Below are 70,071 nucleotides of genomic sequence, written 5' to 3' on the forward strand. Positions count from 1 at the left end.
CCACTGAAGGGCTGGAGAGTTGGGGATAAAGATGAGCAGTAGGGGTTGGGGGTGAGAGGAGGCTTGCAGGTTCCAGGAGTGTGGGGGAATAGAGCTAATGCTGGCTATCTTGGAGAGGCAGGACCAAGAGACGGGGTATTTCATGCAGCATTCGTAAATGAATTGGTATCTCTGTGGGGTGGCATATGGTTTCTGGGGACTGGGGTCTAAGAGCTTTGTTCTCTGGGGCCCTGGGAGAAGGACAGAGAGAGCAGAGCGTGGCCACTCAGCCTTAAGCATTGTTCATGACCATCTTAGTACTGACAACCACAGTGGGGGTTCCCTGCCCAGAGCAAAAGGTCTCTCTACCTTGAGCCTAGGAAGTAAGAAGGCTCACTGTCGTGACTGGCATAGGATCCTATCAGCTTCAAGGAGAAGGAGGCGTAGGACAGATTTATGTGAACAATGTGTACAGTTAGAACTTATGAACAGCTATAAAGCGGTTGAGAACTGAGATAATGTGCACCACGCCTCTCTACCCTGCGACTTATCTACAAGGTTTTTGTCCCTTGCCACCTTCAGCGGGCTTATTGCTTAAATGGCATCCTATTCACAAACATTTCCCAATTTCCCTTTTCCGAGTTCTCAGACTTTTCCTCCTACAATTCTTTACCCATCCTTGCTTTATTGAATGAAAGGATTGGTATTGGCTCAGAACCCCCAAGGCCAAGTCCCCAGCACAAAGGAGATTTATTTGCCTCAGACTAAAAGAGGGCAAGGAATAAGAGACAACGTCAGGAGATAGAGGACAAGGGGGAAGGGAAGGAAACAAGGGAGAGAGATGAAGAGTGTTTGTCCTAGAGGTGGGGGCAAAGGTCTTCTGCCTCTGGATAGAGAGGAGACAGACGTGGCCCATAGGCAAATAGTGGTTTATAAAGGTAAAATGGAAAACCAGTGTTAGGATGAGGTTTTTAATTATAATTGGATGTGTTGATTAGGTGAGCCAAAGGGGGCTTTTGATTGTTGGACTTCAATACTTCATATCAGGACCTTGGTAGCCAGCCTTGGAGGAGGAAGTGGCCAAGTAAGGGAATAGACTTTGGTGACTCGCTTTAGGAATGTGACTTAATGATTTTTTAGCAAGGCAGAGGGAAAGGGGTAGCAGGGCAAGGCCTTCCAGAGCCCCTTCACCGACCCCTATGGAACTGCCCACCACATATTGTAGAAGGTGTTGTCTCTTTATTTGTGAGATAGAATTGTGTGAATCCCCTGCAAATGGAGCCCACGTTCAACAACAAATCGAGCTGGATGAGTTAATGAAAACGTTGTGGGGAAAACACAGAACTACCACATTTTATGATCGCAGACAGGATGATGGAGAGTCATCACACAAAACAAGGTATTTTTGCTAAAATGTATGTATGTCAAATAAGTAGACATACACAAAAACATCCTTGTATGTAGATGTAGACTTTCAAAAGATCACTGGTGCTTTGGTGAAAGTCAACAGATGTGAAGGACTCTAGAGTTGGAAGAAGCAAGAGAAGGAGAAAGTTAACATCAGACTTTGGTGAAAAGATTGACTTTTGTGATTTCCATAGAAGTACAGAGAATTAGAAGGATAACAAGAGTCCAGGTATTAATGATGATGATGATGACGATGACGACGACGATGATGACAGCTCTTGGAAGGGGAGGGGACACAGGAACCAATATCATTTGAGACCTATTATTTAGAGCAATCTGTTGTCCAAGGTCTTCACACATTTGTGGAAACCTGCACTAACCTGTTGGGACACACTTCAGAGGAAATGGGACTGTTCAAGATAAAAGCAATCAATTCCCAGAAGCTTAGTATATCTATTGGGAAACAGTGTTTGGGGCCTGCCTGAAGCAAGCTACTACTCAGACTGAGATTCTGGGTCCTGACAACCTACTATCTTCATGCTGACTCTAGCATCTGTGGTGATAGTCACGCGATCTCACACGTGCTGTTGCCACACTGTTTGGAAAAGGTGAGGTGCTCACTCTCTTGGGTCCTGAGTAAGTTGATCTGATTGATTAGTTACTCTTGGGTAGCTGTGATCAAAATACCTATGAGAAATTTTTTTTCCTTGTTGTTTCAGGGTTTTCCATCCATTGTGGGCATTGGTGGGTGTAGCAGAACACCTCACATAATGGTGTTAAATAAGTAGACTAAAGCAGTAACAGGAGGGGCTGTGCTATGGATCCCGAGGACACATACATCCTCAGGGACCTACTTCCTCCAACCGGGCCCTACCTCCCAATGCTCTGTTCAAAATTTGATCCATTGGTAGATTAAACCATTCATCACGGTTCTAATTGACACCGTTTTGGAGATGTGTTGACAGACTGATGAAGGCAAGCTTTACTAATCTGGGCGTTGCTCAACCCAATCGAGTTGAAAATCAAATCAAGATTAATCTTTAGACATGGGTCTAACCCCTGCCTGTCTGTTGTTTCCTGGAGTCTTTTCTCCCAAAATGAACTTGCAGCAGGACTGTCGCTGTCTCTGCAGATCTACTTTTGCAATCCCGAGCTGGTTGGCGATAACCACACATATCTCCGCAGAACTACACACACCCGCGTGCAAGCACGCATACCTGTATCAGATCGAGATTGTTCTTTCCTGATGGCAGCCACCTGGCCAAGGTGTCCAAGGGGCTCCATTCTGTTTCTTCTGTGAACTCAATTCTCCAAGGAGCCTTGACCTCCTACACGATGGAGAATGGCTCTAGAACTCAAGGTCTGGGCACTAAAATGTTCTCATGTCTACTGGCCAATGATTGCTTCTAGGTTTTTCTCAGTGGACAGAGCTAGAAAGTTCACGGATGTGTGCCAGGTTATGCACTCATATATACACAGCTATACTTACCTGCACAGTGCTCTGGACCTGTCTGTAGACATACTTTAGAAAATGCCTTGAGTTTTTATCCCTAACTCCCACATGAATCCAGCATCCCTGGTCCATTCTTGCCTTCCCTCTTTACTTTGCTTGTGATATTTTTTTAGACAGAGAAACGAGTCTCAGTAGCTACTACAATTAATTTCAAAATGGCTCCCCTAACTCTGCAGAGAAAAATGTATTAATTAGAGTTCAGTGTTGGCAGGCGACTTGTTTTGTGTTTAGGCTGCAGCTTTCTGTCAAAATACTGTCCCCAGACTTACTCTCTTGGTTCCATTTCCCTTGCTCCTCTCGGCGCACTGTGACTCATTTGTATGTGCAGCTGTCTGCCATAGTTTGTGTTCTATTGTAAGCACCTCTCAGTGCCTGCCAATAGCCAAAATTTTACATGCAGTAGAATCCACTCACTGTGGTGGGACCCTGGGGAGGTAACTGGGATCTAAAAATTCAACCGTGATCCTCATTTCTTTAGGTTGTAACAAATGCGATGTTTTATATCCCATTGCCGTGGCTCCATATTAAACAGTTATATTCTTTCCCCAACCCCCTCACTCTGTTCCTTTATGTCCCCGTGACCAAACTCAACCCCAGGAGTCACCAATCTACCATCCATCTCTCTCTTCTTAGTGCAAGAATGTCACATGAAAGATTTTGTTCCCTGTGCAGTCTTTGGTGCCTTCCAGAAATCTGGAATCCATGCATTTCTGTGCAACTGCCTTTTGCTTACTACAGATTAGTATTCCTTCCATAAACGTAATACAAATTTCTTTAAGTGCTTACACACTGATAGACACGAGAGTTGGTTCTTCGCTGTATCTTCACGAGTAAAGGTTCTATGTACCTCCACAGACATTGTAACTTCTCTTGGGTAAGTATGAGTAGGCTGTTAGTTCATACGATATGTAAATCTTTTACTTTATACAACATCTCTAGGGGTTGGCAAGGTGGCTCAGTGGGTAAGGGCAGGAACTGCTCTTCTAAAGAACTGAGGGTCGGATCCAAGGACTCACAGCTTGGGCTGGGGCAGAAGACAGCCAGAGGCCTCAAGCCTGGCCTGGCTGGGGTGGATTCCACTATAGTGAGGAAGTATGTGATGGCGAGATGGGAGAGAGAGAGAAGCAGAGTGGTGTATGTGCTGTGAGTATAAGCAAAACTGTGAGAAGCAACTTGATGTGAGAGGCCTGTGTTGACATCGGAGGTCACGGTGATGTCTGGGCCAGTACTTCAGCTAAGGGCCATGTCTATCACAGCAGAGGTCTGTGTCAAGCCCTGGCCTGTGTCATTTGGATGTCTATGATCTGGGCTGCTGTCTGAGGCCATGTTGATATCTGAGGGCCACACTGAGCTGGCCCTGTCCCTCACCAGGTGCCACACAGTGGTGCCAACAGTGACATGGGCTTGGGAGAGCTAGCCCCACTCTTCGATGCATGTGGGACTTTGGAGAACCAAACCCAATTCTTCACCTGGGCATCATGGGAGAACGGCCCTGGTGGTCTGGGTGCAGGAGAGCGAGTGGGCCGTCTGACTCAACTACCACCCAGGCCTAGATCCAGGACTTTGAGCTGGACCACCCCAACATCTACCCCATCCATGAGCTGCTAGAGTTCATGAAGGGACAGGCCCTGCAGATCCAAAGCTGCAGGATCTCCATGGCTCAGGGAAGCAGCAGGATATTTGAGAGGAGTCTCTGTGACGGTCCAGTATTGATGGTGTAACAGAAGGCAGAGGCCTCAAACCAGATCAATGTTACTCACTGCCAAGAGCACTTGTATGTAGAGCTATTTGAAGGAAAGCGCATACACTGTGTGACACACCACAGCTTCCATGCAAAATGGTTTCTTTCTGTTGTTGTCTTGGTTTTGTTTGTTTTGTATTTTTTTTTTAATTTTATTTTGTGGGGAGGTTACAAGGGTGGAGGGTAGACGTGGAGGGACTTAGAAATTGTGTGCATGGTGTAAAACTCACAAGCAGAGGTCCTCCAGAAGGGAAATGCATCCTCTACAGGAAACCCAAGAACAAAAAGCTTCACAAAGTCTCTTAGCGCCCCCTCTCTTAGGGCACCTGCATCCTCGGTGTCCTCCCTTCCATGCTCATCAACTTCAGGTTCTACAACAGGACCACATGTCTCCATCCGGTTTTCTTTCAGCGGTGTGTTTCTTGTTAGCTAGGACTGGAATTTTCCCTGTTTCTTCTTCCCCACCCAGGAGCCTGATACCAGACAGCAGGGGAAGAACAGCCCCCTTTGCTGGCCAGACCTCCTCTGAATCCATGTGGCCACCATGTATGCCCTTTCCTCTTGGAGACAACCGCTCAACCCAGCAACGCCATCCTCGGGCCCAGCACCTGCTGTATCCAGGTCTGGTCTTACTGGCTTTTTAATATTGATGAATTAATTTAATTTAATTATTAATTTAACGCTAATAAATTCCTGATAACTAGTGATATTGAGCATCTTTTTTTTTCGGAGCTGGGGACTGAACCCAGGGCCTTGTGCTTGCTAGGCAAGCGCTCTACCACTGAGCTAAATCCCCAACCCGATGTTGAGCATCTTTTGTGAGCTTGCTGCCATCCCCATGTTTTTGTTGAGCATGTCACTACGCGGCTTGCTGGCCCATTATTTCTGAAGAGAACTTAGCTCAGATCTCACGAGTATTCACTACTCTCTTTCTGCCTTCAGATTCTTTCTTCGTCTTTGACTTTTCTAAAATTAATTTTTAAATTTTATGTATGTAAGTGCTCTATCTGCATGTACACCCGTGTGTCACAAGAGGGCACCAGATCCTATGACAGATGGTTGTGAGCCACCACGTGGTTGCTGGGAATTGAACTCAGGACCTCTGGAAGAGCAGCCGGTGCTCTTAACCACTGAGCCATCTATCTCTGCAGTCCCTGTCTTTGACTTTTTGGTTATGATACGTCCACACACACATATCTCTTTGACAAGGCAGACAATGTACTTCAATGGTGCCTCGTAAGATCATTCTATCCAAATGCTGACCCCTGGGGATGTGAGCAGAGGGATCTGCATTAAAGCCCAGCCCACAGGCACTCTGCAGGGCAGAGTCTCCTTTTCTGCTTCTCTGAACTAAGTCCTTTGGAGTCAGGGAAACTATAAAGTAACAACTAACAGGGAGAAGGGAGGTGCTTTGTTCTCATGGGGTTCTCCTGGGCCCAATTGGGGCTAGATTAATTTATGTCTGATCTAAGTGAATATAGAGTAAAGGGGGCAGCAGCTAAGGAGAATGGACTCATAGATTTGATGTAGAACATACTTTTTAAACTTTTTTTTTTTTTTACTATCCCAGCACTTGGGAGGCAGAGGCAAGCAGATCTCTGAGCTCTGAGTTCAGGGCCAGGGCCAGCCTGGTCTACAGAGCAAGTTCTAGGACAGCTAAGGCTATACAGAGAAACCGTGTCTCAAAAAAAAAAAAAAAAAAAAACAAAAAAAAAAACGAACAAAACAAAAGACAAAGCAAAACAGAAAACCAACAAAAGAGTTTTACTAAGGAACGATTGGTGCACATTAAGCCTCAGTGTTTAAAATGTGCACAGATTGTGTAACGCATTAATATGTTTGGGCGCGTGTGTGTGTGTGTGTCCGCAATCAGGATAACAAACAAGCACCCCGTCACTCAAAGCGCCCTAAGCTCCTTCGTAATTTCTTCCTCGTGACTCCCATACCCCAGGCTGAACCCAGGGACACACACTAATCTGTTTGCTTTTTTTTTCCCTCTTCCAAAGTTATCTTTTTTTTTTTTTTTGATTATACAGCAATGCCAAGCTTCTGTCTAACATCATGGTACAGAGTTGACATTTACTGTGTTTTTCCTAACAGGACATATTGTTTGGAGGAACTTTTTAGTTTAAGAAACACAGAAAATAACCCTCACATATCTTGTATACTTTCTCTCTTTTTTCCTTCTCTCTCTCTCTCTCTCTCTCTCTCTCTTTTCCTCTCCCTCTCCCCCTTCCCTTCTCCCTCTCCCTCCCCCTCTCCCTCTCCCTCTCCCTCTCCCTCTCTCTTTCCCTCTCTAATACCCGCTTCTTTCTTTTTTAAATGGCGCTCATAAGGCATCACGGAAGGCCTAGAAAAGCATGAGGTTGTGCAGACTTTCCAAACTTCACGAGCTTGATTCCTGATCACACCTTTCCCTGAGTGGCACAATTCAACGGTGCCATGTTACAGACAGAGGGCTTGTGAAGCCCAGAACATCAAAGGTACTTGCCTTGAAGATGATGGCAGTGGTGGTCTCTTCTGTGTACAAATGGCAACCATCTTAACGGCCTTTTCCTCAGGTACACATCAGGTGTGGTTTATGCGGTGCACAGGCTGTGTGTGGCCTTTTGGCTTTTGTACCTTGTATCTTCTGGTTTGGTTTGGTTGTTGTTTCATTTTTGCGATCTTGGAAGACAAGACTAGAACTTTAATTTTTTTAATTGTTGTTTGAGACAGGGTCTCAGCCCAGTTGGCTGTGAGATAGCTGTACAGCCCAGGTGACAGCTGTACTGATCCTTTGAACCCCTGATCCTTCAACATCTACTTTCCCAGGTCCTGGGGTTATAGATTTTTGCTACAGCACCTGGTTATGTGGTGCTGGAGCTCAAAGCCATGCCTTCATGCATGCTAGGCAAGCATTCTGCATACTGAGCTATACAGTCCTACAACCTTAGACACTTTAAATCATCTCTACATGGGCTGGAGAGATGGCTCAGTGGTTGAGAGCACTGACTGCTCCTCCAGAGGTCCTGAGTTCAATTCCCAGCAACCACGTGGTGGCTCACAACCATCTGTAGTGGGATCTTGGCGCCCTCTTCTGGTGTACAGGTATATATGCAGGCAGAACACTGTACATAGTAAATCTTTTAAAAAATCATCTCTAGATCACTAATAATACCCAATGCTATATATATATTAGCACTAATAATTACTTTGCTATATTGTTTAGGAATTATAAAAGGAAAAAAGTAACCATGTTCAGTACAGGTAATAATTTTTTCTTTCCTGAACCTTCTCATTCTGTAATTTGTCGAGGGCCGTACAAGAGGAACAGCAACAATACTTTTGAACTCATGGAGTGTGGCCCAGCAGTTAGCACAACCATGATGGTGAGAGAAGAGAGTTAGCCAGAGCCAAATTGACTCCATGACAGGCTGCAAACTGGCAGTCTGGGAGACTGGGCCTAAGTTTCTGTTTCCCAGAGCAAGACAAGTCCAAACCAAGTCAATCACAGTGGAAACCACCCCTCACGGGCAGCCAATCAGGAAGCTGCCCTACCTCCTAGCCTGAGCCAACCTCACAGGCAACCAATCAGGACCTATATAAGCTGCCCTACCACCTTGCCTAAGCCAACCTCATGGGAAGCCAATCAGGAGCTGCAGAAGTTGCCTCACCACCTAGCTAGAGCCAAATATAGTTAATCAGTAAAGGTTCTCCAAATCCCTAGAGCCTTAACCAATCACAAAGGCACCTCTACCCCCTGGAACTATAGCCAACCAATCAAGAGAAAGGTAAAAGTCGTCCACTCCTACCCTAACAGGCTTTAAATTGACCTTGCCAAGTCCACACCTCTGTCTTCCATCCCGGCGTATGGTGGGCCCCTGCATGCAGCTTCTCTGGAGAATAAATGATCTTTGCTGTTGTATACCATTCGAGCTTGGTGTGGACCTCCGAGAGGCAGAGCCCAAAGGACTACAGTGTCCCGCGGACTTCATGCAGTTGTGGGGCATCAAACTGCTTATCGTTCCTGTGGTCTTCACAGACTTCCTAATCTCTACATCGTGTGAAAACTCTAAAGGGGCTTCCAGCCCCTCACTGGGCAGCATGATTGCCACTTCCAAGAATAGCACTTGCTCTTTTTCAAGCATTGCTGCTGGAGCAGAGTAACGATTCAATCACCACCCTTGGAAAGAACTTGGAAATGTAGACTGTGTTAGCAATGAGTACCACCCTTAGAAAGCATTTGGAGATGGAAACTGTTGTAAAGTTAGGTTAGGATGTTCTTGTCAGGCTGGAGAGATGGCTCAGTGGCTGAGAGCACTGCCTGCTCTTCCAGAGGTCCTGAGTTCAATATCCCAGCAACTACATGGTGGCTCACAACCATCTGTAATGAGATCTGATGCCCTCTTCTGATTGCCTCTGAACAGCTACAGTGTATTTATATATAATAAATAAATAAATAATATTTATTTATTTATTTATTTATTTAATGTATACGAGTATACTGTAGCTGTCTTCAGACACACCAGATCTCATTACAGATGATTGTGAACCACCATGTGGTTGCTGGGATATTGAACTCAGGACCTCTGGAAGAGCAGTCGGAGCTCTTAACTGCTGAGCCATTTCTCCAGCCCCATAAATAAATATTTTTTAAAAAATAAAAAAAAGATGTTTTTGTCAATGGCTCTGATGTAGAAAATCTTAGAAAACAATTTGAAGTTCAGAAAGTTACACTCTTAGTAGTTGCACTAGGGATTTGTTTAAGGTCAGCGAACAAGAACAGTGGCAGCCCTAAACAGCACTGGCTGACCAATGGCAGCCGCACTGGCTGACCAATGGCAGCCGCACTGGCTGACCAATGGCAGCCGCACTGGCTGACCAATGGCAGCCCCGAACAGCGCTGGCTGACCAATGGCAGCCCCGAACAGCTCTGGCTGACCAATGGCAGCCCTGAACAGCGCTGGCTGACCAATGGCAGCCCCAAACAGCACTGGCTGACCAATTACAGCCCCGAACAGCACTGGCTGACCAATGACAGCCCCGAACAGCACTGGCTGAACAGGCTCTTGCTGAAGCTGGGCTGATGAGCAAGGTGATGATTAATTTCTCGTACCCATCTTTCCCCTGAGCTTCCTGATATGATTTAATAAAGTTGTTAATGAGTAGATGTGCATCCAGAGGATTTAAGGTAGACGACTTTCTTATATAAGGGTTTAGATTTGTGGTTCTTTTAAGATTTTTGTATGATTATTTCTTAAGATAAATATTAAAATAATTAATTCTTTTTTTGTAATCACAAATTGCAGCCTGACAGTAAAAAGTGACTGGCTGAGAAAATTATCTTGCTTGCTTATGCTTTGCTAATCTATAACAAGTTGCTTAGTTGCAAATCTGTGTGAGTTCTTGGGAATAATTTGCTTTTTTAAATCCAAAATACATAAAACATTTGATCATGTGAGAGTTCTGGGGAGCATGTTTTTTCTTACATATACTCATTATAATTGTTCATTTAAAGAAAAACAGAATGTAACTACATTGTGATTTTTGTTCTGCTTGAAAGATTTTGCTGGGATGTATAAGCTGTGAGAGAAAAAAAGAATAAAGTTGTTGGAGCCTGATCATTGGATCATTGGAGTTTGCTCCATCCACCCAGTGTGTGTGTGTGTGTGTGTGTGTGTGTGTGTGTGTGTGTGGTTCTTTCCCCCTTTTTTTCATTATTCCTTTTGACCAGGCCCCCAAAGACTTCAAAGCATCTCTAGCTGGTCGCAGGGAATGCTGGCTCCAGTGAATCAAGCTTTATTCCCTCAGAGAAAAGTCTGCTGCGTGGCCAGTCACCGATTCTATACCCTGCTTCAGTTTGCCCTGAATGTCGAACCTGGTCTTTGGTAATTGATTAGATCTATGGATGGAAAACCCACGGATACAAAAGGCAGATTGGATAGACTGTTTGCAGTGTTTTCCTAACACATAAATAACACATAAAAAGCTAATGACAAGAATACATAAAATTCAGGCCATTCTTGAAATCAAGGTACAAGTTCTCTCCAGACTCTGCTAAGAACTAAGAGCTCTTTTCAGAAAGCAAAATTCCAAAAGTAAACCTTTGACTCCTACTCTGGGACCTCAGATTTAAAAGACAAATTTGGCAGTGGTGATGCATGTCTTTACTCCCAGGAGAGGCGGAAGTAGGCCGATCTCTGCGTTTGAGGCTAGCCTGGTCTACAGAGAAAGTTTCAGGATAGCCAGGGCTATACAGAGAATCCCTGTCTCAACAATAATGAATAATGAATAAATTAAAAACTGTATTTTTAGGAATCAGTAGGCAAGGAGAAATGTAAAAAACATAGATTTGTATAAAAATATTATGTTCACTTATCCAAGCAGCCCTATACCTCCATACCATGTGCATGATAAAAAATTTTGCATACAATCACATCAGATTTATTTTGGTGAAAGTCTGATTTGATTATAAAACTAAATTGTGGATGTAGACTGCATCATTATTGTGTATTGCTCATGTCATGCTGTAGTTGTCTATGAAAAGAAAGTTCTTAAATGCTATTTTTTTTTCTTTTCTTTTTTTCGGAGCTGGGGACCGAACCCAGGGCCTTGTGCTTGCTAAGCAAGCGCTCTACCACTGAGCTAAATCCCCAACCCCAAATGCTATTTTTTTAAGGTCTCAAGGCTTGGGTTTTTCACTGGACTCAGGAGTAGAAGCTCTCTGACCCAGCCCTTCGACAGTGGTAGCTCTCAGAGAAGAGGGCCCTGCACCTCACCTGGACGGCACAGCAGAGCTGGCCCTGGTGTGGGGGCACAGCAGAGCTGGCCCCGTGGGTGTGAGCACAGCAGAGCCGGCCCAGCCCATAGCCAGCTGCAGCACTCGGGTCCTGGCCAGGCAACACAGTGGAGCTGGCTCTGGAAGCATGGTGGGGAGGTAAGCCGGCCCTGAGGGCAAGAGAGCGGGAGACCTGACCCTGCTTCCTCCCAAAGGCAGCATTTAGTGGCCTAGCCAGAGTGGTGCCGGAGAGCTTGCCCTGTGGTGGGGATAAGAGGGAGCCAGCAGGCTGACCAGATCAACTATCACCCAGGCCCAGATCCACAGTTTTGAGTTGACCCACCCCAAAATCTACATCATCTGTGAACTGTTGGGGTGCATGAAAGGGACAATCCTGCTGATCCAAAGCTTCAGGATCTCCATGACACAGGGCAATGACAGGATAACCGTGAGGAGTCCCAATGAGGATCCAGTATTGATGGTGTGACAGACACCAGAGGCCTTAAGCCAGACCAATGAATGACTCACCACAATGAGTGTTTGCAAGTGAAGATTTGTGGACAGAGGGGTATACTGAGGGGCACACTGTGGCACACTACAGCTTCCACAAGGAGATGTTTTCTATGTGCTGCTTTGTTTAGTGTGTGTGTGTGTGTGTGTGTGTGTGTGTGTGTGTGTGTGTGTGTGTTTATGGGAGGGTGCAAGGGGGAGAAAGGGGAGATAAATGGGACTGGGGTACATGGTATGAAACTCACAAAGAGTCAATAAAAAGTTAAAAAAGGAAGAGAAGAAGAGAGGGGGGAGGGAGGGAGGGAAAGGAAGGAAGGGGAGAGAGAGAGAGAGAGAGAGAGAGAGAGAGAGAGAGAGAGAGAGAGAGAGAGAAACAACACCAAAAAAAGGAGAAGCTGTCATTGAGGACAGTCTCCTGGTGTTTTCCTTTTCTTTGACTTCCTTCTCATATCCTACAACTTCCGCCTTGCTTTTCCTAATGTGTTTGTTCTTCAGAGCAGCACGTCAGCATTTGTGTTGCTGGACACGTGAAGCGGCAAGATGCTGAATCGTGGGTGCTTTGGTCTCGGGCTTCATGCCTTCCTTATTTAAGGGTTTCTTTTTTCTTTTTCTTTTTTTCTTCGGAGCTGGGGACCAAACCCAGGGCCTTGAGCTTGCTAGGCAAGCGCTCTACCACTGAGCTAAATCTCCAACCCCTATTTAAGGGTTTTTTGACAACTGATAGGCATCATCTTTAGAGAGACTGAAAATCTTTCAGACTCTGCAAGCTCTTTGGAGCCCTCACCACCAAGGCACAGTAGTATCTGTCAGTCTAGGGATATTCTTCTCTCCTTTTCCCCCACCAATAACCCATAACTCTGATTGGCACCCACCACGCATCTGCAAGAAGACTTGTGCTTCCTCTCTCCAGTTCTCCTTGGTCTATAACAAGAATGCCCCTTACTCAACAGTGGGAGCACTCGGCCATGGGTTAAGATACCTTGCTTCATGGGGAAACCTTGTTTCCCAATTGCCTTACTGTTTTGGACCCATGACCCTCCAGTCTTCACCCAGAGCCTCAGCGGGTGCTTCTGGGACCATGCGTCTGTCACAGAACACATGAAGTTTATGTTCAGTGTCCATTCCAATGAGTTTCTCACAGCCAGTAGCTGGGAAGGAGATACTCGGCTTTACCCTGACACAGTCAATGGCCTGGGAGGTGCCACGGAAAAGCTTAATTTTACTACTGTTATTATTAGTGGTGGTGATGGTGTGTGGGCACACATGCCAAAGTGTGGAGGTCAGACGACAACTCTGTGAAATAAGCTTTCTCCTTCTAAGGATCAAACTCAGGTCATCATGCTTAGTGACAAAGGTCTTCACCCACTGACCCATTTCTACAGCTCTTGATTGATTTTTTTTAATTGTTTGTTCTTCTTTTGTTTTGTTCTGTTTAAAATGAGGTCTTAGACTTGAAGTCCTTTTATTTATGCCTCCAGTGCTGGCAATCCAAACATAAACCCCCTCCCCTGGATATTCTCAGCTTAAAAAAAATCAGATTGACTTGCTTTTCCATCTCCATGGTTTCAGTCTATAGAAATCATTCTTTAGTTGGAAATTGTATTTTCTTTTCTTTTTTTTTTTTTTTTTTTTTTTTGGAGCTGGGGACCGAACCCAGGGCCTTGCGCTTCCTAGGTAAGCGCTCTACCACTGAGCTAAATCCCCAACCCCGGAAATTGTATTTTCTTAAGGATGTGGATGGGAGACAGTAAGTCAGTGGAAGGTTTGAGGCCACAAAAACCAAACCAGGCTGGAATCTGTTTTTACCACCTCGGCACTCATTAAGAAGCCCCTTAATTTACTCCTGGCCTTCGGTAACTTCATCCTTTAAATTGCAATAAAGTATCTCTTGGAGAGGTTTTGGGGAGGGTTACAGTCAATATAAACTGCGTGAGGTCCCATTGGGTATGTGCTATTTGTGGTGAGTTCTTAGTGTACACAATGAGTAGCTAATGCGCCCAGGACTTCTCTGCCCTATAATCAAATGGCCATGAAATGTCTCAGTCCAGGCAACAACTGCTTGTTCAGCTGAATGGGCAGCAACTGTCAAATACTTATTACCAATATTGATATTGCCAAACAGCCGGAATTAAGTTTATACTATCTTTCCTTTGATGCTCCAGTGAACCATGACTTCTGAATGTCACTTTGGTTTTTCAGGGGCTGGCTTGGAATCTTAACTGCTTAATAATCCAGAACAGACATGCCACGGGGAAAACACCCTTTCCTTCCTTTCTGCTGGATTCCTTGTTTTTACTGCTGGCTTCCTTGTTTTTTCTTTCTCTGGCTCAGTGCGTACCCACAAAACTACTGATATACCTGCCCTACAGGTTTCTTTGTGGTTTTTTTCTTCAAAGAATATGTTTTATTTTCGTAGCATGTCCTTTCAACCATACTCACCAATTGTTTAAGCCTGAGTTTTCTTTCTTTAAAAAAGTTTTTTTATTTATTTCATGCATAATGGTGTTTTGGCTGAACATAATACGTCTGCGCACAGTATGTCCACTGTAAGGCGACAAGGTGTCTGACCCCTCTGGAACCGGAGTTACAGACAGGTGTGAGTGGCCATTTGAGCACGCTGGTTCCTCTGGAAGTCTAGTCACTAACCTCTTCACCACTAAGCCATTTCTACACGCCCCCTAGGCCAAAGTTTTCAAATGTTCAGTGGAAGGCAGTGTTTGGTCAGAAAGCAAGAACTCTGGTCACCTGGTTCTGGCCGCCATCACCATTTTTGCACCTAAATAAAGTAGCTGATGGCGGTTTCCTCATTTGTGCAGTGCATTAGCTCTCACACAGGACAAGCAAGGCTGCAGACGTCACACATGCTCACTTGCTGAGGGTCCCTTGCTTCTACATTAAGGACTGGCTGCCGCAGGCGTGGAGAGCTGCGTGCGCAGAGCCTCCCTTGTCTAAGAAGCCAGCGTCTCCGTTGCCAGGGGAACGGGGCGCGCTTTCCGGCGCGGTCGCCGCGCGAAGCAGCTGTCATGGCGGAAGCCGTCTGGAGCACTGACACCGGCGAGGCCGTGTATCGCTCCCGGGACCCCGTGCGCAACCTGCGCCTCCGGTAGTCACTCCACCCCAGCTCCAGGGTCCCCTTACTCTAAGCTCCAGGGCCCCCTAACTTTATTCCACCCTTAAGCTTTTGGATGCTCAGAGGCCCCTACTTCCGCTTACAATCCCAACTACTTCCTCTGCCATTTCTGTGCGCGTTCTGGTTCAGGATCTTTTCCCACTGAAAGCTTACAAACACACCTTCCAGACTCACCCCTGTTCAAGTCCATTCAAGTTCTCGCCACTTTCAAAGCCCTCAGACCCTTCTGTCCTGCCTCACTGACTTATCCATCAGACGCCCCTACCCACCTCTTCTCTAGCTGCCGCCTTGGCACCTCTGCCTCTGTGATTTCTTTCTCCCATCCTTACTGCGTGTATCTCCTTGCTGTGTGTCTTTGACACGCACATTTGGGACTTCTCTTCTCTTGACAGAGTTCATCTGCAAAGAATCACATCAAGCAACTTCCTTCATTACCAGCCTGCTGCCCAGATGGGGAAGGACCTCATAGACTTGGCCACTTTTAAGCCTCCTCAAGCTGCTAGTGGGTGTTTGTGGAATAGAATAGAATCATTTGAGAACTGAGGCAAGGGTGCGGGGCAGTAGGGTACCGAGGAGGAACAGAAAGCTCAGAGAGGTTGAGTTTGCTGCCCAGTGTCACATAGCTGGGGAATATGGAAGCGTTTGAACCTGGGCAATCGTTTCGTTTTTTTTTGTTTTGTTTTGTTTTGTTTTTTTTGTTTTGTTTTTTTTTGTTGTGGTTTTTTTTTGTTTTGTTTTGTTTTTTTTTTTTACATTGTACTTTACATTTGTGTGTCTGCAAGCCCATGCCACAGTGCAAGAGTGAAGTTCAGGGGATAACCTTTGCGAACCAGTTCAGTTCTCTCTCTGTACCTGATGCGTCCTGGGACTTGAGCCATCTTACTCATCCTAGTTGTGACTTTGACCGGGATTGGGGGCCGTTGGGGGGTCGGTAGGGAGACTGGGGTGGGGGGGGGAATGGGGGAAAGGGCTTCTAAGAGAAATATGGTCCAAACTCCAAATGTATGTGTAAATACACTTACAAACAATTTTAAAAATAGGAGTTTGCATGAAAAATGTGATTTCTTGTTCTTTGCCTTCAAAGCCAAAAGAAAGGACAAGAGTCTCATGTTGGGCCAGTAATCTTTAGTGCTTTTGTTATTTCTCGTTCTACTCAGAAATATTCTTAGGCATTCTTTGTGTGGATCACAAAGGTTGTGTCTTGAGAAAGATGCACAGAACTAGGAGTGTATTAAATATAGTTCTTAAAAAAATTTATTTGCCTTCCCTCCCTCTCCTGATGGTCTCCTGAGTTAATGTTTATGGATGATTTGGTAGGTGGCTTCAGAAAAACATCAGGATGTTTATCTAGCCAATTCAGCAAATGCAGGCAGGATTGAGGAAGGGCTGACTCTTCAGCCTCTAACTAAATTTCAGTTCCTTGTACTGGACAAGATTATATTTCCTGGAAGGCAGAGTTACCTTTTATTCAAATTAGAGTAATGATTAGGACACCTCAGATCCTAATCTCTCTTCTGGCATTAACCAAAGTGTGTCCAGCATGTGCGTTCTTTGTCTAGAGTGAGTGCTTAGTGAGTCACTGAATTCCAGTGGGGTTCGTGGTCGTTGTGAATCAGGACTTTGAAGCCAGACCTGGTGGTATACACATGTAATGTCAGTATTTTTCTGGCTGAGGCAGGAGGATCTGGAATTTGAGGTCAGATTGGGTTGCAGAACGAGACACTTCCAAACAACAATAACAAAAATTTTAAGACCCAAATGAAACAAATATAGGAACACTGGTTATAACCAACCACCGAGGAAGAAGTGTGGCTGGTCTGATTCATTCTGTTGTGTTTGGAGGTGGACACCGCCCTGATGAAGAAGAGGAGGAAGAAGTTATAATTGGGTGGCAGGAGAAGCTGTTTAGCCAGGTGAGCCAGCATGACTTGTCCTCAGTCTGCCTCCACCTACCTGTCTCGTACCTGGCCACTGACTCATACTGTCAAACTGATTTCCAGAAAGGGTTGTGGTGGCTTATACTTTCTCCCGTTATGTTTACGTAGCCATTGTAATGTAACGGCTACCACTGCTCAGTTTAGCATTCTGGGCTCTGTAGCATCTCTAGTAACATGGTTAGATTAGAACATCAGCCTGGATCCTTCTAACTAGAACATTCTTAGATCTCCCCTGCCCTTCATCGTTTAAACAAAGTGACAGTCGGTTTTGAGAACATGTCAGCTCCCGCTAGAAGTGATTTGCTTCCATAGCTACAGGAACCAAAGTTTGAGATAGTCCCAGCTGATCTGTTTCTTTGTGGTGACCTTAGTTTGAAGTTGACCTGTACCAAAATGAATCCGCGTGTCAGAGCCCATTAGATCATCAGTACCGCCAAGAGGTCCTGAAGCTGGAGAATTCTGGTGGCAGGAAAAACCGGCGAATCTTCACTTACACCGACTCGGATAGATACACCGACTTAGAAGAGGTATTGTTCCTTCCGGGGCCCATCGCTTTCTTCTTTGTCTCCCCTAGCTTTCTGGCCTCACTGGCTCTATGTGGTAAGGGGAAGCCAGCAAAGGGAGACACACAGGTGGTTATAGAGGCTGCTGTGAGCTGCTGGCAGCCAGGCCGCAGTGGGTAGACACAGGTAGTGTGGCTGATGCTCTTCCTCCTGCCAGAGGGACTGTGGGACCTGATAGTATAGGAACTGACTACATAGACGGGCAGAGTCTAGAACAATATTTAAAATTCAGTCAGAGTCAGGAGTTTATAGGTGAGAAGAGGAATGTGTTTGGATGCCTGTCACTTTGCCTGTGCCCCTGTGGGCTTGTTTTACATTCTCTTCCAGTATTATATGTCTTTTCAGGAAGAGTGTAAATTCCTTGAAGGCAGAACTGTATTTTCTGATTTTTGTATCCATGAACCTTTAGAGCTCTGCTGAGAGCAGGAATTAGTGGGTGTCCTTTGAAAGATTGGACTGCCTTCTTCAGGAGAGCTGTGAGACAGCAGTGTATAAATTTGAGAAAATAAAAATACAGTTGGTGCTAGCTTACCCAAGTGAGAACTTTCTCAAAAAACAAAACAAAACAAAACAAAACAAAACAAAACAAACCCTGGTCTCCTACTTGGCATTTTTGGCCACCTAGTTAGCATCAACATTTACCAGGCAAACTTAACCCAGTGTTTTGTTGACATGTGTTCAGAGAAGGCAGGCTGATGTTACTGTTAGCATACACAACTTGTCTCTAGACTCCTAAGGAAGCCCAAGCCACGGTAGGACTGTGTCATCTCTCCCCTCGCCCAGCACGGGCAACTGTGAGGTTCTGCCTGTTGGGTTTTCATCCTGGAGGAGGGGTCAGAGGATGGCTTCCCTCCAGGTGTTTCTCCCATCGCTCTGACACAACCCTGTCCTCTTTCCCCAGTACTGTCAGAAGATAACCACTTCAGCCAGCGAGGCACCATCGTTTCTGGTTGAGCGGATGGCGAATGTCAGGCGGCGGCGCCAGGACAGGCGAGGGGTGTGAGTACAGCAGTGATCAGGTGGTCTCTGTGCTCTCTCGTGGTGACCTTTCCCATACCTCATGATCTCTCTCACTGACCCTTTCCTGTGGTCCCTCCTAGGGAGGGCAGCAAACTCAAGTCTCGAATCATCACATGGGAGCCCTCAGAAGACTTCATCAGGAACAGCCATGCTATTAACACCCCTCTTCAGACAATGTATATCATGGCAGACCTGGGGCCGTATGGGAAGTGAGTGACCCTTCGCCCTGCTGGCTCCTGTCCTCCTCCCCCTCCCTTCCCACCTCCTGGGATGGAGGGCCTCTTTCTCACCTTTGCTTTACTCAAAGGAAAAGCATCACCATGAAGGTTCTCACCGCATCCCCTCTCCTGTCCCTGAAGTGGCCGACTACCTCTCTCTTTCCCTGGTGACCCCAGACCTTGATGTTGACGTCCTGCTTCCTAGGCTTGGCTATAAGATACATGAACATGTCCTCTGCGTCCTGAAGGTGGATAGCAATGGAGTGATCACAGTGAAGCCCGACTTCACTGGCATCAAAGGACCCTACAGGTAGGACTGGGGAGAAGTGCAACAGAGACCTCCCCTCTTGCCCTTCCTGCCTCTGGTTGAGCAGATTCCCAGAAAGCCCTGATCTTCTAAATGTCTGATTCCCAGTCACACTCTGCTCTGGGCCGTGGGCCTTTAGGGGACATCCAGAAAATGTGCAACAAAAGGATCACTTTAGCTGTGTCGTTAAGTGAGGATTCTTACATTGCAGAGTATGGGGGCTGGGTAGGACAGGGGAGGTGGACTGAGCCAGGCCAGGGCTAGCCTTGCCCGTTTTTGTCTGAGAGGACAGCTCTGTGAGTTAGCAACCAAACACAGCCAAACTGTCCATTTCTCAGGCGAGAGAACTGAGTGTTGTAGGGCCCCCCATGTCTTCAGGGTAGAAATGGGTCCAGATCCCACGGGTGTGATCTGGTGCCCTCATTGCTTTACCACCATTTCCCTCCCTTGATCATCTGTAAGACCGTCTTCTCTGTCATATACCTCAAGTGAGCTTTGTTACCAGCATAGCTGACTCCTGGGCTGGGGCTGGAAGGCCACCTCTCACCAACACAAATGATCCTTTTCGTGGCTCTGACCTCACAGAATCGAGACTGAGGGAGAGAAGCAGGAACACACATCTGCTTGGAAATACACAATTGACAACGTGTCCTCCCTCGCACAACCAGAGGAGGAAGAGCGGGAGCAGCGTGTGTTCAAGGACGTAAGCACCAATTTATTCCAAATCCTGGAGGAAGGAGCTCCTGTGTCAGGAGCTGAAACTATGTCTGGGTGACTGCTGAGAAAGATGGCGGCCCACGCCTTGCAGAAAATACAGCTGACGTGACAGCTGAGTGTTGTTTATGTTCTGTGCCAGTCCTGTCACTTAGCGCTTACAACCCCGTGAGGTGAACATTATTACCACTTTATAAACACGGACCCTAAGTTAGGGACCCGGGTAATGTTGCTTGTTAACTTGAAAGCCAGGTTCATTCCCAGGCTGGCCCACTTCAGAGCCTCTGTGTATCACTGTAGTTTAGTTATCTTTTAGCAGGCATATATGTGTTGAGGCCGTCTCACTCTATCTAGCTCAGACTAACCAGGAACTCCCTATGTAGCCCAGGCTAGCCTTGATTTGACAGCAGTCCTTTTGTGATTAGTGTTGATATTGCAGTTCTTATGCCTGTCTGGTGGCACAGTCCTGTGCCCTGCCGCAAACCGCTATACATCTCTTTAAGAATATCAGTCTCGGGTGCTTGCCCTCCCTCCTCTGGTTTTCTCCCAGTCAGAACTAAACCCTGGTCTGGCTTGAGCTGAGTTTCGAGGATTGGTTTGCTTTGTTTCCTCAGCTTTATGGCCGCCACAAGGAGTACCTCAGCAGCCTCGTGGGCACAGACTTTGAGATGGTGGGTAGCTCAACTTCCAGCAGCACTGCGAGCTGTTAGGGAGTGTCCGACTGTAGAGGAGGTGTCTGCCTCTCTAAATGGCTCCAAGACGAACTCTGCAGGGTAGAAAGGAGGTCAAAGAAGCGATTTTCTTTCCTCCATGACCCTGCATATTGACATGGGCCCTTGCGTGCCTAGAACGGGGTCAGAAAGGGCACACATGCTGTGTTGGCCTCTCTCTTGGGACAGGCTGGGTGGGTAGTGGTCATTGCGTATTGGGCAGTGAGAAGTCCATACCAGGCATTTTGACTTCTCTGGGGTTTGGTGGTTTGGAGAGTTTTATCAGTGGTAATGCAGCCATGCATTAATTTACAATTAATTTTAAAAACACTATAAAGATCAAAAATGCCTTCCTCATATCTCACGTGGATATTATTCCATAACACCTTAGATAGGCAAAGAGATGTCATTTTTATTGGTCAAATGTTTTGGATCTTAGAAAACAAAAACTAAAACAGGTTAGGTCAGTCTCTGGGGTCCTTTCTGTGTTTCCCGCCACCAATTTCTAGACCCGCAAACAAAGGTAGAACTACTCACCACCACCACCACCACCACCATCACCACCCTCCCCACACTCCTTCTCTAGAAAATTAACCTGTAATGTTTTCTGCTCCATGAGCAAGATTTTCATGTTAAAAAAAAAAAAAAGCCAGACAGATGGCATAAACAACTAAAGAAGAAAAGCTGGCTGCCTGTGAGTTCTAGTGACCGCCCTGTAATACAGTAATACTGTAATACTGAAATACTGTGCAGTTACTCGGAGGGTCTTAGGAATAGGAAAGCGTCCCCTAGAGAAGTGTCAGGGTGGAGAGCATGCAGAGTGTGGCCAAGCTTGTTCTTCCAGTGTAAGGCCTTCTGCAGATTTGGGGACAGGGCTGGAGGTGGGGCATGCTGATTCCCTCTAGACCTGATACCTTCCCATTTCCCTCTGCTGTAGATTGCCCCGGGTGCCCTCCGGCTCTTTGTGAATGGAGAGGTAGGTAAGTGTCTTATCTTGGAGCCAGGCTAGGTAGAGAGTCTGTTGGAGCTGAGAGTAGCTACTCACCTTGGCTCAGTTTGGGCTGGACATGGTCTTTGGGAAGCTGAGTGATGAGTCTTCTGGAAACTGAGGCTCCTGGGCCCCGAGAAGGCTTTCTTTGCAGGGCATTTGGGCCCTTCAAGACTAGACTGAGTAGCTGAGTGGTGGTGATACCCAACTTTAATCCCAGCACTGGGGAGGCAGAGGCAGGGGGATCTCTGTGAGTTTGAGGCTAACCTGGTCTACAGAGTGAGTTCAAGGACTACACAGAGAAAAACTGTCTCAAAAAAAGGAAGAAACAAAGGAAGGAAGGAAGGAAAGGAAGGAAGACAGACTAGACTGCGTGGTAAGGGTAGTAAGAGAGCAAGCTAAACTTACATTCTGCTTTCTCTCTCAGTCTCAGCCCGAGGCTATGAGCATGACAACCTCTATGTCCACTTCTTTGTGGAGCTGCCAGCTACGAGTAAGTGCTTTTCAGACATTTCTGTTCTGACATTCTGTCCACTCCCACTGAAACCAGTCAAGGTCACAGGTCACCTCCACATTTCAATTCTAAAGGTGCCCCCGTCCTTCCACTACATTGGCCTGTCTGAAGCACCTGACATAGCTCACTTTTCTTTATGAAGCATTCCTCTCGGCTTCTGGCACCATAGTCCTGCCTTCTCACTGAGGGCTCTCCAGGCTGGGTGAATTTCTTCCTCTCCTGCTGGCCCTAAACTGAGCACCTCTGAGGTTAAACCTGACCTGTGTTACTTTCTACCTCTCTAGGGGACGACTGCACCCATTCCATAGCTTAATTACACCTATGTCTCTTGCCCTGTTCATAGGCACAGTAGGTTATTAGCTCCAGGAGAGACAATCTGGCTGTAAAAGCCTCCAAACATATCAGCCTACAGCAGACTCAACAAATGACATTGTGTGGACCAGTGGGTGGGCAAATGAATGTGTGAAGGAACCCTGCCATGGCTTTGTTTGCTCACATGGCCTCCCACCCTCTCTCATGAGCTTACTGTGTCTGCTCCTTGGCTTCCAGACTGGTCCAGCCCATCATTCCAGCAGCTCTCGGGAGTAACCCAGACCTGTGTCACCAGATCCCTGGGAATGGTATGGAGGGTGAGAGGGTGTCTGCCAGGGGATAGCAGCTCCGGGTGGCATTTGAAGCTTCATCAGGCCAAACCCTGTGTTCTCTGTGGAGGAGCCATAGTTGGGGCTGCTTCTGTGTGGGCTCCGTGGGGCTGCTTGGGCCAGAGTTGCTCTTTGATCTCTTAGAGAATGGCAGCAGCTCACATTCAGCTGTGCCTTTGCCTGTGGCTTCCTACCAGTCGGACAGTTTTCCTTTCCCCTGTGTGAAGGTGACCTTGTCACTGGGCACAGAGAACCCCTTCCAATGAGGCTTTGTCCTCCCTGTGACTGAGTTGAACATGACACCCCACTCCTCTTTTCCAGGACAAGGTGGCCTATTTCTCCTTTCCATTCACGTTTGAAGCCTTCTTCCTCCATGAGGATGAATCAGATGGTGAGTAACTGACCCTCAGCCTCACTAATCCACAGCCAGGGTCCTCTCTTAACAAAGGTCCCTGTGCCACCTCATTCACATTCCAGAATCACTCCCAGAGTGGCCCGTGCTCTACTGTAAGGTCCTCTCACTGGACTTCTGGCAGAGGTATCGTGTGGAAGGCTACGGGGCTGTGGTGCTGCCTGTCACCCCAGGTAACCTCTTGTCCCTGCCCTTCCCGATGCCCTCTCTCCTATCGACAAGACCAGCACTTCCCAAAAACTCTGATGCTCCTGATAAGGAGAGAGGATTAGGAACTGGGAGCTCTAACTGGAAAAATCCCTTGCTGCTTTGTGGAATTTCTCCCTTCCCATAAGAGACACTGTGAAACCGGAACTGACCTGGTCCAGCAGCCTGATGGGCTGTCACATACCGCAGTCCTCCAGTTAGACCTTGAGAGAGAAGCTGCACCAACCATAGAAGTTTCTGTGTGCCAGGGACTGTAGTAAACCCCCTCTAATTCTCCCAGCCCCTCTGTGAGGCGTAGTGTCCTGATTGCTTCTACATTTTACTAAGGTCAAAAGAGAAGCAGGTTCTCAGAGGTTGACAAGCTTGTCTAGAGCACAGCGATGCCTGGAATAGCTCAGATTCTGTCTTCCTGTCTTCCAGTCAGGCACTGTCACCCACCACGCTAACCTTTGCCAGGTCATCACCAACCCAGGTCATTGCTGGGAAGTCAGGGATGGAACTCGGCCCCTTCCCCCTCTTCCTTGCACAGGATCACACACCTTGACTGCCTCCACGTGGAGGCCCATGGAGCTGGGCCTCGTGGCAGAGCTAAGGAGGTTCTTCATTGGTGGCTCCCTGGAGCTGGAGGACCCATCCTATGTGAGGATACCAGGAACCTTCAAGGTGACTCATCTCTGGGGAGACTTCAGGCTGAGAACTTACATTCCTGTTTGTGGCCCTCCTCTCATTGTTGAGCGTGCTCATGGTACTCATGGTATATAGCCCCTGCTTATGGCCTATGCTGCCAGGCCTGCCCATATTTTAGAGGTACAAATATCTATACAAGGGGTCCTTGGGGAGCTGTGTAATTAGAGATCTCTTCTTTCTACCACTGAAGGCCTTGGTAATCGGATGCAGAATGAACTTGCCAGAAGCACTCTTGCTTCTTGCTCATTCTTAAATGAGGGTGGAGCCTGGCGCCCCTTGTGATGCTGCTGTCTGAATAACGGAGTAAAGTTACTCAGTGATGCTGTACTACCTGAGAATAGGAATCCAGATGGCAGCAGCGCCCTGGTCTAGTCCTCACAAACCATTCTGTCTCCGCTGTCTGCCCAGGGGGAGCGGCTGAGCCGCTTTGGATTCCGCACTGAGACGACGGGTACGGTCACCTTCCGGCTGCACTGCCTGCAGCAGTCCCGGTGAGTGACACTGAGCCCCTTGGGAGCCTTGAGCCCTTTGTCACTGAGTGCTGGAGAACAGCCTTAACTGTGTTTTTGGCTTCTCTGCAGGGCTTTCATGGAATCGAACTCCCTCCGGAAACAAATGAGGAGTGTGTTGGACCGTCTGGAAGGATTCAGCCAGCAGAGTTCCACACACAACGTGCTAGGTAGGCACCCCATTCCGTCATCTGGACACCCAGGGCCACGCTCTTCTCCACACCACAGTAGCTGACTACGTGGCAATGTTTCCCTCCCTTACAGAAGCATTCCGTCGAGCCCGGCGCCGCATGCAGGAGGCCCGAGAGAGCCTCCCCCAAGACCTTGTGAGCCCCACAGGGACGCTGGCCTAGCTCTCTGCAACCTGACCTGTGCAGCAAGGAAAAGATGTCTGCATCCAGCGCTCTCACTTTATCTTGCTTATTAGAGACCACACTGGTCTACCAAACTGGATGATCTAGAAACTTCCAGCTGGCTCCTCTGCGTAGCCTTCAGCAGGGCTTGCTTTCTTCCATGTAGAAACAAGGCTGAGACCTGGGACCCCACGTTACAGCCTGTTCTTGTTTTGGCTGTCAAACATGGGCATCATAACAAAGCCGGCTGTGTAGTCTGCAGCTCCATATGGGGTAAACCCAGCATTAGCCTGTCCTCAATACAGTGTCTTTCCTGGTTTGTCATGGAGCCTCCGAGGCAGAGAGCTCTAAAATGGAGTTTGGCAGCCAGGAGTAACGGTGCACACCTTTCATCCCAGTACTCAGGAGGCAGAGGCAGGAGGATATCTATGAATCAGAGCTCAGCCTGGTCTACATATTGAGTTCCAGGACAGCCAGAGCTACATAGTGAGACCTGATCTCAAAACAAAAAAACAAAAGCAAAACAACAGCAGCAGCAACAAGATGGAGTTTGGCATATTCCAAGGAGGAAGATGCATTCGAGAGCTCAGTCTCCTGCTTCTTCCAAGGAAAGGTGAGGGTAAGAGGCCTCAACTTCCTGGCTAAGTCTCTGTCCCCTTACAGTTTAGGGCTGGCTGGCTTTAGGACATGGCCTGGGATAAGTTCTTAGTCCTTCCTGCCAGCTGGGTAGGGTCTTTTATTGCATTTGTCTGTTTTTCATATAAAAAGTATTTATACTGACTTATCCTCTGTGGACTCTGGTTCTTTCTACTCTGGAGGTCCAAACTCTGCCTTTCTCTCCTTCACAGTGTTTCTTAATTAAAACTCCAGAAGAGACCATGTGGCGAGTCCCAGGCTGCATTTTAGCAGCCCTCGTCTTTACTATGCGGGGCAAAGCTTTGGACCAAGGTTACCTTCTCCCCAGCCCAACAGAGAGACAGCAGGCCCTGCCCTTGCATTGTTTTATTGGTAGAAGAAGTATCAGTGCTGCTGTTCCTGCGGGCCCCGAGGAAGATGGGATAGCTGAGAGCCAGGACTGTGGCCTTCCAGTCATGCTGGGGGGCAGGGGCAGAAGAAGGTGCTGGAAGCCCTCCCGCAGTGTCTTGCTGAGACCTCAAAGTCTTATGGCCCGGCTCATAGGCTCCTATATCTGGTGCTGATTCATAGCCTGATATCTAAGAGGTTCCCAAGGTAAGTGGGCCTGTTGCCATAGCACCCTTGATACTCTCAACCAGCAAAGCCAGCTCTCAGTGTAACCAGCAAAAGCTCCAGCAGGAAACAGTGGTTTGCGGGGGAGAGAGCAGCCTCATGATCTCCCCGTTGCCCTCATCTCCAAGGCTTGGGGTCCTGGCGTAGAATCCTGTGGGAATAGCAGAAATAAATAGATGAGGAATTTGTTGGATATCCAAAGAGCTGTTTTAGGAGTTGTGACAAAACTGAAGTCAGTTAAATACTTCTGATTGTCCCTCTCCTCACCCCACCAAGTCCTAGACCCCAGAACTGACTGTCAGCCCAGAAGCTAGCATTCTTGGAAGCCACTAGGAAAGAGTACTGTGTTCCTATCGATGAAGTGTATTGTCACTGTTTAGTGGATGGGATGTCTTATTCCACGGAGAGGTGCTAGGGCCTGACCCGTTCCAGATCTCCCCTTACCTGCAGAAGCCTCATTTGCCTCGCCAGGCTGACAGGTTCAACTTGGGAATACGGCTACAGCTCACAAAACCCTGTGGGTAGATGTTAGCCCTGAAGATGTCCCTCGAAACGGTGCTGATGCCAGTATTGTCGCACACAATCCGAGATAAAGAAATTCGCCTCAGGGCTTTGCGTTGTCTTTTGGTGAAAACGCCCCATTTCTGCCACCAGAATCTGTCGGTCAAAGAGAACTGTGAGAAGGTTGGGGAGTCACTGTGCAGTGAGCACCTCGCGTGTGCCTGACACTCAGGTACTCCATTTCATCCACTTTCCATAATCCTGCCACTTCCGTAAGTGAACTGCCCAGAAGTAAGAATACAGCAGTCTAAGCAGTCAGGAATGGACTTGAACTCATGCATAGGCCACATCCAAATAAGGAGTCAGGTCTTAAGCCACAAGCTCACTAGAGGGAAATCAGGTTTAGCTCTTTCTGCCCACATCTTCTGGGATCCACTAGCATAGAACATCGAGGCTGTCTAGTCGCTGTTCTGGCCTATGGAAGCTCCAATCTTGTCTGGGGCAGCATTTCTTTTCCTCAGCCCCACTTTGCCCGGAGAAGCCTCCTGGTCTCAGATCCTGAGACCTTTGGAGAAATGAAGCTTGAAAGGGTGCTTTCTCCATTGTCCAGCCTCTCAGTGCTGTATCTGTCCAGTGCTGGGTTATTTTAGCCTTTGGGCCACTTACCTGTCTCCGTCTCGGGCTCTTCTGAACTGGTTCTCAAAAAGACAAGCCAGAAGAGGCCCCACTCGGGCCCCCGGCAGAAGAGGCTCTGCTATGGCTCCCACCCAGATGTCAATGTTGTCGGGCGTCTTGTACAGGTTCAGAAACTTCCTTGCCAAATTCCGATTTTTTAGCACCCGACTAAGCTGGGCTAAGTTTCGGGGCTGGGAAAGGCCACAGAAGCGCCTCCAGGCATTGTATCCTGTAAGGGGAGCCCAGTCAGAGCCACACCGTCAGTCTCTCATTAGTTTCTGCTGCTCCCCACAGATCCTCCAAAGTATATTTGTGGTTGGTACTGGATGGAACCAGAAGATCCCGGAGGTCTAAACACTAGATCACTGCCCTCTCTAGACTGTAGGTGGACAGTCTTGTTTCGTGTGTGCTGGGCTGAGCAGTGTGTCCTGATGTACAAAGCCCACAGATGCAAATTTGGTCTTGTGCATGTGTTCACATGTTGTGGGGGTGTGCATGCATCCAGAGGTTAAAGGTGAGCATTAGGTGTCATTTGTTAGACACTGTCTTTTTTTTTTTTTTTAATTTGCCTGGAGCTCATCAACTAACCTAGACTGGCCAGCCAGAGAACCCCAGGCTTCTGCCTGTCTCTGCCTCCCAAGCACTTGGGATTACAAAAATATGCCACCCATGCCTGGCATTTTCTTTTAAAAAAGTGGTTTATGGGGAATGAACTCAGATCCTCATGCTTGCTGGGCAAGCAAGCCTTTTACTAACCCTGACCCCCACAGATCTGACATTTAATATCATGATTGATCTACACACATTTTATAGGCACACTATTCGGAACGTTCCTAAAAATAAGGTTTGAAGAGTACGTGAAGGGATGATTAAATGAGAAAACAAACAACAGTTTCCAGACATCTAAACTGTGTCAGGTTTTATTATCACTAAGTGTTATGTACCTCTTAAGACAGCACGGTACCTTTGTGAAGTACCCTGCAGTACGTGTACTTAAGTCTACACAGTCATAGGCTGTTCAGGGTCTACTAACTGGAGTTCAAAGCTGGCAGTACAATTCTAGACTTGCTGTTGTCTGGGGAAGGGACTAGAGGAGACTGCAAAAGCCATTTCAGGATGGTATTTCTGAAATGGCTTGTAGGGAACAGCTGTTTATAGGGAACAGAAAGTTACACTGTGATAATCTGAGTGGCTAGCAACACCAGCCTTCCAGCAGGGGGCGCCAACAGCTCCTTAGCTGTCAGGAGCATTAAGTTAAGACTGCCAGGGAAATCACTCTGCTTGCCACACAAGTATAAGGACTTCCCGAATTGAATCTCCAGAACTCAGGTTTAAATATATATTATAGGCAAGGTCATGCACACTTCTAGTTCTAGTGCTGGAGAGACAGAGGTAGGCAGATTTGGGGTGCACTGACCACTCAACTCAGCCTGCATGGTGAGCTCTAGGCCAGTGAGAGACACTGCCTCAAAAATACAAGGCAGAGCTGAGTGGTGGTGGCACACCTTTAATCCCAACACTCGGTGGGAGAGTGGGGCAGAGGGAGGCAGATCTCTGAGCCAGCCTGGTCTACAGAGTTAGTTCCAGGACTATACAGAGAGATCATGTCTTGAAAAAAAAAAGAAACAAACAAACAAATGCATACATACATGCATGCATGCATACATACATACATACATACATACATACATACATACATGGTAGAGGGCAGCTGAGGAATAACACCTGAGATTGGCTTCTAACTTCCATGTGGGTCCCACAGACATGCACAGAGAGAGCGGAGAGAGAAGGAAGAAGAAAAAGAAACCGGGGTTGGGGATTTAGCTCAGTGGTAGAGCACTTGCCTAGGAAGAGCAAGGCCCTGGGTTCGGTCCCCAGCTCCGAAAAAAAAGAACCAAAAAAAAAAAAAAAAAAAAGAAACCCTGATGTCCCAGTGCCTGCCCTGTGTCTGTCCATTGCTGTAGTGAGCAGATTAGGAAGCCCTGACTCCTTTACAATTGAGTGGGGACCAGCCAGGACACGTGGGGCCACAGGTTCTATCTAGAGAGGAAGGTTGACCGGGCCTGAAACCTCTTTGTGGTGTTGAATGGTGTCAAACAACAGGAAGAATGAAGACATTTTGAAGTCAGCTTTTTACTTCGTATTTTTGTGACTTTGAGTAGATTACTAGCCATCTCTGACTTATTCCTCATCTATACGATGGCTGGGACAGCTGCCGCTGAATGTCATTGGAATAAGGAAATGGAACAGGAACGTCTGTTCTCTTTACACGGTGACAGTGTCCTCACCAAACAGTCCCATGGGGCCTTAATCCTAATCGACTTTCTCCCCATCTCTCTTCCTCCTTCCCTTCCAGGGCCCTGCAATCTCTCTGGTCCTAGAAACTTTAAAGCTTTCTTCTCTGAAGTTGCCAGGGAGGTGGGGAAGGGTCATTCGTGCCTGTTAAGCCTGTTAAGTCTATTGCTTTTCTGATCTCTTCTCCTCTTTACCTCCTTGTCCCCTGACCTAGTCCCAGGCTGAAGCTAAAGCTGGGGCCCCTTTAGCAGACAGGGATGGGGAGTCAGAAAGCACGAGATCATGGGGTCAGGGGGTGCTTCCGCTGCATCAACATGGGTCTTACCTGTTCTACACCACTTCTATCTCATTCCTGTCAGAAGGGAGGGTCCAGGTCTGCTCTGAACCCCCAAAACGGCCCTGTCTGAGGTACCCCGTCACCTGGAAGCCCGTGGTCCCGGCTGCGCTGCATGTTTAGAGCTGCCAGATCCAGCCCGATCCTTCTCACTTGCTGAAACAACTTGTCCCGAAGCTCATCCACCAGCATGGAATCTTGCCGGTTCAGCTTAGCTGGGGTGGCCATGAGACCTCGGAGGATAGGGTCGATGCCACCTGGTTTCACGAAACGAAAGAGTTGGTCAGCTTCTTAGAAGCTCCTGAGGTCATCCCATGATGCCGAGCCAGCAAGTGGGGCTCTTTGTAGGACCAGGATATACTACTCTGACCTCAGTCTGTCCTGCCCCCTGCTTAGGAACCCCCCATTGTCAGGCATGGTGATATAGATACAATGATAATCCTAGCTACTCAGGAGACTGAAGCAGGACAATCACAAGTTCAAGGCCAGCATGGGCTACTTTTAGTAAAGCCCTTACATAAAATTTTAAAAGCAAAAGGGGAGGCAGAATAGCTTAACGTTAGGTCACTTGCCTAGCATGCACAAGGCCTGGGTTTAATTCCCAGTGAGTGAGATAGGAGAGGGACTCCTCCCTTAGGGCAGGAGAGACTCATTGATGGCTGCCGTCTGTCCACTATCCAGAGGAAGCATTTGCAGAGGCCGGACCAGCAGACCACAGCCCACCTGGGGAAGGGGTGCTTGGACCCTTCCTCCTTTGCCTTTGGGAAACCCAGTCACCTTCGTATACAATACGCCAGCTGGCGAAGAAAGCAGAGCTGAGCAGAACGTGGGAGTTGGGTGCTGAGGTCCGGTACTGGCTGTCCAAACGGAACATGAAGGGCTGCAGCATGGTGTGGCCGAAGCGGAAAGCCAGGGTGAAGACATTGGCTACGCGGGGGTCCACGTTGGAGCAGTACCCTCTGTAGGGACCCAAGGTTCTTCTCATCCGGGCCTTGCCCAGAACCAGAGGCAGAAAGTCTCGGTAGGTGATGATCTGACAGAGACAGAATGGGAGGAGTGTCGCCCGGGGGGCCTGCCGCCCTCCTCTTCCTCTGCACAGATTTCTGCTGTTCAAAAGGCTTCTCGGGCACACTAGCGATTGTTGCCATTGTGTCAAACGTGGCAACATTAATCTCCCATCGGAGGATGGGATACTGGAATCCAAAGAAATGCCATGGATGGAATCCCAGTCAGTGTTGGAACCAGGGGTAGAGATGCACCCCAAGCATCCAGACTCAGAAGCCTTAGGGTACTGCCTCAAAGCCATGTTCTCAAAGATTGGGCAACTCCCTCAGATTCATGCTGGCCTCTGGGCCCCCTACCTGGACCATGGCACCCACGATCTTCCGGGCTTCATTGTACAGCTTGTCTCCACTCCAGTGGGGATTCAGACGCTTCAGCTCTGTGGCTAGGCGATTGTGTTCTCTCACAAATAGCGTGTGCAAGGCCGCCAGTTTGGGGGTTTCACTTGCCCGACTGTCACCTTGAAACCCCCCCCCCAAGTTCAAGATTATAAGACTCTTTTCGGAAGGGAAGACTGAGGTCTGGGTCTCAGAGAACAGGTGAGGCAAACCTGCAGAGGCTATGCCTCCATCTAAGCTGTGTCATGCAGCTCCTTACCAACCCTCACCTTCTTCCCCAGGACAGAGAGCGTGGTGGGCTCCTGGGTCCCTAAGTAGCTAGACCTGGTTAGAACTAAGTGAGACACACAGGACAGATGCTGTTCCTCTTGCCTGGTGCTTCCTTTCTACAAGAATGCCAGATCCGCAGCCCAGACCACACTCTGGGGAGACAATGCTAGGAACCATGACCTTAAGACTACATGCCCCCCTGTCTGCATCTGTTTCTCCACCTGCTGCTCTTCCAAGGAATAAGGGGGACAGGCACACAGAGCAGGGCTCATTTCTATACCCAGACCTCTCCCATAGGCAAGCAAGGACAGCAAGAACAGCCACCCAATGGCTTCTCACCATCCCCGACAGTCTTGTTTAGACTAAGCTTCTGGAGACCTCTGGTGAGGGCACATGCTGCTCCCCCAGAATATATAGTTGTGCAATCCTTATAGAGTGAGTTTTAGTTAAGCAGCAAGGCAGAATGGATGGAGCAGAGACCCAGGAGGTTTGTCCCAGGATAGGCTCTGCCCTCAGAGCTCTGCTCTCTTGAGCACGGCCATCTTTCCTCAGCCTCAGCCTCACATCTGTAAATAAAGGATGATCCTCCTCACCTTTCAGGGCTGCTGTGAGGTTCAGGGATGGCCCAGATGTGATTACTGTCATTATCATAACCACACAGGAAGGCTGGGGTAAGGACTATAAATAGCAAGCAAACTAGACATCGGGAGGGAGGGACCGAATAAATGTAGAACTGTGTAACAAGAAGGGAGGCACAAAACAGGCACGCACGCACATGCACACGCGCACACGGTCACACACAAAAATACAAGCACACGCCAGCCTAAAAGAGAAAAAAAATGAACGTTCAGGTAACTGAAGAGCCAGCCCTTTCCTGTCTCAGAAGAGTCAGTGTCTTCTCTTGGGTCTCAGGACCATGACTAAGGGCAATGGGCAGATACTGGATCAAACTCCTATAGTTGGCTAGAGTGACATTCAAGTAGTCACTGGAAGCAATGGAGCAGGGGTCCCTGGCCACACCCAGGGGATAGGCACCTCCCACGTGCTAGGTTTCCCAGTGACTGCACAGCTCTGTACCCATGGTGTGCCCCATGCTGAGGGCCCCCCCAGGTCATCACTAACGTCTCCTCACCACACCCCATCATGCCCTTCTCTCCTGGGAAGACGAACTCCCCTGCAGACTGACCTGCCAGGAAGCACGGGATGCGTACTAATCGGTTAGTCAGGAGACAAGGGTCCTCATGCAGGTTGTCGAAAGGCAGTAGGGCTCGGCCATTGTCCTGGAATTGCTGGTTAGTGGCCAGGAGCCCCAGGTAGTTGGTCCGATTTCGAAGTCGCAGGGCGAGGGACACCTCACTGCCATACACCATGCTGGCGTCCACGAAGGATGTAAGCGAGTTAATCTGGTTACGGACCTTGTTCCTGTTTTGGGGGCACGCAGGGGCAGAGCGGAAGAAAGGGATGCAGTCTCGCTGGCTCTTGATGCGGGGGTCATTGGGTGGTATCTAGGGTGAAGAGCTCTCAGTCACTCTGGGGCCCCTCCATAGCACTCACTATACTGGGGTATCCCCAACTGAACTTTGACATTTCTCAAAACTTTCCTCCTCCAGGAAGCCCTCCAAGACTAGCAAGTGCTCTGCCCCTGAGGTGAACCCCCTACCCTCCATGAAGCTTTTTTTTTTTTTTGGTTCTTTTTTTTCAGAGCTGGGGACTGAACCCAGGCCCTTGCGCTTCCTAGGCAAGTGCTCTACCACTGAGCTAAATCCCCAAGCCCTCCATGAAGCTTTTTAAAATGATGAAGAGCTTCATCTAACTGGAGGAGAGACTGAGCCTCCGGGAGACGAGTTGTTGTACAGGCAGTTACACCAAGCTCGACGGAGGCAGCATTAGCGGGGCCTGCTGTACAATGCAAATGCTAACTCTGCTACAAAGACCTGGGGAGTTCCGCAGAGGAGGCACCAAGGCTGGAGGAAAGGGCGTTGGTAATAAACAGCCCCCTCTGAGTGCCTCCTTACCCACTGCAAGGAAGCAAACCTTTTGGTTGAATATGTATTAGAGTGTCTATGAATGAGTGTGTGTGTGTGTGTGTGTGTGTGTGTGTGTGTGTGTTTGAGTCTGTGGATATACCCGTGCCAATTCTGTGTTTTCTCACCTAGTGCCCTACCGTGTCCTTGCTTGAAGGAAGACCCTGCTAACAGCCCCAGACCAGGAGGAGTTGGCAAGAATTGCAGGCTTCTTGGACTATACCAACCCAGGAAGAGTGTCTGATAGTTTCTAAAAGTAGGGCCCAGAGGCCTCCTCTGCTGGAGTCAGTCCAACGGGTCAAGGCCTGTCTCATATAACTCCCCCATGAAACCCCAGTAGAGCCCACCCATCCCCCAGCCCTCCAACACACACACCAGGGGCCATCTATGATTTCTGAGTGGGGCTTATTTCTCTCTGGCACCCTTCTTTCTAGGCTGGAAGCTACCCCAGAGACCTAGAAGGTTGGCTGAGGGACCTTGATGGGGAAGCAGGGAGGCAGCTGGGCACAGGTCTTCTCACAGTCCACGCCCATGTTGAAGGTCACTCTGGCTGGGGACTCTGGGGTGAAGTCCAAGTCATGGTCGATGAACTGGCCCCACTGCATGAACATGAGGGACCGGCCCTGGTCTGAGGTCAGCTTCTTACTGGGGAAGCGCACAATCTGATTGGAGACAGCCCGGACCTGGTGGGGGAGTACAGTGGGCATGGGTCTGGGCTCTCGGTGAGAGCCAGGAGCTGCGACCAGCTGGGTCTCAGTGCCAGTTCCTGCCAGAGCTAATAGTCTCCCATCCGCCCCCTCCTCCCAGTCCTTCTGTTCTTAGAGATGCAGCCCCTTCTCGTGGTGGCTGCCATTCCCAGAAAGACGATGGTCTTCCAGCTTGGCCTGAGGTTTCTGGTGGCACATGCCTATAATCCCCGGATTTGGGAGGTTGAGGCAGGAGGATTGTAAATTCGGGGCCAGTCTTGTTAGTGAGTTACATGCCAATCTGAACTACACAGAAAGATTGTATATCATCAAGTATGAGGGGCTGGTCCAGACCGGAAGAACCCCCACCAGTTGTTCCAGAGAGATAAACAGATCAATCTGTAGACAGATTGTAGAACTGGTGGTCTTCAGAAACAGGGCTGATTTCAAGGTGACATGTAATAAACAGATCTGGGTAGAGGACGGAAGGATCAGTAGGATAAAATTTAACATTAATATTAAGGCAGGTAGGGGATTGCTGGATTAACGTATCTAAAGAAAGTTGATAATTGTGAGATTACAAGTCATGGACACATAGGCGCATGGCTCTTTAGAGTCAGCAAGATACTCTGACCTGAACGTGGATCCCACAGCTATAACCCCAGCCCTGGAAGCAGAGGCAGGAAGACTGCTGTGAGTTTGAGATCTCCTGGGTTGCATCCTAAATTTGGACCAGTCTAGACTACAGACTCAAAACATAAAACAGAGGGACTGGAGGATGACTTAGTGGGTAAGAATACTTGCTATGACCTGAATTCCAAGCCCTAGAACCTACAGAGGAGCCAAGCATTGTTCATGTGCCTGAAGCCCATGCACTGAGGGCAGACACAGGCCAGTCCTCATAGCTCACTGGCCAGACAGCTTCCATGAAACAGCAAACTTCCAGATGGGTGAGAGACCACCAGGTCGCAAAAAACATGATGGTGGTAATCTACAAAGGAAGACACCCAGGGTCTTCCCTGGGTGACCCACACACAAGCACATGCACACATACATGGGGTTGGGGGGAGGGGATAGAGAGGAAGGGAGAGGAAGGAGGAAAGTGGACAGAGGGGCAGGGTGATGCTTTGACACCAGTCCTCTCATGAGAATGATAAAGCAACTCTATTCCATTAGGAGGTAGCATTAAGGGAGCATGGTCTATACAGCTGTTTATGCCAAGGGCTTCACTTTTATTCTCACAAGCTCTAGATTCTTCTATTGAAGAAACTGGGCACAGTTGGTCAGCCAGTCAGTGGGAGTGGGGGGAAGATGGGACCTGAGCCTCATCTGTAACAACCCAGGGCTGTTTTTACCTTCTGTATTTAAAAGAGGGAAAACATTTTTCAGACCCTTCACTCTGACTCACAAGAGGAAGGAGGAAGCCATTCCGCCTCTTGCCAGGGGTCCAGCCGAAGGGGAGAGACCTGTGGTCTTCATACTCAGCTGGTAACCAGCGGGCCAGGGCCTGGTTGGAAGCTCCCAGCCAGGGTCTCCTCCTGAGGTAATGAGTAGGTGAGTATTAGTAGGGTACAGGGCCCGAGAGAGGGGGTTGAGGGCAGAGGCGGAGCCCCGACACTCACCTGTTGTTGCATCTCCCTGTTATAGTTCGGTATTTGTTGCTGCACTTCTCGACCTGGTCCTGGAGAGCACAGCCACTGGCCTGGGACAGCAGGCGCAGCTGCGGTTCTGTGAGCACATCTGCGGAGGAGGGAGGCAGAGTCCTAGCGCTGTTCAGTCCCACCCCTTTATCATCTAACATCCCCTAGGCTTCTCACCTCACCTCCCACGTCTGGTTTTCCTCCACCCCCAGGCTAGGGCAGGCCTTAGGGGCTCAGTGGGGAAACAAATGTACCAGTGACATTGAAGGGTCTGGATTCCTGAGGCTGAAGCTTCTCTTCCAGCAGCCCTAAGGCCACATGCATATAATCAGCCGCCTGAACAACTCTTCTGGTGGCTGCTACTGGCTGTTTGAAGTAGGCCAGGAGGTCCATGGGGCTGGCCGAGCCGCTTTGAAGACGCTGCACAATGCTGTCCCAAAGAGGAGATGGGGGAAGCTGGAGGAGGGTGCAGGTTACCCTAGATCCTCAGCCCAGCAGGGAGACCCACAGTGCTCAGGTGTTCAGGTTGGCTAAGATGATTTTGCCAAGAGCCCGTCCTCCCTCAGTGACCTTCCCAGTCCCGGGCCCACCTCTTCTGTGTCCGATTGTAGGCAGTGTCCACCAGCAACTTCGCCTCTGCTATGCAGTCTTGAAGGACTGAATTCTCCACTGGACTGGGGGGAGCTGTTCAAAAGGATGGAGAGTCAGTATTCAAGGGAGTCACAGACTCCCTATAGCAAGTGTTTTCCCTCCACATCCTGGCTTTCGACCAATCTTCTGCCTTGGTGTCTAAGAGTCTCCTACCTGGGACAGTGCCCTCAGCGAGTTGTGTGAGGATGAACGTGGCTAAGACCCCTAACAGGGCCAGCAGCAGCTGCATCGTGCAAGCAGAACCCTCGCTACAGCCGAGCAGGCAAGCAATACCCACGGACACCACGGAGGTGAGTGTCCCGTTCCTCTCTCCTCTAGAGGACCTGAGATGGTTTCTTTCTGCTTACTCTTCCCTGGAAGGAGCTAAGAGACTTTATATCCTAACCTGGGGTAGAGGGGGCGGGACTTTGCCGCCAGAAGCCCAGCCCCTGGGCGGAGCTCTGGAACCTCGCTCAGGGTTTTCAAGGGGAACCGTGTGATTGAAACACCATGTGATTGAAACACCAGAATGGAGGCTCCCCTTACCACCATTACCTTTTTCCACACCGACCTCCAGTCTTGGGCCCGTGGATGCATTTCCCCCCACAATCTGAAGCAGTGCTGCGGACATAGGCGTCACCCGATGAGTGATGAATGACCTTGGTACCAACAAGGAGAGAGAGCAAGCTTGGCCCCATTGCTAATTGTCACTTGTCATTCCCAGGCCTCACTCTCACATCCCTAAAATAGGAGTTCGTGTGGATGTTTGGAAAGGCTCCCCTCTTCCTCCATCAGGGCACAAATGGGGTCTAGACTTACTATCATCTCCCTAATACTCAGCACAAGGCTTCAATCAGTAGGCATTCATTAAATGTGTGTAGAGGAGTGAATCGTCAATAATTCAGTTCTCTCCTAATCTTCCTAGGGCTATCAGCTCTCTCCAAGATGCCAGAGAAATGCCTTAGGGGACACCTGGGGTCATGGTGAGGTGTCACAGGCAGAATTCACATCGAGTGTAAGTGTGAACGGGAAGCATCTTGCCTAGAGCTAAAAAGGGCCCACTGTGGCTCTGGGCGTGCACTAAATTCTTCTCAACGCACAGAGGTGGTGGGTTTACTGTGTGCTTCCGTGTGCTTGACTCAAAGAGCTTGCTGCACTAAGCCAGACTGCCCTGAGTCTCAATGTGGTTCTTTCACAGGCAGTGAGATCTTGGGTGGGTTCCCAGCCCCTCATCTCTAGTGCAGAACTCAGGTGGCCCCAGGCCCTTTGCACTTCCAAGCCTTTCCTCCTGACAGGCCCTTCTCTGCAGGAGCCTGATGACTCTATGCTCACTGCCTGCATGGCTACTGCTCACCTCTGGACTAGGCTCCAAAGCCACTGCTACTGTGCCCGTAACCAATCAATCTATCCTGGTCCCTTCAGGTGAGCATGTCCACTTCTCCCTCAGTGCAGACCCTGCACCTTCTAGACCTCAGGAGACTCTTCCTGGGCTCTTCAACCCCTGCCCCCGCTCCCCCTGCACAATGCCTTCCCTGCCCCTCCTCCCACATCAGTGCTTCCCTCCAGTGCCACCGGCCTCAACAGTTGCTCCTGAAACAGCCACTTTGCTTTAGTAACCCCTTTCACAAGCTCCAGTTGGCAGGGCCTCCCCTATCTTATCTCCCATCTTCAGCAGAGGCCCGGACCTATGTGCCAAGGGATAAAAAGTTACAGGGCAGGATGAAACTCTATTAGATCTCCTGGTGATACCCTGCTAGACCTCGCTTTCCAAACTTATGAGGCAGAACAGTGATCCCAAGAGACTTTAAACCATACCCTGAACAGCTGAGTTTCCCCCCTCTCCTCCAGATGTCCTGGGCTAGAGCCGGGGTGGCCTCCTTTCAGGGACCCCCACAGGGGTCTGCTGTCCCCTACGGGGTCGTTATCTCTGTAGCACCAGGCAGTTAGTCAAGAGTGGACATAGGGATGGGTTGGTTGCAGTGGGTTTGGGGGATGAGCAAGGGACAGAGCCCTGGGCTCGATCCATTCCTACCTGGTACATTGCTTATATTCAGATATCTCAACAATGTAGACTGCTCAGTAGAATGATTAGATGAGACCCTGAGGCACTCTACACAGGCTGACTGTGGAAAGCAAGTTCTGGGGGGTGTTGCTAAAGTGGGCCGTTGGGTCTGGACGAGCGGGTAAAGCTCATGCAGGAGATTGAAGAAGCACGGCCTGTCGCACGTCTCCTAACCCCTGGGGCTGTGTGCTCCATTCACCTTACACTCGACTGCTCTCCTATGGGACCCTGCCCATAGGCTCCAACCATGCTAATCTTCTGTTTATAACCCCCACCCTTTGATGAATCCCACCCCCTCTTACCTAGCTCCCTCTAGGATACTATGTTTGACCCCCTCCCAAGTCAAACTGGGACCTAAATCCTGCACTCAGCACCAAGGATCCCACTGAGAGCAGCTCCAAGAAGTGCTCACGGACTCCTGAAATAACCCCCATCATCCTTCCAGCCGAGCTGCTGGGTCCGAAGGCCTTCTCCTGCACAGTGGAGGTTGCCCTAGCTGCCTGGGAGAGCGCGAGACATGCTCCCACAGTGCCTAGCGCTGCAGTGCACTGAGGAAGCCTCCTCATTCTATCTTATTGTTGCTTGGTCATTTACACAGGGCTGTCTGTCCCCTCAGGCAGCCATTGACTGGAGCTTGGAGGCAGGAGTGAAGAATGTAAAAGCTTCTTTGGATCCTGCAGAGTTAAATCTCCAAAAGGGAGACCTCCAAACTGAAGGTGTTGGCTCCTAGTCCTGGGGTTGGGGGGCACTGGGACCTGAAGAAGCGATGGAGCCCTGGATGAGGTGAGGTGCCCTCCAGCCTAGGCACCCACTGTGGCCTTCACTAAGGGACAGGTCTGACGGACAGGCAGGGTCTGTACATGCTTATGGTGGTCAGCTCTGACATTGACTTTCTTCTTGGTCAAAGTGATCAGCAGGGACTGGAAGAGGCGTGTAAGCAAAGGCCATGGGTCCTTGTGCCTTCTCCCATGGGCCGTTTCTCACAGGGGAACCTCATAGGGGAGATTTTCCTTGTAGCTAAGTTTTGTCCAGTAGCAGTCAGGTGTGTCAGACACTGGGGCCTCCTTCAGTATCCTCTTCCTATTAAAATAATTTTGAAGGGGCTGGGGATTTAGCTCAGTGGTAGAGCGCTTACCTAGGAAGCACAAGGCCCTGGGTTCGGTCCCCAGCTCCGAAAAAAAAAGAACCAAAAAAAATAATAATAATTTTGAACGATAGTCATTAAATGAAACAAATAATAGTGGCCAGAAATGTGTGGAGGTTTTCTTTTATTGATCTTAATGTATATAATCATGTCAGTAATATATACATCTATATGTATACAAACATACAAATACATACATATACATACAAACACACTAACTGTATAAAGCAAAAGCATGATGGATTAGTGTTTTTAACTCAAGGGGAAATATCTGCAGACTGTTAGATTTTTGTGGTTGGTGGTTGGTTGGTTTTGGTGTTTGGAACAGAACCTCATGAGGCCCAAGATGACTTGAAACTCATCCTCCACATCCCAAGGATGAGATTACAGACGTGTGATACCACACACCCCTAGCTTATATTAGCAGTTTTAATATTCACATGTGGTTGTGTACTAAATTTGTTCTTTAAAGTCAGCAGTTCTGCCAGGTGTGGTGGTGGCACACCGCGGCTACCCCAGCACGCTGGAGACTGGTGCAGTTAGAGTTCGACCTGAGCTACACAGCAGGGGCGTCCCCAAAACAAACAAACAGCCGTTCAAAGTGAAGAAGCAGCTGAATCTGGAAGGCATAAATAAACCGGTAAATATTTCATGTGTGAAGTAAATTGTACGTGGCGATACTGTTTGCAGGGCTGGGGAGATGGCTCAGTGGTTTACAGTATGCACTGCTCTTCCAGAGGACCCGGGTTCTGTTCCTCCGCACCTACATTCAACAGCTCACAGGCCTGGGATGCCAGCTCACAGGGGATCCAGTGCCCTTCTCTGGGTTCCCAGGGCACCTACACTCAGATGCACACACCTGCACACAGACCTGTGTGCATATCTACAAGCAATTAAAAATTCATGAATATAAATCTTTTCAAAAGATGCAGTTTTCACATACCATTTTAAACTTAAATATTAATTAAAATGCCAGCCTTCATGTAGAACAACAGAATTAAAGGGAAATCAAATTCTCTTTCTTTTAACTTTATAAGTACCATGCTATCATTTATATCAACTATTTTTTTGTTTGTTTTGTTTGAGACAGGGTTTCAGGCTAGTCTCAAACTTGCTATGTAGCCAAGGATGACCTTGACCTTTGGCTTCTCCTAACCACTCCTACCCAGCCTGGGGTTACAGGGCTATCACTCCCCCAGTTCATGTGGTGCCAGGGATTGGCAGGACCTTGTGCATGCTAAGCAAGCACTCTTTCAGCTGAGCTACACCCCCAGCCAAATGAAATGTGTGGATGCAAACGTGCACAGCTCAGTCTTTACTCTGAAGTAAATGCACACAGGGGAGGCAGCCATTGTATAACCGAGAATTTCCTAAATTAACCGCAGTTCTTATGAGCAATAAAAAACCCACTAAGTTGAACTCACGGGGTTTATTAAAGATAAACAGCATTCCCAGCAATTACTTAGCATAGAGAGCAGCACAGACTGTACTTGGGGAGAATTCTTTTGCTGAGATTGTGTAGGGTAATAACGGCAGAGCGGTCATCAGGAGCCACCTGACCCTGTGTAGTGACTCCCTGGTAGGTCACGGAACCCCTTAGCGTCCGTGCAAGGGTGAACAGCTTGCTCTGCTCCATCTACGCCCTCCACATCCTACCCCTATATATATTCTGAGTCAGTGGAGCAAGAGAGGAGGGGACCACTGGGCCCTGAGCCCCCAGAAAAGGGAAGGGGCTGTTTACAGGTTGCCCTAGGGGTGCACAGTGATCTGGTCACTGGCCTATTGAGCAGCAGGAGCCCCGAAGTTTCCATACCTCCTCAGGCCTGCAGCTTCTCTCTGGCCTCCAGTATCATTCCTCCCCACCACCCACCACACCCCAGCCTTAATGGATGTGCCCTTCCCCCCACTTCTAGGTCTTAACGCACACCCTGTTGCCAGAAAAACTCCATTCATTTTATCCCAGCTTCAGCCAGGAGGCCTTCCATTGGGCATTTTCTGCTCACCCCTGAATACATCTCAGATGCCCCTCTTTGATCTATAGGGCACCCCGCAATGATGTTTCTTCTATCACATATTGAACTTTACCAAAGGAATGACATCACCGTGTCCACTGGTCCACCTTCTGGGGGAGAAGAGACAATGACATCACTGTGTCCACTGGTCCATCTTCTGGGGGAGAAGAGACAATGACATCACTGTGTCCACTGGTCCATCTTCTGGATGACAGGGAGAAGAGACAGTGACATCACTGTGTCCACTGGTCCATCTTCTGGATGACTGGGAGAAGAGACAGTGACATCACCGTGTCCACTGGTCCATCTTCTGGATGACTGGGAGAAGAGACAGTGACATCACCGTGTCCACTGGTCCATCTTCTGGATGACTGGGAGAAGAGACAGTGACATCACCGTGTCCACTGGTCCATCTTCTGGATGACAGGGAGAAGAGACAGTGACATCACCGTGTCCACTGGTCCATCTTCTGGATGACTGGGAGAAGAGACAGTGACATCACCGTGTCCACTGGTCCATCTTCTGGATGACAGGGAGAAGAGACAGTGACATCACCATGTCCACTGGTCCATCTTCTGGATGACTGGGAGAAGAGACAGTGACATCACCGTGTCCACTGGTCCATCTTCTGGGGGAGAAGAGACAGTGACATCACCGTGTCCACTGGTCCATCTTCCAGGGGAGAAGAGACAGTGACATCACTGTGTCCACTGGTCCATCTTCTGGATGACTGGGAGAAGAGACAGTGACATTACCGTGTCCACTGGTCCATCTTCTGGATGACTGGGAGAAGAGACAGTGACATCACCGTGTCCACTGGTCCATCTTCTGGGGGAGAAGAGACAGTGACATCACCATGTCCACTGGTCCATCTTCTGGATGACTGGGAGAACAGACTCTACTTGATTGCTCTGGTGTGTATTCAGCAACTAGCAGAGGGTTGGGCCAGGTCTCAGAAGTGAGTGAACAGCTTTCTTCTTTGATCTGCTAAATCTACCCTAGGAAGGAAAACACATCCCCTCCCTGATCTAATTGGGAGTTTTCCAATCCTCTTCCTTCTCCAGGGGCCAGTTAGGTAACAGATCCAGGATGGAGGCCAGAGCCTGAGCCAGCAGAGAAAAGAGGGTGCACAGACCACTAAGTAGGAGACTACATGCTGAAGGCAGTCATAGGGATGGGTGTTTGGGAAGCTTGGCTGTCTAGGAGGCTGGTGTGAGCTCCTCCCTCAGCAAGTGGAGCCCAGAACCTGCTTCTGGGGTAGATAAGTTTCCTTCCAGGCCACAGGCTTGGGGATCTCATAGGCAAGCATTTCCTCTGAAAGAGAAATGACTAAAATAAAAACACTGAGGCACTCAGGACTGATCAGGAGGACCATACTTAGGGCAGGGGTGACACTCAGGGCTGTGTTCCATGCCCAGCACTGAGGGGAAAGAGGGGAAAGAGAAGGAGGATGGGGAAGAAGGAGGAAGGGGAAGAAGGAGGAGGAGGGGGGAGGAGAAGGAAAAGAAGGAGGGGAAGAAGAAGGATGAGGAGGAGGGGGAAGAGGAGGAAGATGAGGATGAGGAAGAGGAGAAGGAAGAGGAGGGGGGAGGAAGAGGATGAGGACAAAGAGAAGGAGGAGGAAGAGGAGGAGGAGGAGGAAGAAGATGAGGATGAGGAAGAGGGGAAGGAAGAGGAGGGGGAGGAGGAGGATGAGGACAAAGAGAAGGAGGAGGAGGAGGAGGAAGAGGAGAAGGAAGAGGAGGGGGAGGAGGAGGAGGAAGAGGAGGGGGAGGAGGAGGAGGAAGAGGAGAAGGAAGAGGAGGGGGAGGAGGAGGAGGAAGAGGAGGGGGAGGAGGAGGAGGAAGAGGAGAAGGAAGAGGAGGGGGAGGAGGAGGAGGAAGAGGAGGGGGAGGAGGAGGAGGAAGAAGAGGAGGAGGAGGAGGAAGAGGAGGAGGAGGAGGAGGAAGAGGAGGGGGAGGAGGAGGATGAGGACAAAGAGAAGGAGGAGGAGGAGGAAGAGGAGAAGGAAGAGGAGGGGGAGGAGGAGGAGGAGGAAGAAGAGGAGGAGGAGGAGGAAGAAGAGGAGGAGGAGGAAGAGGAGGAAGAGGAGGAGGATGAGGACAAAGAGAAGGAGGAGGAGGAGGAAGAGGAGAAGGAAGAGGAGGGGGAGGAGGAGGAGGAGGAAGAAGAGGAGGAGGAGGAGGAAGAAGAGGAGGAGGAGGAGGAGGAGGAGGAGGAGGAGGAAGAGGAGGAGGAGGAGGAGGAGATTATTGTTCTTGGTGACGAGGCTTCTAGCACTGCTCTGAATATGGAGCTCTGACTATTCAGCCCCTCAATTGCTTGCTTGTGCCGCTTGCTTCTCTCCCTCCATCTCAGGCAGCGAGACTCTGGGGCCATGGAGGAGTTGGTCCTCTGAGCCAAAATCAGTACCCAGTCTTTTCTATTGTCTCATTCTGACCCCCGACAGCTCCCCCTGAAGAAAGAGGCACATGGGGAGGAGGGTCACGAACGCTAGCTTCTGTCTCACCTGCGGGTAAACCTATTCCTCTGCTTTCTAAACACCGTGGCTTTCAGCCTCACAGCAAAGTCTACCCTCTCCCAGACACAAACCGCAAGCCCGAAGGCTCTGTTTCTCAGCCTGGCTGACTCCCGCCGAGCGCCCAGCTCCCGCACATGCAGCGGGAGCCCTCGTCCTTGCATGACTCAGCAAGCTTCGGCCCTCTGGTTCTGAATCTCACAGCTTCTTTTCCAACCTCATTATGTGCTAATGAGTTAATTATCCTCCTCCAGTCCCACACAGAAAAGGCCGTGCGTCACAGTAGCTTAGCCTCATACCTAAGTGTGCCTGGCAGGCTGAATAGGACCAGAGGTTTGCTGTGACCTTGCCTGCCATGGCTGCTGGGTCAGGGGATGGATTTGTGCCTGTACACACATAGTCACAGACATACACACACATACACATACACACAGTATTTTTAGTCAGGACCCAGTATGATAAGGGTCATTATTCTCCCTGGACCAGATAGCCGTGGGTCAATGCGTGCTGTGGCAGACCAGGCCCTGGACCATAGGACAGCCTCCTTCTTGGGTATCTTAAGTGACAGCACTGGAGAGCCTTCCCTCCCATCCTCCTGAGCAATCTAAAACCTCAAACTTCTGTAATCACTTTCACAAGAACTGTGTACCCGCCATGGTGGAGCCACCGGCCACAGGCCTGATTGGATCTCTTTATCTGCTCTACTCCAACTGTCCCACAAGACAGGGGACACAGCAAGGCTCAGGCTTGGCTGACCTGCCCTTGTCCCCAGGGGTGCTTTGGAAAGGGGATTATTTGCTCTAGTGTCACTTTGAGAACACTGAGATGTGCATGGAAAAGGAGCTAGCCCAAACCTTAGTGACAGCATACTGTGCCAGAGGCCTGTGTGTGTGTGTGTGTGTGTGTGTGTGTGTGTGTCTGTGTCTGTGTCTGTGTCTGTGACTGTGTATGTCTGTGTGTGTGTATGCATGTGTGTGTCTGTGACTGTGTGTGTCTGTGTACATGTGTGTGTATATGTGTGTGACTGTGTGTGTTTCTATGTGTGTGACTGTGTGTGTCTGTGTGTGTTTCTTTAACTGTGTGTGTCTGTGTGTGTTTCTGTGTGTGTCTGGGTATATGTGTATGTGTCTCTATGTCTGTGACTGTGTGTCTGTATGTCTGTGACTTTGTGTGTTTCTATGTGTGTCTCTGTGTGCCTATATGTCTGTGTCTTTGTGTGTCTGTGTGTGTGTGTGTTTGCATGTGTCTGTGTGTGTATGTCTGTGTGTCTATATATGGGTGTCTATGTGTGTGTGTATGTCTGTATATGGGTGTTTGTATATGTGTGTTTGTGTATATGCCTGCGTGCGTGTGTGTGTGTGTGTGTGTGTGTGTGTGTGTGTGTGTGTGCACGAGTTTCTGTAAAAGACAGCTGAACTCTCCACTTCTACTAATCAAGCCTGAAAATGCAACTTGAGGCTCTGGAGAGCTGGGTTGGGTCCCGCACTACTCTCACTTCCATCATGGCCTGACTCACTTGTGTGGCTTTGAGAAAAAACTTGACTTCTCTGAACTGCTAATCAAGTCAGTGCTAATTCTGCAGCTGGTCTGGAGAGACCTTCCCCATACTGCCTCCTGGATGAGGATTGTGTAGTCTGGCTGTTCAGCTTGTGGAGAAAGGGGTTGGTAGGAATCTGAGAGGGAGGCCTGCATCCTCCTCAGCTCCCCTGGGCTCACATGTGTTTAATAAAGAACCAGCATAGGGCGAGGGAGAGCTTGCTGCTTGAACAGGAAGACCCAAGTTCAATCCCTAGAAGCCACCTAGACACCAGGCATCGAGGTCTAAACAGGGTTCCTCAAGCTAAGAGCACTTGCTGCTCTCACAGAAGGCCAAAGTCAGTACCCAGGTTAGGAAGCTCAGAACCGCTTGTAATTCTAATTCCAGGGAATCTGATGCCTTCTATGGGTACCAGGCACACCATGATGCACATACATATGTGCAGGCACTCACTTTTTTAAAAAACACGATCCCCCTGCATAGCCCTGGCTGTCCCAGAATTTACTACATAGAACTTACAAAGATCTACCTCGCTCTGCCTCGCACGTGCTGGGATTGAAAGTATGCCCCACCATGCCCAGCTACACACACATTTAAAAAAAGGTTTTTGTCTGTCCGTCTGTCTGTTTGTTTGTTTATTGAGACAGGGTTTCTCTGTGTAGCCCTGGCTGATCTGGAACTCTCTGTAGACCAGGCTGAGCTGGCCTGGAACTCAGAGATTCATCTACCTCTGTCTCCCAAGTGCTGAGACTAAAAGTCTATGCCACTTTCGCCCGGCCCACGGGGTTTTTTTTTTGTTGTTGTTGTTGTTGTTTCTGTTTTTGTCTTTGTTTTTGTTGTTGTTGTTGTTTTTTAAGCCAGGAGAGGCAGCACCCCTGTGTTGGGGAGACAGAGGCAGAGTAACCCTGAGGTATGATGGCCACTGAATCTAATCAGCAGTCCCAAGTTCTAATGAAAGTGCTTGGCTTGTCTCAAAACCAAAGTGGCAAAGCTCCTAGCCCCCACACCAGGCAGTTCAACCCAGTAACGCCAACTCCAGGAGCTCTTGTACCCCCTCTTAGTAGGTACGGCACCCACATGCACAAACAGACTCCCAATTTCAAAATTTAAAAAAAAATTTAAGATTTAAAACAAGATTGACAGTGTCTAAGGAAAAATATTCAAGGTTGACATCTGACCTACACACACACACACACACACACACACACACACACACATCACACACACACACACACACACACACCACATAGATGCACATTCACACATGCCAGTGCACACATATAACCAACACAGTTCCTCTATAAGAAAAGGCCCACAGTGGTGCGTTTTTGCATTTTAGCATTTCAAAACATATAAAATCATGAATGTCAGAGCCAGACTGTAAAACGACAGTTTAATCGGGAGAAGATGTTGGGGTTGCAAACCAGCCTGCATTTGACTCTCCAGGCGGCGCACTCTGGTCTCGCTGAGTTACATCAGTCCCATAAAGGGGGAAGCTTTGTCTAATTTCCACGAAGCCTTCAAACGTGTCCCACTGCCACACTGAGTGACAAAATCAAATTTTAAAGGCATTCGGCTTCTGCTGAGAGGCACGGAGAGGTGTTTAACCTAATACTTAAAGTCACCCCACAACCTTTCAGAGAAACTGGAGGCTGAACTCTCTAGCTTCATGTCAGATCATATCATTTGAGAATCTAGAGTAGAGGCAAGATCCAGAGAAGAGTCATGTTGCAGCCACCCCCTGGTCTTAGGAGCTTCTTTGTCATCCTGAAGGAGGGATATTCCACTTCGCTTTTTCCATCTTCCTACATCAACATAGGCAGCGGATGCTGTAAAGACAGAGGAAGCTGAAAGAGCAGACCTCTCCCCACACTCACCTGAGACACCTGGACCGCCCAATTCTGACTTCTCTTCTGACTTTCTCAGTTCTCGTAGTATCATGCATTACACATAATCTGTGGTAGACCACCCTGATACACAGGTACACACACATGCATGTACAGACATGCGCGCATACACATACACACATATACACACACATACATGTACACATATGCATACACATATACACACATATACACACATCCACACACATACATAAACACACTACACACATGCACACACATACATGTACACACATGCATGCACACACACATACATACATGCACACACATACATATACACATGTATGCACACACATATACACATATACACACATACCACACACATGCACACATATACATGTACACACATGTATGCACACTCATACACACATAAACACACCACATACATGCACACACATGTACATACACATACATGCACATATATGTATGCATATACACAACACACATATAGATGCACACACATACACACCACACACATATATACACATGCACACAATACACAGGTACATATACAATACATACACACATACACATGTATGCATATACATACACATATGCACACACACACACACACACACACACACACACACACGCAGTGACCTAATAGTTGAAAAACACTATTTCAAGGAGGAGGGACTTACAGCAGCCCAAGGTCTTAGGGACTTCAGTGTACAGTCCTTGACTCTGCTCCTTCTGGGCCCATGATGAGGCAGATCATCATGACAGTGAAAGTGTGTGCTGGAAGAGGTTCACTAGGCCTGGTGGCTGCCAGGGAGTGAGGAAAGGGCTGCACAGAAGATAGAACAGTCAAAGGCACATCCACATGGACCTTCTTCCTACATCAGGCTTGCCCTCTTAAAGTTGTCAGAACCTCCCAAACAGTGCTACCAAGCCTTGAGTACCTGAGCCAGACTGGGGGTGGGAGGAGGGACGGTGTTCATAACTGTAATACAAGTAGCACATACAAACACACCGAGAAAGACAGAGACAGACAGGCAGGCAGGCAGGCAGGCAGGCAGAAAGTCAGGAAGGCAGGTAGGCAGGCAGGCAGAGCAAGTTTTGAAGAGACAAATCGAGTGCATACATTAGCCAGGGAATATTTTATTTAACGTCACTGAGGATTGCCAGGCTATGATGACAAGAAAGTGTTTTGTAGTTTTATTTTGCTTATGAATTCTCCAGAGAAAATGACTCCCCTGTGACTTGCATGGGGACATCTTGCCCTGCCTATGTTGTGCCTCTGCATCTGTCAGGAGCACATCCAGGGCAGAAGCCATTGTCTTTGACTGCCCTGGTGTCCTCCTCCCTCCCAGAGGTGCCATTGGATGGTGCCACTCAGGGATGTTCTTGCTGCTTTCAGGGTGGGCAGCATTGGGAGGATCTCCGTATTTGTCTCGGTCTTCTTCCCAGCTCCCTCAACACTTGCTCTGGTGCCTACTGGGTGTTCTGCCATGGATACCACCACAAGCATCCCCTCAGAGTACCTCAGATCTTGGGGCTCCTGACCAAGGGTAGAATGGTCTCTCTTCCTTGCCTTAGCCTAAACGAAGCCAGGAACTTTTCCAATGAACCCACAGCAAAATGAATAAATAAACTAGGACTGAATGAGTACATTGCAGACACTCAAAGTAAACACTTGCTCAATAAATGGTTACGACACATGAGCATCCAGGCACAACTAAGGACAAATGGACTGCATGGCGCCATTTAAAGGATGCTATTCCATTTGGTAGAAGACCATACTGAAGGTATCAGGCCACATCCATCATCCCTCTCTTGGAACAACCCTACCCACACCCCTTGCTGAAGGGGGACAGAGTAATGATACTTACACTGAATAGTCCCCCAGGCACTGGGACATGTGGCCCAACCTCACCGTGTGACACAAGCTATAGTCATTTGAGAGGAGGGACCCTCAGTTGAGAAAATGCCACCATACAATTGGGCTGCAGGAATACCTGTAGGGCATTTTGGTCCTCAGTTCTCTATAAGAAAGCAGGTTGAGCAAGCCATGGTGAGCAAATCAGTAAGCAGCATCCCTCCGTGGCCTCTGAATGAGCTCCTGCCTCCAGGTTACTGTCCTGTTTACGTTTCTGTCCTGACTTCCTTCAGCGATGGACCAGAGACTTGGAGGTGTAAGCCAAATAGACCTTGTCCTCCCCAAGTTGTTTTAGTCATGGTGTTTCGTCAAAGCAATAGTCACCCTAAGACACCCGACTAATCAAAGATGTAATTAGAAGCCTGATAGACCATCGAGGCAGCTGCAGGAAGTAAAAACCAAGTCCCGTTTGGAACAATGATCCCCATTTTTGCCTTTATGCAGGATAGTTACACTGGGACGAGAAGGTGAAGTGAGAAAGGAAGGAACTCATTCCTTAGGGCTTCTTGCTCCCACAGAAGACTCTTTTATGTCTAGGAGATCTTTCTGTCCTTGTTAATTTTTGTGGCATGTGTGTATGGACATGTTTATACATGTTCTCACGTATGCATGCTAAAGTAAATGTACATATAATGTCTATGCATATGGTGGCCAGAATTCAAGGCTGGGTCTTCCTCAATCACTCTTCACATTACTTTTTAGGACAAATCTCTCATCTAACCTGGAGATTAGCGACATGGCTAGACTGCCCGGCTAGCACGGCTCAGAGGTCCTCCTGCCTCTGCCTCTCATCACTGGAATTACAGATGCATGCATCCACACCCAGCATTTTTACATGGCTTCTGGGGTTCAACCTGGGTCTTCAATAGACTGAACCTTCTCCCTAGCCCATAGACCTACAAACAACAACAACACCCTTAATTTGGACTTGTCTGTGATCCAACCTTCCTTGCAATGTAAACCATAACCTATTCTCTTTAACCTGACACCCTTTCACATTTGATATGGAGGAAAGAGAGAATAGTGTGTAGCAGATGAAAACATAGCAGTGACTTGGAAAAGGAATAGCCCTGGGTGGCTGGAAAGGCAGTTTAGTCTACAAATCAAAACGCGGCACTAAGACCCAAATTCAAATATATAAAAGTGAATGACAGGGAAAACAAATTATTGACTAAATTAGCGGGTGTTCTGATCACAATTTGCAAGAAATTGTTGCCTATGAAAATAAAGGTGGAGGGGGGACAGCAGCCAGTAGCCAGACTCCTATCAACCACATTGAATATGGGTTTCACATTTTGGATGTGGTGGATAGCCACCCTCACTGTACCCCTCCTCTGTGTGCCTGTTTCACACCACAGAGGATTTCTGGACACTTCAATGCATGATTCAGCAGACAGAAGAAACATGTTTGTGTCCAGTGATGAGCAGTAACGCTTCTCACATTCTATGTCCTGCATAGCAATTTTTTGCACCCTGTTTAGATCTTCACAGATCTAAACCTTGTCAATATCATTGATTGAAGCCAGGTTGGTGAAGCTGACCTGAGAACTCAAGACCTGAGAGTTGAGGTAGGACATCCACGGTCACCAGTTTGCTGTGAAAGATCAGAGCTCCTATATAGGACTAGGAGTGCCACATAGGTCCTACCCCATGCTCTGGACTCAGAACAACAAAGTGTTTAGAAGAGAGGTGACACACAGAATAGTCTTCTGGGGGGATGACATCATCACAAAAGAGAAGTTTCCATCTGTCAGAGGAGGGACAAAGAGGTTATGACTGTTGATGGACAAGCAGCATTTCTAGTCACTGTGGCAGTGTTAGAATACTTTTCACAAACTTTTAACCACAAAGAGAACATTTCCTTTTATCCTAAAGAGTCAAGTTACTGAGTTTCCTGGGATTGAAGCAACTTAAGGGAGAAGAGGGTTGTAATGGTTCACAGCTTCAGAAAATAGTCTATCATTGTGAGGAAGGCATGGTGGGTGAAGCAACTTGGTCTTTAATGGCAGGAGTGTGGGGTGATGGGAACAAGGTACCTGATTACAATGTAATGGTGCATTGAGAATCTGAGAGTCCTTGAAGTGGGGGGTTAGGATAGAGTATCCAAGGCCTGTGACAATAACTCATGTCAGAGAAGAGGATCCTAGATCCCAAAGGTTCTACAACCTCCCAAAATAGTTATGCCAGTTACCCCCTGGGGTCCAAGTGTCCAAATAGCTGAGCTTGTCTAAAACAGCTTAGACTCAAGCCATAACAGTTACTAGATTTCAGAACAGATCCTTTACAAAGACAGGCTGTGAAAACATGCTTAAACTGTAAAAAGAGAGGACGCATACTTCCAAAATAATTAGATCACAGGAAAGTACCTTAACCATAGTTACTCTTTTCTGCAAACTGTCAGGTGCATCCCTAGTCTCCTCAGTGCTGCCTGCATCTCCTGGTTCCTGAGCGTGTAGATCATGGGGTTGAGCATGGGGGTCATGACCGTGTGGCTGATGGATACAGCCTTGTCCATGGGGAAGGGGGTGAAGGGCCGGGCATACAGGTAAATGCTTGGAATGAAGATCATAGACACCACAATGATGTGGGTGGTGCAGGTGGACGCCACCTTCCTCCTCGCTTCTCCAGAATGCGACCTCAGCATCACCAGGATGACCAAGTAGGAGATCAGAAGGAGAAAGAACCAGATGACATCCAGCATTCCACTGTTGGAGATCATGAGGAGCTCCAGGAGGGAGGTGTCAGTGCAGGCAAGTCTCAGCACTTGGGGGACATCACAGTAGAAGTTATCCAGGATGTTGGGGCCACAGAAGGGCAATGGGAGCATTAAAGACAGCTGGACAATCGAGTGGACAAATCCCACAATCCATGCTGTCACCACCAATACCACACAGTGTCGGGTGTTCATGATGGTGACATAGTGGAGGGGCCGTGAGATAGCCACAAGGCGATCATAGGCCATCACAGAGAGGAAGAAGACCATGGCCCCTCCCAGGAAGTGGAAGAAGAAGACCTGTGCCATGCAGCCTCGGTAGGAGATGGTCTTCTTCTCAGAGAGGAAGTCCACCAGCATCTTGGGGGCAGTGACTGAGGAGAAGCAGAGGTCTAAGACGGCGAGATTGCGGAGCAAGAAGTACATAGGCGTGTGGAGCCTGGGGTCTGAGGAAACCGTGACTATGATGAGGAGGTTTCCCACCACGGTCGTGCTGTAGACACACAAGAACACCAGAAACAGGAAGAACTGGAGCTCCCAGATCTCTGAGAAGCCCAGGAAGATGAACTCTGACACCCATGTGAGGTTCTCTGGTTCCATGGGGTGTTCTGCAGGAACCTAAAGGAAGTGGCTAATGGATAACAAATGCATGAAGTGACTCCCTGCCCTGTTAGCACGCAGGGGCTCAGACTGAGTTGTTTGATATGATGGGCATCATCATGCAAAGACCGTGGTACCACCTACCTCATCTCTGAAGAGGTGACAAGTCCTGGAATACACATTCGTGTATTATCTTAAAGCCATCCAGAAAGATCTGCAACTTTCCCTCCCAACATCCACACAGTGATGAGAAGACAGAGTGAGGTGCTCTGGAATGAACCAAGTGTTGCTTCTGGTTTGTTTGTTTTTTTCCCCAGAGTTAACCAGGAATGAGTAACTCATGTCTTTGGAATTTCAGTTCCAACATGTGAAGCTGGGAATGGAAAAGGCTTTCTTTCCTGGGCTTCCTGTTGGAGTGAGTGGAACGACACATTTGAAACTCCTACAAGTGGTGCTGGGATAAGCAGTCACCCTCAGTGAGCCTTCAGTGTGTCCCCGTGTACATCTCTCTCCGCCTTCCAGCCTGCAGACTTTTGGGCTTGCGTTCACACAGCATTTAGACAGTGGCGACACTTCTCTGTGTCTGTTTTTACAGTACAAGTTGTAAGTTCCGGGGAACATGGATGTAGTTCTCAAAATTCATTTGTTCCTAGCACTGGGCTTCTTGGTAGTAGGCAGTATTTATTAAGCACCTGCTGTTGCTTGCAGGGTGGGTGAATGATTGTAGAACATGTGGGTCCTTGTAGAGGTGCCTCTGCATACAGCTGAATGTTGGTATGGAGTTGCTTCTCACTCCCTCAGACAGGAGCCTCTTGCTTGGTGAGACGTCACGGGATGTGGGTAACAACGGTGAGACGGAAATTGAGACGTCCAAGCAAGTAAGCGATAGACGCTGAGTGTTGCTGGAAGGGACACATGAAGCACTTTTGAAAGGATATCACTTTCACAGGACGTCGCAGGAGCTAAGAAAGGGGGAGGAGCTGGATGCAAGGAAGTGGGAAGAGATGAAGTGAAGGAAGAGGTCGAGGAGGGGAAACAGAATACACAGAGCAGAAGACGGAGTGGACAGTGGAGGGAGCGGACAGGGATGGACACATTGAGACAAGCTGGGGTAGAGAGGCAGAGGCAGCGTGAGGGGTGCAGGCTCCTAACTCCCCTGTCCACGCTTACCCTCTCCAGCCTCTCTTCTCTGCTCTACCGCAGTCTATTTACTCTGGGGACCGTTATCTTCTACTCCCCCTGCCCCCATGTTTGCACCTCATCCTCCCTTCCCACAGCTGCCTTCTGAATGAGTGGGGCCTTCTTGAATGTGGATCTGACGGTTTTCGATGTCGCTCTAGTGCTTACACCTCCACCTCCTAGCGGCTACCTACAGTGCTCTGTGCATAGAGCTGAGATAGAAACACACATGCATTTCTTATGAGGCTATAAATGTCCATTTAACTTTGCAATGATGTCACCAAGTTGCTATCTTATCTAAAGAATAGATGGTTTCCATTTGGTTATTTCCATATCCTTCACAGTAATTCCTGGTTGGTTTTTTTGTTTTTTGTTTTTTTTTTTTCAAATAAATGAGAGAATTCTTCATCCTTGAGGTCCAAAGACACTTTAGAAACACCCCACCATGGCACTTAGAATTTTCTCTGTGCCTCCATCAACTACATTTTAAATTCTTTAACACTGTGAACCTAGCGGCAACCAGAACAACTTAGAAGTTGGTTCAGCGTTAGCTCACTTCGTGGTGAATTAGCCATTAATAATGTGAGCTTGCTGTGTGTAGCCGTGTCCAGAATTTTGTATTGATTTTCCCTTAAAAGATATTAAGTTTTCAGCGCCCTCCCTCTGAGTCCTAGGGTCAGTCCTGTGCTCAGATGTCACCACATGGAACCTGGGAGCCTGTTATTAACACCACAGCAGCCGCTCCTGCTGCGCCTGCTGTCCCTAGATGGATTCTCCTCAAGTGCACGCCACTTACTTACTCCCGCCTACTGGCAAACATTTGCAAAGTCCTTCCAACAGCTGATCAGGGTTCGGGAGGCAAACCCCTTCCTCTCACCTTGCCTCAGCCCAGCATGGGACGCCATGGCTTACACCTTCTTGGAGGTCCTTTGCCATGGCTTCTGTTTTCCAGTCCTGAGCCATCCCTCAAGTGTGCTACCTGTGTGGGGCCCTGGAGGGACAGGGCAGGGACTATCCCAGGGGGAGACTGTAGGACAGGGCTTAGGAGGCCAGCTGGGCTCATTACTACGGAGACCTGTGCAGCAGTGTGGGACTTATTAAAAAAAACAAAACAAAGTTTCTCTCTGTCTCAGAGCGTATGTTCTCTGAGGGATCTTCCTTGGGGGCCCAAAGCACCAAAAGCATTGAGAAGTTTGGAGATTTGTGCCATGTACAGTTTGCTGACCAGCCGCCGAAAGGACGAGTGGGTCTTCAACAGAAGGAGATTCTCTGGGAGTTTGAGAATGTGTCTCTTAGCTGAGTAATTCTTAACCTTGAGAGAATTGCTTCCATACTCTAAATTTTCTTATTGTAAAACTGTTCACTATTTTATTTTTAATGTAATCATATATTTTTATCATTTTTTGAAAGATTTATTTATTTTATTTATATGAGTAAACTGTAGCTGTCTTCAGACACACCAGAAGAGGGCATCAGATTTCATTACAGGTGGTTGTGAGCCACCATGTGGGTGCTGGGAATTGAACTCAGGACCTCTGGAAGTGCTCTTAACCACTGAGCCATCTCTCCAGTCTGGTTTTTTTTTTTATCATTTCTGTTTCTGTCTGTTCATGCACATGTTTGTGTACACACACATGCATGCATACGTTTGTGTATGTGCATACGCGCACGCGCGCACACACACACACACACACACACACACACACACACACACACAGGGATCCGAGGGTCAGCCTTCTTCTGTGATGTGGGTTGTGAGGCTTTGCAGCAATGCCTTGACCTGATAAACCATTTCACTGTCCCAAAACTGTTTAATGTAATACCACAACCACTGCCAGGTTTATAAGAAGGAATACAATAAAGAGTGAGGGGTGTCATCAAGAAATACTGGGGCCTTCTGATTTATTGCTGGGATAAGGCCCTCCCTTCCCTGTTCACTTGGGATAACACGAGACATTTCAGATGTCAAGTCATCCTATTTAAATCTCATTCCCTGTTGCAAATTGCTAAGCGCTTTGCTAGTCTCTTCATGGCTGCCTGCATCTCCTGGTTCCTGAGCGTGTAGATCATGGGGTTGAGCATGGGGGTCATGACCGTGTGGCTGATGGACATGGCCTTGTCCATGGGGAAGGGGGTGAAGGGCCGGGCATACAGGTAAATGCTTGGAATGAAGATCATAGACACCACAATGATGTGGGTGGTACAGGTGGATGCCACCTTCCTCCTCGCTTCTCCAGAATGCGACCTCAGCATCACCAGGATGACCAAGTAGGAGATCAGAAGGAGAAAGAACCAGATGACATCCAGCATTCCACTGTTGGAGATCATGAGGAACTCCAGGAGGGAGGTGTCAGTGCAGGCAAGTCTCAGCACTTGGGGGACATCACAGTAGAAGTTATCCAGGATGTTGGGGCCACAGAAGGGCAATGGGAGCATCAGACACAGCTGGACAATGGAATGCGCAAAGCCTCCTACCCAGGCAGCAACCACCAGTCCCATACAAAGCTGGGTGTTCATGATGGTGACATAGTGGAGGGGCCGTGAGATAGCCACAAGGCGATCATAGGCCATCACAGAGAGGAAGAAGACCATGGCCCCTCCCAGGAAGTGGAAGAAGAAGACCTGTGCCATGCAGCCTCGGTAGGAGATGGTCTTCTTCTCAGAGAGGAAGTCCACCAGCATCTTGGGGGCAGTGACTGAGGAGAAGCAGAGGTCTAAGACAGCGAGATTGCGGAGCAAGAAGTACATAGGCGTGTGGAGCCTGGGGTCTGAGGAAACCGTGACTATGATGAGGAGGTTTCCCACCACGGTCGTGCTGTAGACACACAAGAACACCAGAAACAGGAAGAACTGGAGCTCCCAGATCTCTGAGAAGCCCAGGAAGATGAACTCTGACACCCATGTGAGGTTCTCTGGTTCCATGGGGTGTTCTGCAGGAACCTAAAGGAAGTGGCTAATGGATAACAAATGCATGAAGTGACTCCCTGCCCTGTTAGCACGCAGGGGCTCAGATGAATTGTTCATATCCATATGATGGGCATTATCATGGGAAGACCATGATGCTCCTTGCTTCCTTCTCTCTGAAGAATCAGTAAGTGGGTATTGGTGCACACGTTCAGGAGACAGTGTTTTAGTTTTGTATTTGTTTGCTTTGTTTCTAGAGACAGGGTCTTGTAACTCAGACTGTCATCAAATCAGATCCTCCTGTCTCAGCCTTTCCAGCGCTGTGCTGACAGTGTGTGGTACATGACTAGTTCCACAGATGCCTTAAAGCCACACAGAAGAGTTTGCCACCTGCCTGTCTAAGTCTGCAAGGCAGTGGGAAGACACTGAGTGAGAGCCTCTCTCGAGTAAATTTCTGGTTTTATTTTCCTTGAGACTTCAGCAAAAGCGGGTGTTTTATTAGGATCCCAACAGGCACATCAGTAAAGTGGGAGCATCAACAACAAAGCTTCATTTTCTCATTTTCTGTGGGATAAACAGAAAGGCACACATAAATTCCGATAACTGCCGGGAGTAGTGCGCATGCTCAGTGTGCTCTGCGGGCTGGTCTCCAGCCTCCCGTATTCCGTTCTTTACTTGTTTGTATCAGTTTTGATATATTTAACACATCCCAGTGTTAACAAACCTTTCATGTTGCTAATGCTTCCTCCTCAACTCAATCACGTGGTCCTGGGAACAAGGGTTTGGCTTCCAACTTTATTTGTTCCAAACAGTGCCCAGGACCAAATAATAGAATGTACTTAGCATGGAGCTGTTGGTGGGGCAGGGTAAACAAATAGTCATAGGATGAAGAGTTTCTTGTTGTCCTGGGGTCACTATTGCTATGGTGAAGCACCATGACCAAAAGCAACTTGGGGAGGAAGGGTTTCCTTCACTCACAGTTCCATATAACCATCCATTATCAAAAGCAATGAGGGCAAGAACTCAAGCAGGGCAGGAACCTGGAGGCTAGAGCTGATGCTTGGTTACTCCTAATGGCTTGCTAAGTCTTCCTTCTTATAGAACCCAGGGCCACCAGCCCAGGGATGGCACCACCCAGAATGTTGGACCCTCCACTAATTAGGAAAATGAACCAAGCTCTGGGGACCTGTCCGAGGTGGTATTCAACTCAGGCACACATTATATCCATTGCAATCTTATGAACAAAATTGTGCATGGTTAGAACAATACTTTTGTGGCAAACCTTAACGAAGAAGAGAGCATGGATATTAGAGAGAGAAAGAGAATGAGCAAAGAAGAGAACATGGATGAGAGAGATAGAGATAGAGAGAGAGAGAGAGAGAGAGAGAAACAGAGACAGAGAGACAGACAGAGAGACAGACAGAGACAGAGAGCATTGATTTTGGGGCTCCAACCCAACTGAATAGAAATTCAAGAGACTTAATTCAAGTCCTTGGATTTTTTTTCTGGTATAGTTATGGTAAAATGCTACCTTTCATGGGAGATGGGCAGCAGGGGAGTCTCCCGAAGCCAGATGGAGGTTATTTCCTGACTTGAGGCTCCCTCTTTTCAGATGACTCTAGCTTGTGTCGAGTCGACATAAAACTAAGCAGCACTCACACTTGTCAAGCAATCATCAGACACAGTTGGAGCAGTCACATCCAGCCGCTTCCCACTCCTCCGCACAGGAGCCTCTTAACTGATGAGGTTCCACAGGACAGATATTCAGGCAAGAGTGAGCTGGATTTGGGGGATTTGTGAAATTAGAACTAGCTGGTGACTCCTGTTGAAAGAGGATTCCGAGAGCTCTTCTGGGAGCATACTGAATTTAGCAGACATAATATCTAAGGCGAGAGGGAAAAGGATGTTGCTAATAAAAGAAATTGGAATAGATGGAGTGAAGGGAGATGGCAAAAAAGAACTGAGGTAATAGTGTGGGAAAGGAGGAAAATAGATTTGTTAGGGTTGAAGAGAGGAGCTGGAAGTGAGTGAGACAGATATGGTGCCAGAGTGAGGGCAAGTGTGCTCCCCATTCCTGCCTGTGCTCCTCATCCCTATCCTGTCTCATGCTCCCCATCCCTGCCCTGTCTCATGCTCCCCTACTCTTTCTCCTTTGGCCTATTGTAATCCATTAGCTACTGGATACCAGGCTCTATCTTCCCAGCCTTGTTTTCATGCTCTCCCACTCCTGTGTCCTTCCACAGGGGGATGTGATCATGCTCCTTTCTTGTCATAAAATGAATGACCATCTAATGCCCACAGCTTAAAACTCTGATACTAAAAGTGTATATAAAGCGAATATAAGGCAGGGTAGATGACATGTCCGCAACTGTCAGCATTACATGCCAACAATAAAAGTCACCTCCACGTACCACACCTTTGTAATCAGGGCCCCTGTCACCCAACAACCAAGAGCTGTCTGAGGAACTCATAGTTGCCACACACACCATCCCTTCAAGTAAGTCTGTACCTTTGGCAAGAACTCCTGTTTCCTTAAATACCTTCTGTGAGGAATCCGACCTAGAAACACCCAGAGGCACCTTCTCTCTGGCTGCTGTCTCTGCATCCATCCCCACAAGAACGAACTCTGCATCTACCCAGGCTCTACTCACACTTCCCACGCCTCTCCGGGGCCACACTGACCATTTCTCCTGTCACCTGCTTAACCCGAGGGCAAACTCAGTAGTGGCATCTGTGACAGCAACTCTGATTAAGTAGTTGCTCAAACAACACCTGCCAGCCTCCTGGAATGGCGCAAAGTGGCCTTTCTCTCCTGACTGGGGTATGTGATGGTTTTGTTCTTCCTCTCCTTCCTCTGCTCTCAGCGTCCTCCCTCCCAACAGCGGGCTCCATTGAGCCTAAGCTTACTTGCTCCACGTGTAACCTAGAACACCTGTTTGCACCATCACAAGCCCCATGTCCGCTGTACCCCCAGTGTCCTGCACACTTCGAGCTGACTCTAGTCGAGTCTCACTTATTCTTACCTACCAACAAGGTCCTTCTAACAGTTGACGTGTGTGGGAGAGCAAAGCCCTTTCTCTCACCACACCTCAGCCCAGCATGGGACTTTATGGCTTACACCTTCTTGGAGGTCCTTTGCTGTGACTTCAGTTTTCCAGTTAGTCCTTGGCCATCCCGATTGTACTGCATGTGTGCACCCTAGAGAAACAAGGAGTGTCCTGTGGGGAAACCTATTGGACAGGATTCAGGGAGCAGAGCTGGGTTCATTACCACTGGGGCCTGGGCAGCAGTGGGACCTGTTAAAAAGTTTTTATATCTCAAGGCATCCACCAGTTTTTAGAAGTCTTCCTGGAGGACCCAAAGCACCAAGAACAGAAACAATTTTAGAGATTTTTGTACTTCAGGGTTTGCTGTCCAAGACCTTAAAAGACAAGGTCTTCAACAGGGCCTGGAGAGATGGGTCAGTAGTCAAGAGCACTTGTTGCTCTTACTGAAGACCTGGGTTCGATTCTCAGCACCCACATTCTAGCTCGCAGTCATTGCTAACTCTAACTCCAGAGACTCTGGCATCATCTTATCTTCCGCCCACCTTTTGTGACCTCTAATGGGCACCAGGCATACATTCTGGTGCACATGCATACATACATACATACATACATACATACATACATACATACATACATACATGCATGCAGGCAAAAACAAAATCATAACACTGTCTTAGTCAGGATTTCTATTCCTGTACAAACATCATGACCAAGAAGCAAGTTGGGGAGGAAAGGGTTTAATCAGCTTACATTGCTGTTTATCACCAAAGTAAGTCAGGACTGGACCTCAAGCAGGGCAGGAAGCAGGAGCTGATGAAAAGGCCAGGGAGGGATGTTACTGGCTTGCCTCCTCTGGCTTGCTCAGCTTGCTTTCTTATAGACCCCAAGACTACCAGCCTAGGGACGGCACCACCCACAATGGGCCCTCCCACCCTTGATCACTAATTGAGAAAATGCCTTACAGCTGGGTCTCATGGAGGCATTTCCTCAAAGGAGGCTCCTTTCTGTGATAGCACCAGTTTGTGTCAAGTTGACACACAAACCAGCCAGTACATACTCATAAATTTAAAAGTAAAATACCTTCTAAGGTCAACAGAAAGTGACTGGGAGTTTTACAAGAACCTGTTTCTATTATGATCTACTCTGTTCATGTTTTTTTTTTTAGCCTGGCATTAACTTCACATAGATATATGATACTTTGATTTAATCAGCCACTCATATTCCAATTTTTTTCCATGATGGTTGATTTCATTGTCAACTTGAACAAATATGGTGTTAGTGAGGCACACAGTTGGATTCTATGAGGAAGTTTTTAGAGGATGACTCTGAATATGTCACTGTCATCAAGAAAATGACTTATATTATTCCTTCCTTACTTATTTTTTCTTTCTTTCTTTTGCACTGAATTGAAATAGGTGTCAGTAAAATCAGAGGTGGGAAATCGTTTGTATACTACAACAGAACCTTAAAGCCTGACAAATCTTGTCCCACATTTTGCAACACAGTAGATTTACCACCCTAAGCTGGGTCTACTCTCACTATCTCTGGAGTGTTGGGATTCTTTGCACTTGAATTATTGGTCCCTTTAGGTAAGAGAATTGTACAGGAAATCCACATGTTCACATTTTGAAGGATGTATACAATAAAATTAACAGGTATTGTATACTTGACATAATGTAAAAACTGTAGAGTTCTTCCCAGACTCCAGGGAACAAAAGGAAGATCATGCCCTCCTACAGTGTCCCAGAGTCCCTACACATCTCCTTCATGGTTCTTTTAGAGTGAATGTTTCCTTTGATTGAGTGATCCAGTGCCCCCATCTTGTCTTCAGGACCTGATATTCTTTCTCCCACTCAATGCAAACTATTGCTGAGGCTCCCCATTGACCCACTGACCCATTGATCCATTGACCCATTGACCCTCGCTTTTATTCAGTATCTGACTCACTAAAATTTTCATTTCAGGATACATTTCAGCTTGGCTTTTCTTTAGAAATTGTCTTTATTAAATTCTCTTTTCATGCCTCAACTTGCTTTCCTAGTTTTACTCAAGTGTTTATGTTTCTGAGAAGTTTATGTCACCAATCCATACCCTCTTTGAGATCCTTGGAAGTGTGTGTCATTGTTTTAAGTCACTGTCTTGTGTGATGTCTAAGCTGCTTTTGCTGAGGAACATTACTCTGGGAGCACTCCTGTTTGGAAGAGAGCTTTCATCTGGTTGTTTGTGTTGCTCGTGCCCTTGCAATGAACCAAGTCATCTAAAGGTAGGTCACTGGGTGTGTTTCTTGGCATGGATGTCTTATCCCACTTCTGTTGAGTGAGTGTTTGGTTGTCAGGTTGTGGGACAGCAGAATGATGCTTGGGCTTCTTTTTGTTCCAACTCAGTGTTGATATATGAATAGGGTGTCAGAAGGTCTCAGCTCAGCTAGGTCTAAGTGAAGCTTCTGAGCCCAAAGTCGAACCTTCTGTAGAGTGAGAAGCTTCTCAATGCTGATCCTCAGACTTTGGGGACAGCTCACCAGGTTCTACAGTTGGTCCCTTAGTGACAGAGTTTCGGGAAGGTTGTGGCAGGAGTGGGTGCTGCTACCTGGCAAGGGCCATGGGATGTGTAGCCTCCAGGAATAAGTGTGTGTGTGGGGACCATGCCAAGATTTGAGAATCCTTACCTGGGGGAAGGAGGAGAGTGCGTGGGGCAACAATCATCAGGCAGGCGGTGGGTTGGGGCAGGATCATACCCTTCAGTGTGAAGAATAAGAGTGAGTTTTTTGAAGAAATCTTGTGGAAGATGCTTCTCTGACCATCCAAAGAAAATATTGCATTTTACAAGGCACAGTTCCAATTTCTAAGAACCTTTTTCTCATTTTCTATTGAACATTTCTAAAGTGGCATCCCAATCCCCACTCGTGATTTGTGGCTAGGATTATAGTAAATGTAGCATCCACCCCAGGCTTTGACTGCGGCACTACTGACCTACTAATACTACATGAGGTGTTCCCAAGATACCTTAGTCTGACTGATCTCCTGCCACAGTGTCCCACAGGCTGAACCTTAGTATGAAGTACAAATGTATTTCTCATCGTTCTCCTGGTGGGAAAGGTCCGAGGGGAAGATTAGAGGTCTTAGAAGGTCAACTTTTCTGAGTCCTCACATGGTGGTGAGTGGCTCTCTAGGGTCTCCTTCAGAATTGCTGGCCACATTTATAACGTGAAGTAATCTGGACACCTAGCAAAGACCCCACAACTCACAAACCATCAGATTCAACACATGGCTGTGTGGGGTCAGCGAACACTCAGTCTGTAGCAGTTCCCATGGGAAATAGAGCTCTTTATTATCCTGTACAGAGGCAGACACAATCATTTCAAAATAAAAGGTTCAATTAGAAACATTTTTAAGTTGAAATATTTTATTTCCTTTAATTGATAATTGTTTTCTTTTTTGTTTGTTTGTTTGGTTGGTTGGTTTGGTTTGGTTTTGAGACAGGGTCTCTCTAAGTAGTCCTGCCTGTCCTAAAGCTCACTAGGTAGACCACGTTGACCTCGAACTCACTGAGATCTGCCTGGTTTGACCTCCCTAGTGCTAGAATAAAGGAATGAGCCACCAAACCCTACTTTTTTCCTCCCAGTTTCTCACTTTTGTCTAACTTTAATATCTGTCTTTTATTGGGGAATTTTTTTTTCTTAATCTGCTTGATGGTCTGCGGTCAAACATTAGTATTTCAAATCAAATCACTCAGACACTTGCTGGATGTTCTGTGTGATCAGGGCCTGACACATAGAAATCTCCAGAGCCCGTCACATCAGGTATTTTATCAGAAGCTTCCAGAATACTAATTTGGAATGATATACTGGAAACTGTCCTTCTGGGGCTTTTTAGTATCTCTAAATAAAATTCTTTTTTTTTTCAGAGCTGGGGACCGAACCCAGGGCCTTGTGCTTGCTAGGCAAGTGCTCTACCACTGAGCTAAATCCCCAACCCCTAAATAAAATTCTTAATGGTTGGTGATGTAGCTCAGTCTGTAGAGTGCTTGCCTATCAGGGGTGAAGTCCCCGGTTTAATCCCTCACACCTTACAAACCAAGCATGGTGGTCTATGTCTATAATACAAGCACTCCAGAGTAGAGGCAGGAGGGTAGAAGTGCAAGGTCATCGATAGGTACACAGAGAGTTCCACGATGTTCCAGAATACATGAAATGCTTCTGCTGCTGCTGTTGATGATGGTGGTGGTGGTGGTGGTGATGGTGGTGGTGGTGGTGGTGGTGGTGGTGGTGGTGATGATGACGACGACGGTGACAATGACAATGACAACGATGATGATGATAATGACAATGATGATATCTTACTGATGTCCTGTTAGGGCTTTGATATAGGAGCTCTGCAGTAGCAGGGTGAAGACTAAGACACTCCCTCCTTGGTCTATATGAGTTCTCAGCACCTGACCTGTCCTCTCAGGTTGCCATGCAACCTGTTGGCTTCACCAAACACATGAACTGGTGGCCCCTGTTCACGGTAGAGTTTTCTTCTCAAGGTCAGTCTTTCTTACTCAAGACAATAGTGTCTCTTCCTGTCGTCAGGGGGTACCACATGCAGACACTGTTGTTTGACCTGGAAGAAGAGTTAGACAGTACCACGTCCTTTTTTGTACAGACTGAAGTGACCACAGAGGTAGACAACTGAGTCCTAGGAGAATTCTACTGAGGTAGTTCTACAGAATTTTCTTCCCCCAACCACACACATGCATACAAACATGTACACACATATGCACAAAGGAAAAAAAATAACTTGCATGTGTTTCTCTTTTATTTTGTCTCCCAAAATGGCTCCTATGTGAAACTGTGACATCCAGAGGTCTGGCAGCCACATCCTGCATGAGAGGAAAGTAAGGCATCACCAAGAAAACAACGCTGAGGCTGGAGAGATGGCTCAGCAGTTAAGAGCACTGACTGCTCTTCCAGAGGTCATGAGTTCAATTCCCAGCAACCACATGGTGGCTCACGACCATCTGTAATGAGATCTGGTGCCCTCTTCTGGCCTGCAGTCACATATGCAGGCAGAATGCTGTACATAAAATAAATAATAAATCTTAAAAAAAAAAAAAAAAAAGACAACACTGAGCTGGAACATTTTTTTTTTTGGTTCTTTTTTTTCGGAGCTGGGGACCGAACCCAGGGCCTTGCGCTTCCTAGGTAAGCGCTCTACCGCTGAGCTAAATCCCCAGCCCCGAACTGGAACATTTTTTGATGTGCAGAATTAACCAACTGGATACTGCTTGTCCCGGATCTTCTATATGATACACAGCTTTCCTCCTTCCTTGAGCTGTTCTCATCGGCTTAGCTGCTGGCAGACAAGGGCATCTCACTGATACAGACTTCAGAAGTTGTTGGTACAGAATTCAGAGGCAATGGCCAATGTTTTCTGAACAATTCACACACACACACACACACACACACACACACACACACCAGTGCAGAAGGGTCACACATTAAATGCCACATTTTGAGAGGGGGATGTTGTCATACAGCAGTGAAGCTAGAAGGTTTGCCCAGGATGCTGGAGTCAGGAGGTTAGGATACAGAAACCAACTGGAAGACCACAGATGCTGTGCCTGGAAAAGAGACAATCTGGAGGATGTGATGGTCCACGCCCTCCTCCTCTTGTTTCTAAATTATGGCTATAAATATGGAAAGAAAAAAGGAGGAAGAAATCTAGACACAGAATAGACTCAGGGCGCCCATTATGATGCAGAGAAATCGAGAAGAGCCTGTGGCATTCAGGTCTTTGTGGGAAAAGCTCCTGCATTGTGCTCAAAACTTACCCTCAATTCTGAGAGTTTTGCAAAAAGTTGTATATCTCACAATGAACAAATATACAGCAATAAAGTCATAATAAAAACCAGGTGCCAGGGCCTTAGGCAAAAAATAGAAACTCTTGTGTCTGTCAGATGCAGCTAAAGACACGGGGAGATTTTCTGAGAAGTGTCTGTGTCTCCAGGCTGCTAAAAGCTCTCATTCCGGTTAGAGGTCACACCTTGGAGTCAATGAAACCAAATTCTACTGTTCCACTTTGTAAAACAACCACATTCTAGGTGACTGGTTAGCTCAGTTGGTTAGAGCGTGGTGCAAAAAATAACCATATTCTGGGTTTTCTTATCTGTAATATTTTAATACAAAGTATAGAAGAATCTAATAACAGTGCCTGACACAGAAGAAGTAACTCATGAAGATATATTGCTGTAATCTGATTTATTGGTGTTTGTGTGTGTGTGTGTGTGTGTGTGTGTGAGAGAGAGAGAGAGAGAGAGAGAGAGAGAGAGAGAGAGAGAGAGAGAGAGAGAAAGTTGTGGAGTCCAGAGGGTAAGCTCAGAAATTGCTCCTCAGATACCATTTATAAGGGATTTTGTTGGGGATTGGTTCTAATGCTTTGAATTAATCTGGCCCCCAAAATCGGGAATCCACATGTTCAAATACTGAAGGTCCTTGTCCCCAGTTGGTTTTCAATCAACCAATAAAGAGCCAACAGCCAATGGACGGGCAGGTAGACTGAGGCAGGACTTGGAGATCTGCTCAGGCGAGAACCAGGAGAGAGAAAGGAGTCAGAATCATCATGAGAGGAGTGTAGGAAAGACCAGCCATATAGGAATTCTGGTAAGTGGCTCTAGTGGCCACTTCCTCCAACTGGGTTTTGGGTAGCAGAGATGTAATATAGATTTTAAAGGATGTTAACTCTGGAATGCTGGAGGGCAGTATTTGATAGTCATGGGAAGGATTAGAAGTGTCCAACAATTGAGCTAGTCAAAGCATAAGAAAATCAGCTGGCATGTGTGTCTTTCATTAGTGAATCCAGATAGCTCTTGGGCATGTGACCCGTCAGGAGCACAGAGTGGTGAACTAACCATCACAATGGGATTTTTTAGACAGTGTATCTCACTTGTCCTTACATCTCTAGGGCTGGCTGGCCAGTGATCCCCATGGTCCCTTCTCTCCAGCTCTCAAGCTTTAGGATTCTAAGCAGCCATTGTTATGCCTGGGATTATGCATGTGAGTTCCGAGGATCGAATTTAGGCCTTGATGTTCTCAAGGAAAGCACTTTCCAGCTGAACTTTCTTTCCAGGCCTGGTTATTATGTACAAGGACTTAACTCTGCTTTTCCCCCAGGGTGGCACAAGTTCAGAGAAATCTGACATTGAAAGACAATCTATTTAAAGCTCATCTCTTTTAGTAAGCACTAGGAGCTTTGCTAGTCTCTTCATGGCTGCCTGCATCTCCTGGTTCCTGAGCGTGTAGATCATGGGGTTGAGCATGGGGGTCAAGACTGTGTAGCTGATGGACACGGCTTTGTCCAAGGGAAAGGGACTGAAGGGCCTGGAGTAGATGTAGATGCAGGGAATGAAGATCATAGACACCACGATGATGTGGGTGGTGCAGGTGGACGCCACCTTCCTCCTCGCCTGCCCTGAGTGCGACCTCAGCATCACCAGGATGACAGTGTAAGAGATCAGAAGGAGGAAGAACCAGATGAGGACCAGCATCCCACTGTTGGAGATCATGAGGAGCTCCAGGAGGGAGGTGTCAGTGCAGGCAAGTCTCAGCACTTGGGGGACATCACAGTAGAAGTTATCCAGGATGTTGGGGCCACAGAAGGGCAATGGGAGCATCAGACACAGCTGGACAATGGAATGGGCAAAACCTCCTACCCAGGCAGCCACCACCAGTCCCACACACAGCCGGGTGTTCATGATGGAGACATAGTGGAGGGGCCGGGAGATGGCTATGTAGCGGTCATAGGCCATCACTGAGAGGAAGAAGACCGTCCCACCTCCCAGAAGATGAAAGAAGAAGATCTGTGCCATGCAGCTCTGGTAGGAGATAGTCTTGGTCTCGTGAAAGAAGTCCACCAGCATCTTGGGGGAGGTGACTGTCGAGTAGCTGAGATCTATGACGGCCAGGTTTCGAAGCAGAAAATACATAGGCATGTCCAGCCTGGGGTCGAAGGTCACGGTAACCATGATAAGGCTGTTTCCCACCACAGTGGTGATGTAGACACACAGAAACACCACAAACAGGAGTCTCTGAAGTTCTTGAGTCTGTGAGAAACCTAAGAGAATAAACTCTGACACCCATGTGATGTTCTGAGGTTCCATGGGGCCCTCCCCGTGTGCCTAGAGAGATAACATGTTGTAAAACATTGTGAACAGTCAGTCAGGTTTGGGGATGTTTGTTTGTTTGTTTGGTTGGTTGGTTGGTTTGGGTTTTGTTCATTTGTTTGGCTTTGTGTTTCTGTTTTGTTTTGGTTTTTTTGTGTTTTTTGTTTGTGTTTTTTGTTTGTTTGTTTGTTTGTTTGTTTTTGCTCTGGAGGACCAGGATTAAATTGGTCAAAGCTCTTCCAAGGTATGGCTTGACAGAGCTTCCTAAGGAAGATAGAGACGTATCCAGCCGCCACCAGCTTAGTTCTCTGACCACATCTGGTTTTGTATCAGAGGCATTTATAGACACAAGCTCCCTGTTCCCCTGGACCACAATGTCTTTGGACAAGGATTTATTCCTCTTTTCCATACCTCCAGCATCCAGGATATGGCCTTGCGAAGTACAGCTTTCACGACCCTGCTTGAAACCATTGGTGAGCAGATACGCATGTCGTTACACAGCTGGAGTCACGGGCCCATTCACACGTGTGTGTAAATCATGAGAGGATGCAGAGACTAACGACTTTAGATAGACAGGGGCAGCAGTTTGGAGGGGGAAGATGTACGGGGTTCATGTCTGAAGAAAGAGAGGTGTCTACTCTAAGAAACTGTGAACCTGGTGGTGGGGGCACACTCCTCTAATCCCAGCACTTGGGAGGCAGAGGCAGGCAGATCTCTCTGAGTTCGAGGCCAGCCTGGTCTGCAGAGGGAGCTCTAGCACAGCCAGGCCTACACAGAGAAACGCTGCCTTGGAAAAGCAAAGCCCAACACCGACCACAACAGACCCCGACACAGGAGGGAAGTCGGGGTGCACACAGTCAGATGTGAGGGGAAGAAGAGGCGGGAAGATGATCTTGGGGTCCTGAGCTGGGATGACTCACGCAGCTTGTATTTTTCTACCTCTGCGCTTCTCTGTGTGTTTCTCATGTTGAGCAACTTAGAGAAGCTCAGGCCCAGTACAACTCCTCCTGAGACTCTCACACTGCGTACTTATAATTAATGCAAATGCTCTTATAGGCGCATCATGCTAGGCAATCTTCTTGACATTTAAAATTCTTAAGTATGGGGTCTAATGACGCAGCAGTTTAAAGCACTTCCTGCTCTTACAGAAGGACCCTAGTTCAGATCCCAGACCTCATTTCGACTGGCCCACAACAGCCTGTAACTGCAGCTCCACCCATACATACACATACAAACCCACACACAAATACACACATAATTACCAGTAAAATTTGGGTATGGTGAGTGGTGACCAGTAAAAAATATCACACTGAGTTCTCTCTAAGATTATCTACACCTAGGAGGCATGGAACCCCTAAATCTTGTCACATGACCCATCATGCAACATTCTTTATCCTCAAGTGCCTGTGTAAAAGCAGTGCTTCAGGATGATGGTTCGTCTGCTTACCCTGTGTTTTCCACAACTCTCAGCACAGGGCCATTTAAGCAATGCTCCCTGAAGGCAGGAGGATCTCTGAGTTCAAGGCCAGCCTGGTCTATAGACTGAGTTCCATGACAGCCAGAGCTATGAGGGGAAACCCTGTCTCAAAAACCAAGAGAAAAAGGAGGAGGAAGAAGAGGAAGAAAAGAAGGAGGTGAGGGCTGGTAGGATGGCTCAGTGGGCAACAAACTTATGGTAAGATTGACCTAAGGTTGACCCCAGAAACCTATGTAAACTTCTGAGAGAACTGACTCCACAAAGTTGTCCTCTGACCTTGTGTGCCACACACCTTACACAAATACATCTCAAACATGCATGCACATGCACGCACACGCCATCCCAACAAGCACACACACCACCACCAGCAACACCACCACCACCACCACAGATCGAAAGATAAAATAAAAGTGAAATTTAAAGAAATAAGATG

General features: G+C 48.0%; 5 protein-coding genes and 1 pseudogene across 14 annotated transcripts; 1 reads left to right on the forward strand and 5 right to left on the reverse strand.

The window, feature by feature from the left end:
• Positions 1–12,414: 12,414 nt before the first annotated feature.
• Positions 12,415–14,935, reverse strand: LOC148003027 (small ribosomal subunit protein eS6 pseudogene; annotated as a pseudogene).
• Positions 14,899–26,694, forward strand: Mks1 (MKS transition zone complex subunit 1). Of its 10 annotated transcripts, none has more exons than XR_015630403.1 (19): positions 14,899–15,013; positions 15,433–15,542; positions 16,883–16,953; positions 17,349–17,504; positions 18,442–18,539; positions 18,641–18,769; positions 18,984–19,088; positions 19,671–19,788; positions 20,414–20,470; positions 21,447–21,489; positions 21,925–21,990; positions 22,561–22,640; positions 22,974–23,043; positions 23,130–23,237; positions 23,801–23,934; positions 24,367–24,449; positions 24,540–24,637; positions 24,732–25,433; positions 25,669–26,694. XR_015630403.1 is itself a non-coding variant. In XM_087570695.1 (18 exons), the coding sequence occupies exons 1-18, from the start codon at positions 14,934–14,936 to the stop codon at positions 24,818–24,820; spliced, it is 1,695 nt and encodes a 564-aa protein (XP_087426821.1). In that variant the 5' UTR covers positions 14,899–14,933; the 3' UTR covers positions 24,821–25,600.
• Epx (eosinophil peroxidase) lies at positions 25,809–36,893 on the reverse strand. The gene is made up of 13 exons (NM_001107037.1): positions 36,698–36,893; positions 36,484–36,577; positions 36,148–36,323; positions 35,876–35,993; positions 35,662–35,791; positions 34,044–34,250; positions 32,730–33,048; positions 31,235–31,395; positions 30,651–30,906; positions 29,960–30,130; positions 27,236–27,473; positions 26,513–26,725; positions 25,809–26,219 (listed from the first exon to the last, which is right to left on the reverse strand). Exons 1-12 carry the CDS (start codon positions 36,771–36,773, stop codon positions 26,524–26,526), a joined length of 2,148 nt encoding a protein of 715 aa, NP_001100507.1. The 5' UTR covers positions 36,774–36,893; the 3' UTR covers positions 25,809–26,219; positions 26,513–26,523.
• A 15,063-nt stretch (positions 36,894–51,956) lies between these two features.
• On the reverse strand, positions 51,957–52,892 carry Or4d2b (olfactory receptor family 4 subfamily D member 2B). The gene has a single exon (NM_001000039.1). The coding sequence runs from the start codon at positions 52,890–52,892 to the stop codon at positions 51,957–51,959; it is 936 nt and encodes a 311-aa protein (NP_001000039.1).
• A 3,165-nt stretch (positions 52,893–56,057) lies between these two features.
• On the reverse strand, positions 56,058–56,993 carry Or4d2 (olfactory receptor family 4 subfamily D member 2). The gene has a single exon (NM_001000040.1). The coding sequence runs from the start codon at positions 56,991–56,993 to the stop codon at positions 56,058–56,060; it is 936 nt and encodes a 311-aa protein (NP_001000040.1).
• A 10,223-nt stretch (positions 56,994–67,216) lies between these two features.
• Positions 67,217–68,158, reverse strand: Olr1523 (olfactory receptor 1523). The gene has a single exon (NM_001000713.1). It carries the CDS (start codon positions 68,156–68,158, stop codon positions 67,217–67,219), a length of 942 nt encoding a protein of 313 aa, NP_001000713.1.
• Between the last annotated feature and the right edge of the window lie 1,913 nt (positions 68,159–70,071).

The sequence above is a fragment of the Rattus norvegicus genome, chromosome 10 (assembly GCF_021556685.1).
Source record: "Rattus norvegicus strain SHRSP/BbbUtx chromosome 10, alternate assembly SHRSP_T2T, whole genome shotgun sequence".
In the NCBI taxonomy this organism is placed as follows: domain Eukaryota; kingdom Metazoa; phylum Chordata; class Mammalia; order Rodentia; family Muridae; genus Rattus; species Rattus norvegicus.

Bases quoted from the DNA above. Each gene is read 5' to 3' on its own strand.
- Mks1 (XM_087570695.1), top strand. From the start codon at position 14,934: ATGGCGGAAGCCGTCTGGAGCACTGACACCGGCGAGGCCGTGTATCGC. The intron at 21,991-22,560 runs GTAAGTGCTTTT...CTTGGCTTCCAG, and splicing joins TGTGGAGCTGCCAGCTACGA to ACTGGTCCAGCCCATCATTC. The intron at 24,450-24,539 runs GTGAGTGACACT...GCTTCTCTGCAG, and splicing joins CACTGCCTGCAGCAGTCCCG to GGCTTTCATGGAATCGAACT.
- Epx (NM_001107037.1), bottom strand. From the start codon at position 36,773: ATGCAGCTGCTGCTGGCCCTGTTAGGGGTCTTAGCCACGTTCATCCTC. The intron at 36,578-36,697 runs GTAGGAGACTCT...CCTTTTGAACAG, and splicing joins CGCTGAGGGCACTGTCCCAG to CTCCCCCCAGTCCAGTGGAG. The intron at 34,251-35,661 runs GTGAGTCAGAGT...CTCCCCCACCAG, and splicing joins ATGGCTTCCTCCTTCCTCTT to GTCCGGGCTGTCTCCAATCA.
- Or4d2b (NM_001000039.1), bottom strand. From the start codon at position 52,892: ATGGAACCAGAGAACCTCACATGGGTGTCAGAGTTCATCTTCCTGGGC.
- Or4d2 (NM_001000040.1), bottom strand. From the start codon at position 56,993: ATGGAACCAGAGAACCTCACATGGGTGTCAGAGTTCATCTTCCTGGGC.
- Olr1523 (NM_001000713.1), bottom strand. From the start codon at position 68,158: ATGGAACCTCAGAACATCACATGGGTGTCAGAGTTTATTCTCTTAGGT.